The sequence below is a fragment of the Chanos chanos genome, chromosome 5, assembly GCF_902362185.1.
Source record: "Chanos chanos chromosome 5, fChaCha1.1, whole genome shotgun sequence".
NCBI classification, from domain to species: domain Eukaryota; kingdom Metazoa; phylum Chordata; class Actinopteri; order Gonorynchiformes; family Chanidae; genus Chanos; species Chanos chanos.
Window position 1 is genome coordinate 8,624,289 of NC_044499.1, and position 61,318 is coordinate 8,685,606.

At 39.6% G+C, this 61,318-nt stretch overlaps 3 protein-coding genes across 3 annotated transcripts; 1 reads left to right on the plus strand and 2 right to left on the minus strand.

Annotated features, from left to right (window-relative positions):
• Positions 1-2,508: 2,508 nt before the first annotated feature.
• Positions 2,509-16,091, plus strand: LOC115812104 (macrophage mannose receptor 1-like). Its single transcript, XM_030774593.1, has 29 exons — positions 2,509-2,572; positions 3,016-3,399; positions 3,958-4,134; positions 4,364-4,519; positions 4,932-5,045; positions 5,295-5,423; positions 5,551-5,733; positions 6,238-6,395; positions 6,552-6,668; positions 6,813-6,928; positions 7,039-7,187; positions 8,339-8,538; positions 8,737-8,861; positions 9,233-9,305; positions 9,620-9,773; positions 10,085-10,251; positions 10,703-10,764; positions 11,042-11,142; positions 11,343-11,485; positions 11,723-11,825; positions 12,261-12,403; positions 12,775-12,880; positions 13,138-13,367; positions 13,455-13,620; positions 13,939-14,094; positions 14,595-14,711; positions 15,103-15,261; positions 15,479-15,511; positions 15,838-16,091. Exons 1-29 carry the CDS (start codon positions 2,509-2,511, stop codon positions 16,089-16,091), a joined length of 4,239 nt encoding a protein of 1,412 aa, XP_030630453.1.
• A 13,576-nt stretch (positions 16,092-29,667) lies between these two features.
• Positions 29,668-47,064, minus strand: cacnb2b (calcium channel, voltage-dependent, beta 2b). The gene is made up of 14 exons (XM_030774594.1): positions 47,047-47,064; positions 38,013-38,090; positions 36,311-36,433; positions 35,830-35,969; positions 35,656-35,720; positions 35,158-35,180; positions 34,744-34,824; positions 34,404-34,462; positions 34,035-34,144; positions 33,493-33,501; positions 32,485-32,636; positions 31,849-31,944; positions 31,027-31,218; positions 29,668-30,393 (listed from the first exon to the last, which is right to left on the minus strand). The coding sequence occupies exons 1-14, from the start codon at positions 47,062-47,064 to the stop codon at positions 29,668-29,670; spliced, it is 1,872 nt and encodes a 623-aa protein (XP_030630454.1).
• A 10,510-nt stretch (positions 47,065-57,574) lies between these two features.
• tmem236 (transmembrane protein 236) lies at positions 57,575-60,138 on the minus strand. The gene is made up of 4 exons (XM_030775976.1): positions 59,888-60,138; positions 59,263-59,335; positions 58,299-58,422; positions 57,575-58,146 (listed from the first exon to the last, which is right to left on the minus strand). Exons 1-4 carry the CDS (start codon positions 60,136-60,138, stop codon positions 57,575-57,577), a joined length of 1,020 nt encoding a protein of 339 aa, XP_030631836.1.
• Positions 60,139-61,318: the final 1,180 nt, after the last annotated feature.

Here is a 61,318-nt window from a genome sequence, read left to right on the forward strand (position 1 = left end):
TCACCCACAGGCCAAGAAAAAAAACCTCCCTCAACAAAATAGACTAAACAGTGTTAATTTGCCAACAAACAACCACACCCCATTATATTGCACTGACTGTAGTTTACTTTGGACTTTACAACAAAGGATGCATGGTGCAAAAACGTTTAGTTGTGTGGTCTTCTGTTGACTTAGTTAACTGTCTTTTTCTTACTGTTCTTTTGTATTTTTCTTCTCTTTTTTAGTTGAGGTAGGCCTGTGTTGTGAAAAAAGTGTTTACATTTTCCATGATGTTGAAATAAGTGCAGTGACTGTTGTGACAGCCTCAGTTCATAACTAACTAGCCTGCCTATTTGCTGCTCTCACGGGACACCTGGCACTGTTTGCACAGAGTAAGTTCATCGATGTTTGAACTGAGCTGATGCAATCCTCAGTAAGGACTGGAGATGTTCATCAGTCAGTTGTGATCCGTGCCAGCCTATTTATCTGAATTAAGTACAAACTATAATCCCACCTGTGCTTTCAAGGTGCTGGATTATTAATTGTTACAAGAGTTAAAAAGAAGTCCGCTGGCTCCCTTCCTCTGGAATGGTCTTCCGACAGAAATTTGAGAGGCAAACTCTCTTGATACCTTTAAAGCCAGACTAAAGACTTACCTGTTTTCTTAAACTTATGGATAATAAAGTGATTTGACCAGTAAGGGAGGCTCAGTCTCTGCTTGTAGACTCTCCTGTCACAGTTCAGTTTAGTTTCTGCCAAGTATAGATATCTCTCACAGTTTCTCTTTACTCTCTCCCCCCTTTACTTTCTGTGTTGACTGCGTTGTTCTTTCCGGTGTTGTATTTCCTGGACCAGCTTTAGGGCCTTCTGTGTTGTACTAATCCTTTCTCCTCTGTCTTTGTGAGTGGTTGTTTTCTGTGTCTGGCTGCATACATGTGGCTCCTAATCTTTAAGTTGGCGGCTTGACTTTATCCCCGTGCCCTGTGATCCCTGGCCCTACTCGCCCTGAGTGGCATTGCTCCTTCTGCACCTTCCAGAGTCATTAGCTTTGCTGTGTTAATGCATCTATGCACTATATTCTTTATATATTCTTTATAGTCCACCAATGCTGCCCCCCCCGCCTCATCTTCCGTGTGTTTCTTATGCTTGATTATAAATGTCTAGTATGTCTAGTATGATAAACGTCTTGTCTTCCTTCTAAGTTTGCCCCGCCCCCCTCCACTGACCTATCATCCCCCTTGTTCTCTTCATCTCCTCCCTGTCATCCTCCTCTTCATCGTCATCCCCCTCGTCCCTATGGTTGCTGCGGCTTTGTGACCTGTCATCGCCCTGTGCTGCTGTGACTGTGCCGCCTGCCTCAGTCAATGAGAGGATCTCCTCTCTCTGTGGTCCCTCTCAAGATTTCCTTCATTTTTTCCCCTGTTACACCTGGGGTTTTTTGGGGGGAGAGTTTTTTTTTTTCTTGCCTGTTATGAGGATAAAGTCAGGGGATGCTACCCTGTTTTGTCTGTTATAAACCTCTGAGCATGTAAAGATTGCAAAATGTATCCTGCTAATTGAACAGTGTATACCCATAACGCATCTAAAATGTGCTTTTTGTTGTTAAACACATGGCGATCCTGTGGTGTGATCTATCCCAGGGATGGTACTGATGTTAGCCATCTCTAGCCTCCATTTATAGCACAGTATTTCAGCGAATGCAGAGAGCCAGAGGCAGATCTATGGGTGGGCTGGGGTGTGCCCAGGCCCGCCCTGACTGACAGCTGGCCCACCCATTCAGATTCATGAAAATAAACTTTTTTTTTTGTAATACAATTTTTTTTAAAGTTTAATTTTCACTAATTACCTTGAATGTGAATAGTTTTGTCTTGGGAACCATTAGAATTATGTCTAAATAATAATAATATTTGGAACTTCCTGCCTTACGTTTGTTGACTGACGTTAGGCTACATCATGTTATGTTAACCTTAACTCGCACCACTAGTTCTGTCTGAGTTATGTGTAGCAGTTGCTCAGCAACTGTTAAGTGCAACTATGGCTAAACAGCTATCATTGACCCACTTTCTTAAAAAAAACACTATGCTATGTGTGTATGTGTATATGTATGTATGTGTGTGTGTGTGTGTATATATATATATATATATATATATATATATATATTCTTTATACATGTGTTCTTTATATACATGTACATTCTTTGTGTATGTTTGTGTGTGCGTGTGTGCGCGTGCTTATGTACATTTACAAAAGATTTGTAACACAATAGACAGAACATTACCGTACATGTTCAAGTGATATGACCACTTAACAATTGCTGACAACCAATTCCCTGATCATTATCAGACATTACTTCTCAGAAAGTTTATGAAGAAATTTGTCTGTTACATCATCAGTTTAAAGTGATATTCATAACATGATTTGTCCTCTGTGACCAGTCACAAACCCTCCTGAGGACAGTTCATCAGCATTCATGTGGCTCTCAACTTCTGAAAGTGTTTCACGAGTACAAGGGACACGTGGATCACAAATATGAAAACAGTTACTGCTGTCATTGTGCTGCTGGCTCAGATATCACATTGTTTTCCTAACTCAGGTATGCTGTCAATTATTTTATTTTTCTTTATTTTATTTTATTTTATTTTCAGGAAGCAAGAAAATGTAAGATTTTGCTTCTCATATTTCAGCAGTGGTAGTTATTTCAACTACAAACACCATGTTGCTTATTGTAAGTCTTTCTGTTCCAACAGGGGCAAATATTTTCTCTAAGCTCAGCACTGGAATACCAAATTTAATAAATTAACCGATCACCTCAACCCTGAACATAAACTATGCTTTGTCAGATTAAAGAACGCTGACCATTGCAAACAAAAGAAGACATGAACTCCTATTTATTTGTATAGAATACATTAGCCTATTTCATGTAGTTACACCTGAACAATTTTGTTTAAGAGTTTATGACCTTAATTAATTTTCTTAATTTTAAATGTGTTCATTTCTAGTGTGATTCCAATCTTCTTTTTTTGTGTGGTCTTGAAGAAAACTTTCAGATCTACAATGCTAAAAGCAACAGATGTCTATCGGAAAAATTGGAATCGCTTGTCACCTGCAACACTGACTCTCTCGGTCAGAAGTTCCGCTGGACATCCGAGGGACGCATATTCAACATTCACCTAAAAATATGTCTCGGTGTTGGGAGTAAGACCGAAGGTTCTAAATTACAGTGGTACATTTGTGACGGTACGAGCAACCTCCAGAAGTGGGAATGTCAACGTGACAAACTGTTCGGGCTGAAAAATGAATCTCTGTTCATGTCCGTTAATGAGAGAGGGTTTATTTGGCTGAGTCGACAAGATACTGGAGAAAAGAGTGAATGGACAATATACGGGACAAAGGACAGCATCTGCTCTAAGACATATGAAGGTACATGAATGATGGTCTAAAAAGGCTCTGTGCAAAATCAGCGTCAGAGCTGTTTCTGAACAGTAGTAGTTACAAAGTTCAAACCAAAACCAATGCAGATGCTTTGAAACAATCGTGTCACAAAATATCTACAATATTTTGAATACTGGCTTTGGAGATTTAATGTTGCTTTGTGCTATGTGCCAGTGCATACTCATAAACACATGCAAAGATATCAAAAATCTTAATTTAGACCTTGTATCATGTTGTATTTACAATAAAATACATGTGAAATCTCCTCTGAAGACTGATTAACATGCTGCTGTTTGACTGGAATGTTTTATGGTCACACTTCTCCATAGAGTAACAAGTGACCATCAGTCTGAAGTTCACTCACTCTAAATAATTGTTCATAGCTCTACAACAGGTAGAATAGGGATGGACCTAGATGTTAAACTGTATGAAACATATTTAAGCGCAAAATTTAAACTTAGTTTACTCAGAATAGTTCAGGTATATTCAGGTAAAATTTGCTAATAGTTTGTAAAAATATCTTTGATGTGTTCTCTCATTTGACAGAGATATACACAATTGGAGGTACCGGATTTGGACAGCCATGCCATTTCCCATTCTTTTTTGAAAATAAGTGGTATGCTGACTGCACAACAAAGGGATGGCATCATCTATGGTGTGCAACTGAGAGATTCTACGAACCCAGCCAACGCTGGGGTCATTGTCCAATGCCCAGATGTAGGTGTGCTCTACCTGTATCACCTTCAGATCAAATTGATTCTATTTACATTTCAAGACTTTACAAACCATATAACATCTCAACTCAGCATTTATATAAGCATCTATGTTTCCTTGAAAAGTAAAAGCATTCTGCCCCCCTGCCCCCACTCCCAAACACACACATACACACACACACACACACACCCTCTCTCTCTCTCTCTCTCTCTCTCTCTCTCTCTCTCTCTCTCTGCAGGTCAAGTACACTGGAAGACAAATCCTCTGACAGGAATACATTATCAGATCAATCATCGGTCTGCACTTACATGGCATCAGGCCAGAAAGAGCTGTCTGCAGCAAGGCGCAGATTTAATGAGTGTCGTAGAACCTCACGAGCACACCTTTGTAGCAGGTACTGCCCTCTAGTGGAGAAGCACAGATCAATCAATTGTTGTAATATGTGCCAGTTGAGTATTAATATATCACCAACATTAAAGTGTGTCAGATGTATCGATTCAAGCACTAAACAATTAGAGGAAATAAACAAAAACAGAGAAATAAAGTAAAATCTAACTGCCTAACCATCATAACATTACACAAAGTTGTTGTCTTAACTGAATCAAACTAAAAATATATTAACTCAAGTTGAGATTGAGTTTGCATAAAAATAAATCAGTAAACTTATTTGACTCGCTCGATGCAACAAGTTTGCATAATGATTTCACCCAATGTTTATTTAATGTTAAGTTCCAGATTTTAGCATGCACTATATGATTTTAAAGGAGCATGAATAAAATGTTAACCCTTTGTTCCTTCTTAACTAGGACCCACTCAACCTTTAGATGTGAAACTGTGGACTGGTCTAAATAGTTTGGATCTGTCAAGTGGGTGGCAGTGGAGCAATGGGCAACCTTTCTGCTACCTAAAATGGGCAGCAGGTAACAATGAAGAACGCTATTTTCCCTTTTATGTAAAGTGCCTCTTCAGATAATTCTGTTTCGTGGCTAAGGATCCCACCAGACTCTGGCAAAGAATACATGTCAGTCTCTAAAACAAAGTCCAATGCATACTTGAATGCAGAGTAAGATGGTACACTATTTTTTTGGTGACAGAAAACTAACTTCAAATTCACAGGGGTCTTACTTGGCTATCTCTCTCTCTTTTTTAAATTTCCTTTCTTGGTAAAGGGCAGCCGAGATCTGCACCTGGAGAGCACTGTGCAGCCTTGGGCAAATTTGGCTGGCAAAGTGAAGTTTGCTCAAAGAGGCTTGGTTACATCTGCCAGAAAGGCAACACTTTACCCTCTGTTTCACCAGGTAGCCTCATAATTGTGTCAGTCCTACTCCATCCAATTACACTATACAAAATAACTTCCATTATTAATATTCAGCACGGCTGTACATGTTTTCTTTTTTTTTTCATTATCTTTCTGTGGCTTTTCAGAGGTTCACAAGGGCTATTGCAGCAGTCCTTGGATCCCTTATGCAGGACATTGCTACTTCCTCTATCGCGAGCAGAAGAAAACATGGCTGGAGGCCAAAGCTGCTTGTCTTAAGGATGATGGAGACCTACTCAGCATTCTCAACATAGAAGAGCAAGATTTTGTTGTTTCACAGTTTGGATTCAGTGAGTTTGAATTCTTATAAAAGATAATACAGTATAAGCTTGCCAAATCTAGTACGCTGTATGGCAAAATCACAATTTATTGAATTACTACCAATTAATTCACTGTTGTGGAGAAGTATCTGAAGGGATTAATTCATTCTTTCATTCATTCATTTGTTTACAGTTCCCTTTTTGAACTTTTCACATTGGATTCTGTGTCACTTGATGATGCCTCTTGTCCCTGAATATACTGAGAAATTTTGGGTCAGTTATTCAGTAGTGCCTCCTCTTTGCTTGTAACTTCCTGAGAATGGTATAAACATCACTGATGTATCTGTTGAGCATTCTGAATGTCCAGCACACTGAGGATGGCACACATACTCCAAATACATTAATATTGGATTGCTAGTGTGTGTAAACAGATGGGAATTGTTTTATTGGAGAAACACAGTGAGCATGTTGTATCAGGGTGTAGTAAACGTCAACTTTCATGGACTGAAAGGTCATTGTTTCTCCCCATCGCAGGGTTGACAGATGAACTATGGATTGGCCTAAATGACCGGAAGTCTCAGTTGCTGTTTCGCTGGAGTGATGAGTCTGATGTCACTTTTACCATGTGGGACCTGAAGGAACCCAGCCATGGTGCTGGTCTAAAGAAGGACTGTGTCATTATTAGGGGGAATGTAAGAGACTGTTCTTCATCACAAAACTATCAGTATGTAGTATATGCTGTAGCAGGTTATACTAATGTGGTATCTTGCATGTCAATCGGAGTGCTCTGTCATGTGCTAAATGTGATTACATGCAGAACAATCTTTTATTTTCCATCTCTCCATTAGGAGGGCAAGTGGGCAGACCAAGACTGTGATAAGGTTTATGGATTTATCTGTAAGAAAAAGGCACATTCAAATCCGTCCACTAATGACACCGTGGTCTCAAACCCAGGCTGCAAACTTGTGAGTGTTGCTTGCAATTATGGTACACAGAATGGTACAATTATGACACTCAGAAGCCATACACACAGCAAAAATCACCTGGTTTAAATTAATGTTGGTGTAACTCATTTTCACAAATGACTTTTTCTGGGTATCTTACTCAAGGGTTGGACTAGGCATGGTTACTACTGCTACCTTGCTGGATCAGAGACAGAAACCTTTGACAAAGCAAAACAAGCATGTCAGAAAACCGGATCTTACTTGGTTGATGTACCCAGCAGGTTAAACTTTGTTTTATAAAATAACTTGTTTGAGAATAAGCATTTTCCAGTTGCTCAAGCTGTAATTAGCATACTCTTTTGTTTTCAAATGTGACTTTTCCTTGTTCCAGAGTGGAAAATGCATTCCTTGTTAGTCTCGTGGGTACACGACCAGAGAAATATTTTTGGATAGGGCTATCTAACCAAGAGGATCGCTACACTTTTAAGTGGACAAATACAGATGAAGTTAAATTCACACACTTCAACACTGGAATGCCAGGTAGAGTTACAGATTTAACATCTACTGTAAGAGTTTGTTTTTCACATTTGTTTATATACTGAAATTATAGACATAATGATAATCAGATTGGCTAAACGGTCAAACCCTCACATAAGTTACAAAAGTATATGCACACAATTTAGTTATTTCAACCCAAAGTGCAATTATTGTTGATTCATTTAGCTCTCTGAATATAGGTGTGATTGAGAAAGGCTTCAGAATAATTTGCAATTGTTTGAGGGAAGCCAAAGTACACAAAAGAGAGAGCTAGAGGGTCTGTAACAAGTTTACAAGCCAAGCCAAGAGAACTAAGCATGGAGGATTCGTTGGGTCTTGTAATACCATTACTGCTGAACATAAACATGCTGAGCTGAGAAAGGGCTACAGCACAGGTTGTGACATGTTGTTCCCATTCAGGCTGTCAGTAATGAGAATGTACAACCAAAGCCATCTGTTGGGAAGCGACTATCTACAACACAGAACATTCTCACATATCACCGTAAATCCTGGTTTGTAATCGCTGTAAACTAAAATGACGTACAGATATCGTTCTTGTACTCTTGTACTATGGTCCAAATCTACCGCTCCGCAGTGAGGGGAAGTAAAAAAAAAATCATGTGAGCTGTTTTTTAATATGACAGACAGAGGTTTACTGAGGTCAAATTAGCTACCAGGGTGAACTGTATATTTTTGTGTAAGTACCTGAATGAATATGAAATCTAGGGTGTTTCTGTGCAAGTGTCCACTGTTGCAGAAGGGAAATTGTTCAGATATGTTCAGCAATTAGATATTAAAAAAAAAGAAAGCACATTACGACATAATACTCATTGTGAAGCCCTGGTTAATTTGGCACAATGCAAAACACCACACCCTCTGTGTGAGGATGTCATATGCAGTGGCATATTGACCTTTATTTAAAGAACCAATGAATTCTGGGTCTTTAAATGAGCTATTTCTTCTATTTTTCAGAGGAATATGAAATACAGGTGAGGTAAACTGATATTAAAAGGGTATTTACAAGGTTCTTAAATAAATATTTAGTTTTGCTCTAAATATGCGAAGCTTGGCAGAATGATCCAATAGCTTTGGATATGCTGTTGATAGTTCTCTGAATGATTGTAACCAACTATCGTTTTTGGTGGGGACAACAGGCCAGAGGCAAGGGTGTGTTGCCATGACAACTGGAAGACTTGCTGGATTATGGGATGTGCTGAGCTGCACTAACAAAGAGAAATATATTTGTAAATACCAAGCTGAGGGGGTGACAACAACATCAGCTCCACCAACAAGTCCTGCTCCAGCCTGTGCTGAAGGCTGGGAGCCACTCATAAACAGGGACTTCTGTTTCAAGGCAAGGCAGTCATGATGAAAAAGATCACGCAATTACAGTTATGTACGCTTTGCAGAATACAGTAATGATGCAGCCAGGATGATGATGATGATGATGACAGAACTTATTAGGAGTTATCTATGAAAATTAACCCTTGCCATAAGATGACTTTTCATTCAATCATTTTGACAAGTGTTTGACTCTCATTTCTCTTTTAAGTTATATGAAAGTTACTATTCTCATGAGAAGACTTGGTTTGAAGCTCTAGATTACTGCAGAGCTGTTGGAGGTGACCTGCTCAGCATCCACAGCCCTCATGATAGACCTGCACAATATCACTTTCAGTAAGACCAATAATGATAATAACAGTGATAATGGCAAATGACACTTTTTATGTACTGTTTTAACACTTCTTTTACCTCACATGAATGCCACTCTAGGCTTACAGAATGGGTTTGTTTCAGCCTAAATGATTTAAAGAGATTTATTTCTGAAGTGTACACTCACCGTACAAAATGACCTACTCAATCAGTCATATTATATAGAGGACAGCAGTGATTACTGGTGTAACCCTTTTTGAGTGGGTAGATAGTTCACAGACTGGCCCTCTAAGGTCTTCACACTGACAATAACAACACTGATAGATTCATAGTTCTCACACACATCACTGCAAATGACTCTTCTTTTGATGTGCTATGGCGCTGTTATCCTATAGATTTGATGCAGCATGGATTGGCTTCAGTGCCCAGGATCCTAATGTTGGCTATGTATGGTCTGATGGCACTTCGGTAAGTTTAGTTTCCATCTGACAGAGTTTTTGAATAGCTCAGATTTACTCAATAACACCAAACTATTTGAGGTTTTGAAAATAAATCTATATTTACACCCACATTTGACCGAAAAAGATTTTCCCCCCGTAATTTGTGATGCAAACTGGATTTGTGTAAAGGAGCATGAAGAGCAAAAAGTCACATGGAGCATGCTTTTTAGCATAATATGTAATGAGTAATGAGAAATAATTACAATAATGATTACAATTACAGTTACGTAATTGATTAGTATCACAGTATATTATTAATGACAACTCATTTCTCCACTCTAGTCTGCATATGAAAACTGGGCTCCTGAACAACCAAACAATAAAAACAATATGGAATATTGTGTTGAAGTATACCTGGATCCATGGAAATACTGGCAATGGAATGACATTCATTGTGAGAGCAAAAAACACTTGTGGGTGTGTGAGATTCGAAAAGGTAAGGACTGGGGATAACTGGTGGAGGATAGTTACTACATCAGTTTACATCTAATGCCAAATGACATTGTGATAAATAATGAAAGACAGCTTAATGGAAAAGGAGAAGTTGTAGTTACTGTCAGAAGTCCCTTCCCTGACTCATATGTATCTTTGCAGAGTTAACCCCCAAAATACCACCTGAAGATAACACACCAAGTAAGTCTGATGCCAGATGACTTTTCTATATAGTGTTCTTTCTACTCTCAGAGTTTAATGTCGTCTTCTAGACGTATACTCAATGAAAGGGGGCATTTTTTCCTCACTCTACAGAGTACAATGTTACTGAGGATGGATGGATTGAATTCAAAGGTAATCAGTATTATTTTAGAGACCATCCATACGTTGCCATGGAAGATGCCCGTGCATTCTGCAATCAGAGACGTGCCGATCTGGTGGTCATCAATGATGAAGAAGAAAGGATATTCCTCTGGCAACAGGTAAACCTGAAGCTGCAGTTCAAGGACTGTGTTATATGCTTTAAGATAATGAACTATATGTGGGGTTTTGAGGTTTAATTTGTAATCATGAAATATGGTCCCAGTGGAGTTCCTAATGATACTCCATATTAAATATATATTAAATATAGCTATTAATATATGAAACAACATATCTCATTAATACTGATTACATGGAGGACATTGGAATTGAAACATTAAATGGTATGCAAGAAGTGTTAAGTCAAGGGCAACTGGAGTTGGTTGTAGATTCTTGGAACGTTTCACCTCTCATCCAAGAGGCTTCTTCAGAGAAACGTCCTCAAGAATCTACAACCAAGTCCAGTTGCCCTTGACTTAACCCTTCTTGGATAACTATGTTCTGGATGACAGAATCTTCATGGAGATTAAATGGTATGGCTCTGCATTGCTTTTCTTCCTTTGTGTTTTTTAGTTGCGAAACTATAGGTCAGATTTCTATATTGGCTTGACAGTTGACCTAGATTACTCCATGCAGTAAGTTTAAATTTCAAACAATATAATTATTATAAACAATATAATTATTTTAAATGTTCTGTATATAAAAAGCATACTAAATAAAACCGCATAGTTCGTACAACAGTGCATCTCATGACTGGTTACATTTAATGGCGTTTCCAAAGCAATGCTCTAAAATGTTTTTTGTTTTTTTTGCAAGTTTGTGCTAGATTTCAGTAAATGAAGAAGCAGTAATGTCTAAAGGATGTTTTTTCTTTTTCAGTTTAATATTTTTTTCTTTTTTAATTTTGCTAAGGTGGATGGATGGATCTCCAGTGGTGTTTCAGGCTTGGGAGGAAAATGAGCCAGCCTTCAAAAACAACGATGAAACCTGTGTTAAGATGACACGCTCTCAGGGTAAATAATATTTAAAACATTGATAATTAAATTAAGAAAAAAGAAAGATCAACTTGAGACTGAAGTCTCAAGATGCTTCATGTAAACTTTCTAAAGACAACTGTTTTGATAAGCAACAACTAAATAAAAAGGCTTTAGAGAAGGACAAGTTTCCTTTCTTTCTTTCTTTCTTTTCTACTGTAATCTGCATTTGTTCACAGGTGTTTGGGAGTCATGTAAATGTGGTGAGAAATATTATTTCATCTGTAAACGAAGTGAGGCCCCCCATCCTCACACCACTCTAGCACCAACACAAGCCCCTAAAGGTGGTTGTGGCCTAGGATGGATGAAGTTCCAGGGCAAGGTAGAAATGAATTTAAGAATTAAGAAGTTTCTCATAAACAATGTTATAAAATGATATTACTTATCGGGCTAATTTATTTGGGGCATTCACTTCTATGACTCTATCAGCACCAGTAATGACCATAAGATATTATAGCTGTCATTATGATTTTGAAGATGGCACTGAGATGACAGGAATTGAAAAGATAAGTATAGATAACATGGTATTCAAACACCCCTGCTGGATTTCTCTATTTAGTGTTACAAGATTGAGTTGGACCAGAAAACATGGGGAGAGGCGAGAGAGAGCTGCCGAGACATGGGAGGGAACTTAATATCTATTGTCAATGAGCAACAACAAGGTAAAACATTGCTTATCAAACAAATGACTTCATTTGACATTCATTTTGAAAAAAATAAAATAAAATAAAATAACCAGTATTCCTAGCTTGACGATGGGATTGTGTTTGCTCATAATTGTTTGCTTAATTAAGAGGAGTATATAGGCTTCAAAGGCTGATAAAGTAGCATTCATTTTACACAGAACAATAGTGGGTAAACAACAGTTGCTACTGAATTAACTTGTTCATTTTTTTCACCATAGGTGAGGGGGGGGGGGGGGGGGGGGGGCAATGTTGTTGTTGTTTTTGTGATAAGTAAATATTAGGAGCATAGATACATTGGACTTCAGTGAGACCTACTACAATCAAAGCATTTACGAAAAAAGAACAGCACGCTTCATCCCTGGATTTGAGACAGTGATTTGTGTGGTGGCACATGCTTTTCTTGTTTTGTAGCATTTTTGACCACAAAGCTGCTAGGAGTACATACAGCCCTGTGGATTGGTTTTACCGCTCGGACCTCCGGAAGATGGCTCTGGACAGATGGAAGTGCTGTGAAGTTTACGAACTGGGATTTGGGAGAAAAAGGGAAATTTTGGGTGAGGATACAGCAAGAAGTGTCTTACATGGGACATTGCATTCCTGTAGGAAAAAATGGGCAGACGACTTGTGAACCTTTCAGAAAATAAAAGCAGACTAATACACAATGACAGATACACAATATAAAAGATTATTAACTGAAATGTTGTCATTTTCCTTGCATTGGCTATGGGAGGATAAGGTAGAGTGGTTCCAAATGTCTGTTATGAGAATTTCAACGCTTTGACTATTTTTGCCAATCGTTGCTCTTATACATGAAAAGAAAAATCCATTCTGACATATGAAGCTGTTGTATATTCTTAGTTTTAAAGTTTAAATCAGTGTAGGACATAATGAAATATACTGTATTTAGTCTTTTTTTTTTTTTAAGGGGGCACATTGTGCCATCATGTTAAGCAGGAGGGACTCTGGAATGGGCAAATGGAAATCTAGGAACTGTGAGGAAACCAACGGCTTTATTTGCAGACGGCCTTTGGGTGAGTCTACATCACATCATTCTCTGATATTAAAAAAATACTGTATTAACATAGACAAAGTTAAATGACCCGGCTGTAGAAGAATTAGATTGTGTGATTTGCGTGTGTCGGAATGGCTTCAGTGGAGACCTGTGCAACTTTTTGCACATTTTTTGTTGTGCTTGGGCTTGCAGCAAAATTCAGAGCTTAAGCTGGTATTGAACATTAGAAAATGTATTTGGTTTCATTGTAAATATGCATTTGTTTTCTTTATTTAGATCATTTAATTGAGCCAGAAACAACAGCTATACCCCAAAGTTTCATCAAATTTGGAAACGACTCTTTTAAGCTGATCCTCACTAACCATACATGGAAGGAGGCCAGACAACTCTGTGAGAAAGAAGGAAGTCACCTGGCCAGTATCCGTGACCACCTTGCACAAGCCTACATTCAACTGCAGACACATAAAATGAATGAGCCAGTGTGGATTGGACTAAACAGCATTGAGGTAATTATTGCTGCAGCGGTTACAATAATAGGGGAGAAAGAGAGAGAGAGAGATTTCATTTCCCTCCGAAAATGTTCTCATCAACAGACAGACGGTTACTTTCGTTGGATTGATAACTGGCATCTGAACATGGCCAAATGGGGACCAGGTGAACCCAAACGCGACCACCCCTGTGTGTACGTGGATGTGGATGGAACATGGAGGACTGCCCTCTGTAATCAAACCTATCGTAGTGTGTGCAAAATCTCAACAGGTGAGATGTTTGGCCATGTGACAGTACATCATTAAACAGCATTAAATGTACTGCATTTTCTCACATCAAGTCAGCTATCAGATTGTATCACAAGTATGAAAAGGATTAAAGAAACAAAATATCACTGAAGAGCATTTAATCTAGTGTCTTTTGCAAGACAAGGCTTTTGTGTAATGGAAAACTGGGTATAATAATGAAGAACCAAGAAAGGCACGGTTTGATTTGATAGATGTTGGACGCCCGTCAGTTCCCTCTGCTAAGTATGCCTTTGCACAGAACATGCTTTCATCAACAGACTGTTTCTATGCATCACTGCAGATGTGGCCCCAACTGCACCACCCCAGTACCCTGGTCAGTGTCCTAAGGCAGAAGAGGAAGATGACATGACCTGGCTACCCTTCAGAGGACACTGTTATGCATTTGTGAACACTGAACAGACATGGTCCAGTGCTTCTATACAATGCAAGATGTGGGGTAAGAACTGTGATTGGTGGAGCCACTTTTGTGTTGACTTATTTCCTATGTGACAGACACATTGCACTCATTTACTTTGTATATAATTAGATGTAGTAGTTTCTTTGTTTGGTGGTTGATGAGGCACTTGTAAAATGACTCTGTGTTACTTTGGTTTAGCAGTTTTTCTATTATCTAGTATAAATTACATGTGCATGTTTAGAGTGTTGTAAGATTAAAGAATGAATAGAAGTACAAAGAATGAATGGACAAGTACCTCACCACAAGAGCAAATAGGTGAAAGTATGTGTAACAATGTAATAGTTACTTTCCAAGTCTGCCAAGAGATCTACAGTTGGCCCTCCACATTCGCAGGGGGTTAGGGCACAGGACCCCTGCGAAAGTGGAAAAACCGTGAATATCTCTAGGCCCCCCAAAACCTTAACTCCTAATACTAAGTAATAATATGTGGTAACCTTATTTTCGTTAAAGAAAAGCATAAACTGAATTATCTTCACCAGGAGCATCCTTGCTCAGTATTGAAGACACAATGGAGGATGATTTTCTAAAGAAAAACTTGGAGGTTTACCGTGATATATTTGCATTTTACTGGATTGGACTCTACAAAACCCACAGAGGTAAGACTCAGATAACTACAGAAAACAAAAAAAAGACAATAAATATGAATCATGGAAATGTTTAGGGTGAGGCTCACATGCATATTTGATTTTCCAGTGGTGGAAAAATTCCAATGTATTTGCGTGTACTGTTGATACTGCGTTCAGGGCCCAAATACAGAAACACAGACAAAAATGAAAACGAAATCTGTAAATGATAGGGTTTTAATATCTAGGTCAACATGTAAACAGCGATTGCAAATGCAAAATTAAAAATATATATATATATTCTCAAGAATAAAACGTTAAAATTGGGGTAAGTGTTCACTGAGCCCAAGAAAACTTCAGTCTCAAACACTTAATGAAGGTAAATCCACCGTATAGTGTTGATGTCTCCCACTGATCCATGCAGATCAGTGGCTTTGGCTGGATGACACTGTGGTGGACTACACTAACTGGGCAGATGGAAATCCTACAGATATGAAATGCGCTGCAGTTTCTTCATTAACTTCACAATGGCATTCTGAATACTGTGATGAGGTCCGACCATTCATCTGCAAAGCAGCCAGAGGTACCATGGTTTACAGCAGACTCAGTGAAGCCTGGTGCAATCCTGAATTTGCTGTGTAATCAAGCTTTGCATTGTTGAGGACTGCAGTTTTGCTTTCTTGCCAAATAGTAACTTTTTTATGAAAGACGTACCATACATGCAATTAGATTAAGTGTTTTATAATCATTATATCGTAACAGTTATTTGATTCCGTGTATCCTGTTTGTTCCTCTTGCAGCTCCAGTTCCTACTCCAACAGTATACCACCCAGGTAAGTCCCTTGGCAAACACTGATTAGCATAGCACACTCTTTGATACCGTCATATATTTACTTTGAATTATATTCCATCCTCAGATGTGCGTGCTTAAACTAGCCTGCAAGGAGATATTACCAGAGATCCTGAGATTTCTTCTCCACACAAATGTTCCTAAATTCTTTATTTATATAATTCACCCTTTGAGTATTTAACATGTCAAGCATCAGATCTGATGACAATTTGGGTTGTGGACAAGGCATTAGCATATCAGACAGATCTTTAATGATGTTACGTTCTGCAATGTTTATGGTCTTTTCATTATCCTTGGTGCTTTCCACAGACCCTGTTCCTGCTAAAGTGAGACAGGTCCATGGCAGTGTGGTGGCTGTCTGTATTTTTGCAGCGGTCATACTTGCAGGAGGAGTCGGCGTTTTGGTCTACTACAGAAAATCCAATGGTTTTGTTCCACCCACGTTTCAGAATCCCTTGTATTTTACCTCAAACAACGGTAACCCAGATGACATTAACAATGATGACAACAAATTAGTCGACCACACGGGGATTAATGAACGTTTAGACTGCGTTCCCACCTAAACTTCTCAAATTGTTGTAAGTGGAAATTGCCCTCTTGAATAAGGTTTAGATCTTTTGCAGTATTTGAGTGTCTTATAACATGTAAGAAATGTCAGAAGATAAAGATATATTTGGTTTTTTGAATTGTTCGAACTTCCAGGAACGCTGCCGGTGACAAACTACTGCCTTGTAATTAGCATACTACAGAGAAATTCTTTGAGTTTGATGTTTTTGTTGCTGTTGTTTTAGGTGTTGTTGTTCTTCGTCTTCTTCTTCTCTTTGCCACAATCAGCATTTTTGTCTGATTTGGTTTTTGTATTTAATACTTTGTTTTTAATGGTTCACAAGCATTTCTCTGTGATTCCCTCATAACAAACTGTTTTGCCCTTTCACTCTGTTATCCTAGCATCTCCCCGTCTCCATCTCTGAGCTATTCTATCAGAATTCAGCTTCACTGATCCTCCAATGTTATGGGTCTAACCAGCTTCTCATCCTCTCATCATTTACACCTGTTTTCTGTTAACCACCTCTTAATTGCTGTGTATTCGTACCCCTCGTGTTCCATTGTAACTTGGTGAAGTCTACTCATTGTCATGAAGGCTCGGAGTCTTTCCTTCTTTGTGTACACAAACATTGTTAAGCCTTCATCATTGCTATACTTACCTGTCTTCAAATAGGTTTTCTTCAAGTTTCTCCTTGACTTCCAACTCTTAAACCCCTTTCTGGAATAACTCCTAACTTCTGTTTAACAGAAAACACTGTTGCACAATGCACATGCATCCTCTCTCCTGGAGCCTCGTTGACATACTCCTCCACTATTTTTTTTTTCTTCAGACAATTAATTGAAAGAGTACAAAAATGCAAAAATATTTAAATATTTTAGGTCTCAAATATAAAAGTGGTGTACTAGTCGTAGATGCAGACACTATTTCGTACATATGGATGTTTTGTCTTTTGAAATGTTTTAGCAACTAAGTGTTGAATATAAATTCTCTGTAAAATAAATGTGGCTCTTTTGAAATCGATTCTGATATTCTTTCATTTCTTTTCACCAGAATGTAGACTGTAATATACAGTTGTAGTATCTCACACTGTGTTACGGTGGAAGTGAAAAGTTTTTTCATGTGAGTAGGGAGTTGAAGATAATGACTCGTATCCCTATTTGTGTTACTATGCAACCGAACTTATGTCTGATTTATCTGTGACTGAAGCATTTGGCTTTTTAGGGTTTTTATAAATATAATATTCCTAAATAAAACTCTGCCAGCCTAAAAGTAACTGAAAGTCCTTTCACTGTAAGGGGGATAGAGGAACTATATTGGGGAAATGAAAAAAAGACAGACCAAATGAGGAATTTATTTTAGCTTCTGCTATAATGCGCTGTATAGAAAGTCTGAACAGACAAACCAAAACACATCAGAGAGCTGAAAGACCCCATCTGAGCTCAGAGCAGTGTGGATTAGTAAATAGTCATTCAATTTTATTGAAAATCAAAGAGATTAACTAGTGCTATTGTAAAGTGAAAAACTAGCTTAGAACAAACTCATCTGCACTAAAGCAGGAAGACTAAGAGACTTTTCAGAGGAGATTGGCTTGAAGATTTTCAGTGGAATTTGGTGGTAGAGTCTGTTAGATAGTGTCTAACAGCATAAACATCACCAATTATTCAGATATCTATCTAAAGATCTATCTATCATTCAGCTTTCTGATTTATGACTTGCTGACATGTCCAAACTGCCTGCAAATAATGAATGTAATGACCTCGTCTCCTCCCGCTCCAACTCCAGCCATTCAGCGATCGGCGTCGCCGGTTTACTAATCATCGGTCTGTCCCTTCATCATTCACACCTGTGGTCACTTTGTTTTCCCTGATTCCCCCCTCTTTATTAACCTCACTGTTTCACTTAGTCATCGCAACGTCTACACTTTCCCTATGTGTATTCTGAGCGCTCTGAAACTTATTCTTATATTCCTAGCGTTATTCTGAGTTGCTTTTCTGTTTGTTTGTACTCGCCTGGTTTACATTAAAATATACATCTCTGCACTTGCATCCGGTTTCCTGGTGACTTTGTGACAATGAATATGGGGACAAAAGCAAAAGAACCAAAAGTCCATATCCTTGTATTAATGTTTGGTTTGTTTGGTAAGACCTGGACCATTATTGAATCACCTATGACTTCAGTCATAACTGAATAATTGCAGTTGACATTGACATTTACTCATAACTGACAGTTACTCATACTGTGATGGCTTTTAAGGAACTTTTTCAGGCAATCTGGTCTCCTTATACTGTAACCTCTTTAGCATACATTGTTGCCTCACAATTTCTTTAAAATCCACAAGGCTAACTTTTGTCTCTTTACATGTAATAAGATCGACCATTTCTTTAGTCACTGGTAAATAGAACAAGCTTGAAAGTAAGGTATGCTTTCACGCAAAATCCATTTAAACATGACTACAATAACCAAAATATTTCATAGCCAGTCTAAAACTAGTCATAAAACCACTGACAGTTCCAAATCTGACAGTTCCACACCCAGATATATGAGACTGTCAGACCTCTGCATTCAAAGTTTTTCGAAAAAGGTAGAATGCTTACCTCAGAACAAGAGGCTTGAGGTACCAAAACATAGCTTGTTCAAACCTTAATCTCCATGAACTCAAACCAGACCTCAAAAGCTATGACATTGCACCTGAGGGAGATCAAACAAAATGTCATGACAGCATCAGACCAATCAAAGTTCAAATTTCCAAACTTGTGTTATCTCATGACTGTATCAGTACTATTCAGTTTGTACAGATCAGTTATTATCACTGCCATATACTATTAATTAAAAAGTACATAACTATTAATAACGTAATAACATTGAAATGTTATTATGTAATAACACAGATATGTCTCAAATTTAATGTTAAGTAATATTATGTGGCAAGCTTATTTCGGTTAAAGAAAAGCACAAACTGAATTATCTGCACAAGGAGCATCCCTGCTCAGTATTGACGATACAACGGAGGATGATTTTCTAAAGAAATACTTGGAGGTTTATCGTGATATTGTTATGTGCACACTCAAATATGTAGCACTTTGGGATCAATGTTTCTTAGATAGGAGAACTATATAAAAATGTCAAACTACCTAAAAAAGTGGCTGGCAGGCCTCATACTCCAGAGGGTTAAAGGACTTTGTCACAGAGTTCCATGCGTAGGCCTCAAGGGTATTCTACTTTTAGATGTTCAGCAGTTCTGATAAGGATTCAGTTGTGCACAAGATCTGTACTGTTTGGGGGGAGGGGTAAATGTTATGTACACACTCTAAAATATACATATTATGGACACACCCTTTGGAGTATGACGGTATAGTAGCTGTTTGATGCAATCAGGCAGTGTAGGTTGTTATAATGACTGCTGGGTTTTGGTGTGTGCACATACGTTATGCGTGTGTGTGGCAGAAGTTAACAAAACAGCCAAACTCACTCTCATGTCAAACTGGATTATTTCTTGCTTCTTAAACACAATAGATATATCTGCATTTGGATACTACAAAACCCACAGAGGTAAGACTCAAATGACTACAGAAAACAATAAAAAGATAATAATAAATATGAATCATGGAAATGTTTAGGGTGAGGCTCACATGCGCAGTTGATTTAACGGTGGTGGAAAAATTCCAATGTGTTTTGGTGTACTGCTGATACATGTTCATTTGTGAGCCCTGCGTAATATTGAAACAAAGACAAAAATGAAAAGGAGAACTGTAAATGAGAGGGATTCTTTTTCTAGGGCAAACTGTAAACAGACACAAAGTTTAAAAGAAAAATACGCCCAAGAATAAAAAACATTAAAATTGGGGTAAGTGTTCTATGAGCCCAAGAAAAAGGAAAACTTCAGCCTCAAACACTTAATGAAGGTAAATCCACCGTATAGTGTTGATGTCTCTCACTGATCCATGCAGTGGCTTTGGCTGGATGACACTGTGGTGGACTACACTAATTGGGCAGAAGGAAACCCTACAGATATGAAATGCGCTGCAGTTTCTTCCATAACCTCACAATGGCATTCTGAACACTGTAATGCAGTCCAACCATTCATCTGCAAAACAGTCAAAGTTCTCCATTCCCCATCTCTGAACCATTCTATCAGCATTTAGCTTTACTGATGTTCTAATATTATGGGTCTAACCAGCTTTTCATTCTGTTGCCAGTTACACCTGTTTTCCTTTAATTACCTCTATTATTGCTGTGTAAATGTACCCCTCATGTTCCGTTGTAACTTGGTGAAGTCTACTCATTGTCATGAGGGCTCTGAGTCTTTGTGTACACAAACACTGTTAACCCTTCTTCATCATTGCTATACTTACCTGTCTTCAAATATGTTTTCTTCAAGTTCCTCCTCGTCTTATTCCAACTTGTTACGTCCCAGATAGTGAGTTGGGTCTAGGGGTATGATGCAGGGACGTAGCATAAAGAAACCCACCACCAGTGTCGGTTTGGGACGGTGCGAGGGGGAAAAAACACACGGACACGGGAGCAATGTACAACAAAAAAGTGCAATGTATTAAAGATATTTACAAAGTGAACAAAGGGATGTTTACAAGAATATATATATATATATATATATATATATATATATATATATATATATATATATATACACAGAAATATTTACAAACGAACACGGAGAGGGGAGAGAACGACAGACGGTGCCAAAGGAATGAACGAAATAGAACAAAAACCACCCTAAATGCCTACCGGAAAACACACACTTAACTACGAAAAACAAAAAGGTGGCAGAGCCAAAATAAACCTAACTACACTCACTGACTACCAAAACAAAACATACAATAGTGGCACCAGCCTCTAACCTAACCCCTATACACAGTTAACTTCTGGCGCGGGGATCCCCCTCTTACCTGTTCTTCTCCCCACGCCAGTCGAAAACAACCAAAGCCAATCCGTAATCCAAAACCGTAGTCAAACAATAACAAAAGTCAAACACGATACACAGCGAGTAGTTACCACACAAGAGAGCACAAGCGCGAACGCAAACGAGACCGAAATCTACTAACAGTTAAAAGCCGGCATCTTTAAATTTCCGCGCCCCATCTCCGGTTGGCCATCCGGCGAGGGGCACTCCATCTTTGGTTGGCTGGCTGGGAACACGGAGGTGGGACGCAACACCAGGCCAGGTGGGGAGTGGCAGCTGTTTCGCGCCACCGCTGGATCCCTGCGTCAGGTGACAGGGGAGAGGGGAGAGAGAGAGAGAGAAAAAAAACAAGACACAGGACGCAACAAGACGCACACACACACACACACAAATGCGCCGCACGTAACACAACTTTTATAATCCCTTTCTGGAATAACTCCTAACTTCTGTTTAATAGAAAACACTGTTGCACAATGCACATGCACCCTCTCTCCTACAGCCTCATTGACATATTCCCCCACTGTGTGTGTGTTTTTTTTAATGATTAATTGAAAGAGTACAAAAATATTTTAGGTCTCAAATGTAAAAGTTGTGTACTAGCTGTAGATGCAGACACTATTTCGTACATATGGATGTTTTGTCTTTTGAAATGTTTTAGCAACAAAGTGTTGAATATAAATTCTCTGTAAAATAAATGTAGCTCTTTTGAAATCAATTTTGATATTCTTTCATTTCTTTTCACCAGAATGTAGACTGCAATATACAGTTGTAGTATCTCACACTGTGTTACGTTGGAAGTGAAAAGTTTTGTTCATGTGAGTAAGGAAGTTGAAGATAATGACTCGTATCCCTATTTGTGTTACTATGCAACCAAACTAACGTCTGATTTATCTGTGACTGAAGCATTTGGCTGTTTAGGCTTTTTATAATTATAAAACTCTCCCAGCCTAAGAGTAACTGAACTGTAAGGGGGAAGAGGAAATATATTGGGGAAATGAAAAAAAGACAGACCAAATGAGGAATTTTTTCTAGCTTCTGCTATAATACCCTATTTTCTGCTATAATAAATAATAGAGTCTAATATATGAGAGAAACATTCAGAAATCCCTGTATACAAAGTCTGAACAGACAAACCAAAACATATCAGAGAGCTGAAAGACCCCAGCTGAGCACCTGCACCAAGCTGGAAGGCTAAAAGACTTTTCAGAGGAGATTGGCTTAAAGATTTTCAGTGGAATCTGGTAGCAGAGGCTCTTGGTGTCTAACAGCATAAACTTTCATTCATTCATTCATTCATTTTCCAGGCTGCTTATCCTAATTAGGGTCGTGGGGGGTGCTGGAGCTTATCCCAGCCTTCACTGGGCAAAAGGCAGATAAACACCCTGGACAGGTCGCCAGTCCATCACAGGGTAGACACACAGACAAACACATTCACACACACATTCCCAGCATAGTTCCCTAATGCAGTCGCAATTTCGGCTGACTATTCCAATGTTAACTAGCTAACATTATTTTGTGAGCGTCGTGTTGTCTAAGCCCATGTTGGCTACGCCCATGACTGACATATGTCCATATCGTATCATCAGAGTATTGTTAAAATGACTAGGGTTCCCTTGATAAAGATGCGTGAAAAAGCTGTGTAATCAGGGGTGTGCATAAGTGCTGTGCAGGTGCACATGTGTAGTCAAAAGAAACAGTGCACAGCATGTGTTATGATAAGAAACGCTTTTGCGTACCAACATTTTTGGGACACAGTTACCCACTAAAACATTAGAGTATTCTCAATGCATCACTGATGAGATAGCCGTTATGACAAATGTGTTGATGTGTCACGCTGGCGGTGTGGTGCAGAACCCAAGTGCAGGACACAATGATGAAGGTGACAAAAACGGAGGACTTTACTTGAACTGAAGATCAAAATACAGGTGTAGAAAAGGAACAAAAAACCAATAACAAAAAGGTGCAGTATAACAGTGTGCACAAAACACAAACAACGATAGACAATGGACAAGGCAAACATTAGGACTTAAATAGGAGAACTAAAACAGGGCAACACAGGATTGGTAGAAATTAACAAGGTTAATAATTAGACAAAACAGGAACAGTTGGGGGGCGGAGACAGACAGAACAGGCGCACAAAGACATACCAAACTAAAAGTCCAAAATGGAGGTGCAGGTTGTGACATGATGTTAATCATCAGTTGGTAAATATGTAACTTGTAGCCTTCGTTTGTTTGTTTTGTTGTTGTTGTTGTTGTTGTTGTTGTTTTTCAAGTTAGCAAGGTAGTTCCAGTGGATACTTAGCTTATGCTATAACTAGCTTATATTTTTTCTCTGGTTTTAAGATTTTCATCTTTTCATCAGCATGTCCATAAGCAAGCTACATTAAGTAATTACTTTTGTATTCCAACACCTTCACAGAAACGCCAGACTGAACCTGAACATAAAAAACGAGAGTAAGATATTCGTGCAGTATAAAAGATGAGCACAAAGCAACATCTTCAGGTGATCCTTTGAGGACCAGAGAGGTGTACTACGAAGCAAGGTAACTGGCTTATCCTGGTAACTTCAGGTTAAATTAACTCAGAGTAAGTAGTAAACCTCCTAATAGAAGAGCCCTATGGCTTTGTTTTGCTAAGAGAATGAAGCCATAGGGCTCTTCTATTAGGAAGTTTACCACTTACTCCAAGTTACCTTAACCAGGAGTTACTTTGACCTTGCTTCGTAGTACAAACCCCAGACCTAAAATGTTATGTGCACCCCTGTGTATAATGTACACCTGTAGCTCTGCTGTGCTAAAATGAATGCCTGCATAATATGTATTAGGCTACAGGAAAAAAAAATTCATTTCCAACAACAAGCATCAAAGTTGCCCTATGTTTATTTTCAGCCAGGTATAGTGGTAACTATTAGGATGTATATGGTATAGGTGTTGCACTCGAGCAGTTACATCAATTCTCAGGTTTCTACATTGACATCGAGTACTCGTTAATCACATGATGCTAGATCTCGCGCACACTCAGTTTCCAGTTAGAGCCCCTTGATAAGCAAGAGGAAGGATGGCGACAGCAGAAAAGGGTAAATCAATTATTTGGAAGTTCTTTGATAAAACAAAAATGGCTCTAAAACAACCAGCAAGTTATGCAAGATGTCATTCAAACTACCTGGAACCACCTAGCATTAGCAGTCAGCACTGAATTTAAATATCTTCAGTATCATCCATACTTCACCATTGCATAAGGTAAGATCAAGTGTTATCTTTATATCATATCATTCATTTTATGCTTTGCTCTATGTGCTGAGACCTACCACAACATAGCTGCATAGTCCTTTAAGGGATGCAAATCACCTCCCGCACACACACCCATCCCCCCCGACCCCCGACCTGACTACTCGAGAACTTGAGTTTTTCAGGAAAGGATTACTGTAAATGTATGCACTTGTGCAACCCCTAATATGGTGTGGATTACTTTTATTAGTATCTGTGAGATAGCTCTCCAACTACAGTAAGTGTAAATTGTTTGGTGCTGCTGTCCATTGAGCATGCACCTTCACGTGGTAGGTGCGTGAACTGTAGGTCAAACTCCCCAAACAAACAAGCATACCATTGATTTAATTGCCCTATCACATACAAAGATCTAACTATTACTCCTCTCTGAAAAGCTGATCTGTTAACTATGTAAACCTTATGCGATATTCATCATCAATATTTGGATACTTGAAATCTGTATGAACTGAATATAGTTAGTATCAGATGAAATAAGATGGAACAACTCCATGCATTAACTGAATGAATAACTATTTGCTCATTATCCGGGATGGTATTGTTTAAGAAGTATAGCTTTTTGCTGGTCCACTTGTTCATGGCACTTACTACTCAGCTTTGTAGTGGTTTGGGGGAGTAGTACAGCAGATACACATATTTAAAGGGATCGCACGGATGATGTACTGGTGGATGGTGTCCGACCGATTGTGGTGGGCCGTGTGGGCCAAAAATGCCAGGGCCAATTTTTTGTCCCAGTCCAGCCCTGCACATCTGATAGTCAGAGGGATAAGAACAATGAGAGCCTACCAGCAGTGAGTAACATTTTAGTGTCTACTAACTAGTGATCCCTTTTTTGAAAACCAAAATATGGTCACCCGAGGTAAATATTAATGTTACGTATTTTTCGTGTTCATATATCTGTTGAACCGGTCTGTTCACTACCTGTGGGACAGCAGTGCTTGCAAATGACATTTTGTATCAGTTTGTATCAATTTGTATCAGCTAAACGTCATTGCACGGCAATGCAGTAGATCAAGGCAATGCAGTAGATCAGCGGCTAGGTTTCTGGCTTGAAAAAAGCATTATAAACTGTAGCAGCTAGCCTGTTCTCTACGGTGAATAATAAATGACACTTGTACAGTTAGCCATCTTGCTAGCTAGCATATTAATCGAAATTTCACACTCACAGGATATAAATAGGACTATGTGTGACAAAAATAATGATAATGTTGTAGATAAGTAATCATAGGCAGTCAGATTATGTTGTAGTTACTTATTTCATTTACTTATTTATTTTAGAAAATAGTTCAATTTCTTTCCCCAGAATATTTTCAACTATATGTCCTGAAAGTCGATTTGCTGTTTGCAGGTTTCGTTGCATTTCATATGCATTAAAAATTCACCAAAATGCAGCAAATTACATGTCTGGAACTCAAATTTTCCTGGGAAAAAAAGTTTTTAAAAAGTGCAAATGGACAGCTGTAAAATAAACTTGCTCTACTTATGCTCCTGGGCCTCAGTTAAAATTTTGCCTTGGTTACAAGCCCTGGTTGTGAGGACATATTAAGACAATATCTGTTAAATTCTTCTCACCCTATAAAAATGAGCAGCATATAAATTGACAGAAACAACTTGAATTAACACCTAGTCTGTTTATGGAATATAAAATTATATTGACATGTCACAGTGTTTTCATCCTTATAGGATGCTGTGGTAGAATGGTTTTAAATATCTGTCTAAAGATATCTAAAGATCTATCTGTCTATCATTCAGCTGTCTGACTTATGACTTGCTGACAGCAAATAAGTATTGACAATAAGGATTACAGTAATAGCAGAAATCATTAAAAAAAAATGTTAGTGAAAGTAGTGAAATTTCCATTAAGGATTTACAACATACTTCAAAGTATTCCTTGCTAAGTAGTGCTTAGTATTTATTTCTCTGCAATATGTTTCCCTGTAGCACCACCAAGTGGGCCTCTGACAGTATTACACAATAACAGGCCCAGAGAGAATCTTAATATTAAATTGTGTGTGTGTGTGTGTGTGTGTGTGGTTAAGTCCAAATTCATACCTATTCATACCTATGCCAAATTTGCATTCATGGTGAATTTTTATATGACCAGTAGGTTTCATTGGACATGGCATTTTTAGTAAAAGTGTAAAAAAATAGAAATAGAAATAGTAGAAATATAGAAATAGTTCAAATTCATCATTAACATCTCTGACAGAATGTCTTAACATCTTTAATTGCTTGTTTATGTCATTTCCAGCCAGATGAAACCTATAGGTCAAATAAAAATTCACTATAGGTGCAAATTTGGCATGGGTATGAATAATTTAAGGCTTAACTGTGTGTGTACGTATGTATGTGTATATATATGTGTGTGTGTGTGTGTCTGTATAGACCAAGTGTTGTTAACGCTAATTAAATTGTAACGTGGGTGTATGTACTAGTTAATGCTAACTGACTGCATTTTGCGCGTGTTCACAAGCAAAACTGAGGACACAGATGTGGCTAGTTTCCTGATGATAAACATGGAAATCCTCCAAGATCTCTAAAATTATTTCTGGATGTTTCATAACAAAAACCACAAAAGTAGAATTCAAATGACAATCAGTACAGACCTTTGCAATGAATATTATTTGATCAGACATGATACAAAACATGAATTCTGAAAATAACATCGATTTTGATGTACATATTTAATTAATAAACTAGATCATTTGAAAATGGTGTTGAGTTTTCTTGTATGTGGGTGTATTATTTTAATCCACAGTGATTATCTGTAGCTATATTTTTGAGTGCCCTTTCTCTGAAGGCAATCATAATCAGAGATATGTTGTGCTCTCTAGAGACTGAAAATACCATCCCATGTTCTCTCTCTACCAGCTCACTGTACATATTCAGTGAGACTGAACTGCCGATATGGATAAGCCACTGACTTTGGCTGGATCAATCTGTGGTGAACCACCCTTACCAGGCTGAAGAACAGTCTGTAAAAGGAGAAAGTGCAGCTTTTTTTTTTTCTTTTCAAAAACTTTGTGATAGAATTTTGCAAATGCATTCATCCATAAAATGGCCAAGGGTACACTCTTATATAAGAGCTCAGACAGATAGCACTGGATTCATTGAACAGTTACTTACTACACTTTTTTTTGCAGATTATAGTTATTATTCCATTCAAAATTTTACATGTATGAGAAAACATGTTGTTTAACCCTCAAAAAAATAGATACTGTAGTGTCGATATACAAACAAATCTCCATTCCTATTGCAGTTCTCATACCTATGCCAATGGTACAGCTCTGTTAGCCACCGAAAAGCTCAGATGTTATAATACATTTTCTTTGGATGGTATCCATTTGTCCAGGATTCTTACACAATTTAGCCTGTACAAACACAATCTCTGCTGATGTTACTCAGTGTTTACTGTAAACAAGTGTAGCTCATTTGCATAAGTACCATAGAATCCAGACTTGAGCATCTGAGTCCTGGTAGGGGGAGTACATTGGTCCATAAACCCAGGTGTCAATAATGCTACATATCTCTCCTGTTGGTTTTTCTATAATTGTATACAGATAACTGTGATCCAGAAGTCACTGTTAGACTGTTCCATCTACATTTTTTTAAAAAAGTTGAATTTTCCAAAATACTCAGTCTATCGATAATTCAGTAGGTCTGAAATCCGAGGGGAAAAAAAGGTTTAAGAGTGTATTGTTTCCTTCCTTACATTGATTTTAATATTCTTCAGTTTGTCTTCTCAGAAGAAAAGAAAAAAAATTAATGAACTTTTCTTTCTCTTTGTAAAGAGTGTCATATCAGCTCAAAGTAAAAGCAGTGTACCTCTGAGGAAAAAAAAAGAAGTTTTGAAAGTGTGACTGAGAAATGAAGTTGACAAAGAAGGTTGTTTTGTTTCTTTCTTTGTTTTAAATCAAACACTTCAACTCTTGCAGAAGTGTGTAAAACACACACACACACACCAACACACACACACACACACACACACACACGTACACACCATTTCTCACAGGAGTTTCCAGACTTCATTTCCTTTTGGTCAGACATTTTTTTCAAAACTGGTTATTACCAGTTCCTTATCCTTCACTGGTTTAAAGTGAAGGAAACACTGAATCCCTTACTGAACAGAATTAAGCTGAAAAAATATGTTTCAAATACTTGCACAGTGGTTTAGGTTGACAATTAAAAACATATTTTCTACAGCTTGTGGTTAAGTAAATAGAAATATTACAGTCCAACAGTAACTCTACACATTGTTCTCAGTCCATATCTACAAAGGCATTTATGAGGTATATACAAATGCATAGAAATAGTATTTAAGCTATACTGTCATCACAAAATGATGCATAGAGAATTCAGCACAAACAATGATCTCTGTGACTGAAAATAAGAGTCATGCTTCACAACATATGAGTGCATTAGAATATGCACCAGTCCAAGTAGATTTTGAATGTGTGTAAACTGGTACCATTAACAAAAGTTTTTTAACAGCCTTGTTCTCCAGAATGTAACGGTGTAATGCCTTCTCTGATGGGTTAATGTTATAAGTGAAATTGCAGCTCCTTTTGGAGACATGAGTAGAAAGCTAAGGAATATTTTTTCTCCTACACATATGTATGAACACAGCATACCTGGCCAGTGCAAATGCATTTTTTACCATGTGAACAGACTGTGTCCGCATAGTGTTTCTAAGCGACGGTGCTGTCAACAATTACTTCCTCTGTGATTAATCTTTTTATCCTCTTAAGCCTGTTCTAAACCAGTAATTTTCCCTCTAACTCTCTGTGTTTGCATGAATATATAAGTTTCTTTGTATGCTTGTGCAAAGGAGTCATTAAAACATGGCTAATATAGTGAACTATAATGAGAAGAGCCTGTAGTCTTCAAGCTAAGCATGGGTTACAAATAGAGAATGTGAACTGTGAAAATGTGTTGATAACAATACAGATAGCAATACCCTCCTAGGAGTTTCTGAGACATCAGCATGCGATTTTTCAAATCTCGCTCTTTTCATTCATGATAACAGTATTTGGTTCTGACCTAAGGAGCCATCTACAACAAAACTTACCTCAGTCATAAGACCAGCACGCTAATATTTTACCGTGACGTGTGAAATGATTGTTTGACAGAATTTATTGTTACAGCAAGAATACTGAGTGTCATTGTGGTCAGCAGGAATTTACGACAAAGCAAAAAAAAAGATCTTGAGAACCAGAAAGACAAAGAGAAGAAAAGATGAGGAAAAGGAAGAAGAGATGTAAAATATGTCTTATGTTGTATACAGTAAAGAAAACAATTAGCGAGGAGGAAAAGAAACTGTCCTGAATACACACTACCCAGGACCTCTGCAGCAGCGTTCACTGAGAGAGACGTGTATGTACCTCTTCATCACCGGTGAATGTACACATCTCTGTGCCAATTCTCAGGCTCGCACCGTCTGCCGTCCCTCTCGTGTTCCCTGTCTCTCTCTCTGTCCCTGTCTCTGTCTCTGTACCTGTCTCGCTCTCTGCCTTGGTAGTGGTGCTGACTATGATGAGTGTGGGTGTAGTGGTGGACGTAGTCCGACCGGAGCTGGTTCTGGTGCCGGTGTTGCCTGTTGCGTTCGTTGTGCTCTAGCTCGTAGTCCCGTCCGCGGTGCGGGACATCTGCCTGAACGTCAGTGTTGCCACGGTGATGATGATGGTGGTGATGGTGGTGATGGTGATTGTGATGGTGATGGTTGTGGTCTCTGTGACCAGCAGTCCTATGGTAGACGTCCGTGTCTGGCTCTTCCTCGTCCAGGAGCACGCGTCTGCGACGTGGTTCCTCGTACATCGAGTCCTTACTGGGAAGCATCTCCATGTCGACAGGCTGCTGGTGGGAGTGGTGGTGTTGGTGGTTCTGGTGCTCAGTCCTATTAGAGCGGTGGTGATGATGGTGATGGTGGTGAGCGTGTTGTGGTCTTTTTGGCTCAATCCTCAGGAGTCTCTCTTCTTCCTCCCTCTCAACCTCCTCATCCCTCTGTTCCTGGAGCTCAGAGAACTCCTCCTCTTCCTCCTCCTCCTCGTCCTCCTCCTGGTTCTCCTGAGAACCTTTCCTCTTCGTCGCTGCCATCCTTTTGTTCTTGTGTTCATCCTGCAGTCAAAATTAGTGATATGGCTCAGATTGAAGTCTAACAGAATTACACAAACACACACACACACACACACACACAAACTTTCTCTGTATCCAAGACCAAATAAGCATGCAATATTCATAGCATGCTTTGAGGAGCTTCGTGTGTTTTGAGAAGAGAGGCTAGATCTACTATGCTACAACAGTAGAACTAACACTATTGCTCTGGAATTGCTAATGCTCTAAGTCCAGAATTCAAAGGGCAGTCTAACCTAATGTCCATCATGGCTCACTCACCAGCAGGACTTTAAGGCCTCTGTCAATTTCCAATAAAGTGGTTAGTAGGTGGGGGGAAATGAAAATGTTGTCATAAAAATAAAATAAACATCTCAAATTCACAATACGTAATGGTGAATGTGTGGACAGGAAAATAAAGATGAATTAAAGTACAAATGCATGAATGACTCATCTACCTTTCTATTTTTCTTGGGGGGGGGGGGGGGGCATAGAAAGGGCATGATTTCCACATACAAGAGTTCTGGTGTGCAAAGTATTTGATTTGTATAAATCTGCCCCCTCCAAGCTGGAAACCAGTTGGTTTGTATAGTAATGTGACTATTCAAAACCGTAAGGGGGCATATTACTGCCCTGTACCTTTGCAGGAGCTGGTACTTTTGCAGGTGTAGGACTGGTGGGTAGTGTGTTTTCTGCCAGTTTTTCCAACATGGGATTGACAGGCTCCATCTCAGGGGGGTGGGTGGCCCTCCAGTAGGCCTCCAGGTAATCAGCAATGTGCTCACAGGCATCCGACAACTGGTTCTCATCCAAGATGACATCAAATATCTCCTGCAAATCAAAACGGGAGGTGGAAACAGATTGGTTTTTTACAGAGCAGACAAATTACTGGCGGGCTAAGGAAGTTCACTTGTAACAAGAGGAAGGCAAAAGAAACACAGAGAAACAAATCTATGTCATTGTGTACCTTACTGCTCTCTTACGGTGGCTGTAACAGTGGGTATTTTAAAAATAACGCGCCCCTGATAGTGAAATTAGCCAGACTCTGATTACAACCTCGAGCAAGATTTTGATGAGGGTACAGGGAAGAAACAAGGTCAGTGGAGAAAGAGAAGAAAGAGGTAATCATTGATATTACAGTGATTATTTTTTAACTGGGGCTTTCCAGTAAAGCACTAAAAGTATTACCGCTATGTGAATCAGAGGGTTTGTATTTAAGGCCCACAAAACATTCACTAAAAAGCTGAGTGATGGAAAAAGATCCACAAACTGGATCAAAGCGTATCTTATAACCTGTGCATGTTGTAAGCACAGGGAATTTGAAAACAATGCAGTAGGTATGCACAACTTCGTGAGACATAATTGCTCTAAAATTGCATTAAAATAATACCTTTGTCAGGGCACAGCATTGAATATAAAAGACAAACATTATTATGAATGGACTGTAGGGGGCACTCTTACATTGGGACATTGGGCCAGTTTGTCTGCAGCCACCATTTGGACATTGAGATGTTTGGTCTGAGACTTTCCCCTTGTCTTGATCAGTCTTGCTAGGACCTAATGTGAAAAAGAGGAAAAAGGAAGATTTATGATTTATGGTAAAGTTATTATTACACTAAATTTATCACATCTGGACTCTGCACACCATCCTGTGGTGCCTCTCTTCAAAGTTATGATGTGTGACAAAAGACTTAGCGAAAATCCACAAGTTTCCATTGAGTTATGCACTCAAAAAGGGATTCGTTTTAGATTTTAAATTTAACAACATGCTAAATGTTTGAAAACACTATTTATGTGGTTTAGTAGGTTGGTGGTTGTGCCAGTTGCTATGACAGGAATGTTCTAAAGACCTTTCAATAAAGTTTTATTGATACAATAAATCAAAACATTTTGCGTATAACATTCTTTGAACTTTAAAAACTCCACGTCGTTCAAAGAGTGTTAGGAAACCCAGAAATAATTCAAAAAGTGGTGAAGAGTTTGGTTAAACCAGCACACAAAATGTTCACAAACAGCACAGGGACCCTGTGTTCTTCCAGACCTCAACATTTTTGTCCGGGTAGAACTTCAGCAGATACTGTAATTGTAGGGACTTACTTTGGGGGACGAGATCTTGACGTAGACCAGAATTGGTGCAAGGGAGGTCTTGCTGAGCTGGAGTGGGTGGTTTATGGTGTCCGCATCTAGAACAACCAGCTGTAGGCTACGGGCCAGTTCAAAGATCCGCTCGACTTCCCCCTGGATCTGGGCTGCAAGGGATAGTGGAGGAAGATGTAGTAAACCAATCATCCAAACAAAAGAAACCACAAACCTTTAACCAATCAAACAACCATCATCTTCATTTATAGCATAGCCCATTGTGAGCATCTATTAATAGCCTCCATAAATGAAACACAGCATTCACTCGATGAAGTGTCTTATTCACCAACGCTGATAGTTCTTTCGGAACCAAGCGCCCTCCATCTAACCTCTTGTCTTTCTGATCCTATATTAAAATCTCCCGCCTACTGTTTTCAGGATTACACTGTTTTGTGACTCAATACACTGTCAAAAATAGCAAGACATCTGCTGTAACACTGATAAGGATGTTCTTCAAAAATAGTATATTGAGATTTAAGTAAATGCATTGACAGATTCAGCAGACATACATAGTACTTAAAAGAAAGATTCAGTCCTGAAGCTTAACATAGTCATCTGAGTAAAGGATTAGTCATGCCTGCTAAGCGCTCTGTAAAGTTATGAGTCTAGCAATGCACAGTCAGCTTACAGACAGAGAGAAAATTAAACAAAGGCCTGCATAGAAAATCGCCACTTTATTTTGTCAACATCACAACCGTTCTTGCTCTGTACTAAAATCCACTCTCACTGTAACATAGAGAACTTTGTCTTGTATTATTTGGAATGGAAAAAAAAAACTCTAGATCATTCCATTCCAAAGCTTAAATGTATAAATTTAACTTGTACTGAAAGACCCAAGCCAAAGTTTCCATGTCATAACATTAGGCTGACAATCACAGATGATGCTTGCTAACAGGGTAGCCCAGGTGAAACCAATGGGAGAAGGTCAGGGGTAGCAAAGACACACTACTGATGTATGATACATACCAGCAGCATCTGAGGCAAGACAGCAAAGTGAGGAACAGAGCGGAGAAAACCAGTGTTCAGTACTCTTATCCAGCCTAATTGAGAGCTAGCTAAATGCTACAGCTACACACTCTCCAGTAACAGGGAAACATCTCACCATTTGGTCCATAATTTTTAGAAAAAAAGGGGGAAGCTGAGGAAGTCAATTCCTGATGAGTAATGGATTGTTCTGGAAGTGCTGACCAAGTTTCTCGTGGATCAAAAAATTACTTGCTAAAGGCCGATAGTAAGAAATACCATGGCCGATCACTGGCTGCGTGACAGGTTTTGTCTGAGCTCAAAATTGAGCAAAGTTAAAGGTAAACCTGTTAACTTTTTAAACTTATACTTGATCAAATTTCCACAGGAGCTGGCTAAACTATTTATTGTCATAAACCTGCGATCTCAAAAATGATACACCATTACGGTATCCGAGAATTAATCCAACTTTGGAAAACAAATAAATAAATAAAACAAAGGGGGAGTCTGAGACAAGTGTAAATAAAACTCCTGGTTAGTCATACCCAGGCTGGAGCGGGTGTTGGAGCGATCCATTATGGCATGCTTGCCCGGGTTGTTTAATATAGAACGCTTTGCAAGAGCGATGTCAGCCGTGACCCGAGTGATGGTTATTCTGAAAACACACACACACACACACACACACACACACACACACAAAAACATTCAAATTATAAAGATTAGACAATTGAGAGATTATAGCTAAAGTGCACTGAACGATAATCAACCCACTATTTTCAAATAAATACACCTTTAAAAACGAAATAAATTTTGGATGCAGCAAAAAAAGGACGGTTAAGGAGGGTTGGTACTAGAGAGTTACGGTGGATCTGTGAACATGCTCACAAGTGTATATGTCTGCATTCACAGCTTACCTCCCCTCAAATCTGTGTTTTAAAAAGTCAAAGAGAGCTTTTTGCATCATGTCTGTAACCTGCAATAAAAAGGGTCACAACTTAACATGAAGTACGGGCAAAGCAGTTACACAAAAGAGTCACATTGCTCCAATATCAGACAGTTAGACAACAGAAACTGAGACAGAACAGAATGTCTCTGAATACGTCCAATAATGCCAATCATATTAATGGATACTTTATGACAGTGTGAATAAGGACAGAGCAGGTGACTCAGCAGCCCAGCACATGGTCGTCATATCATCAGTGCTTATGTGTCTGTGTGTGTGTGTGTGTGTGTGTGTGTACGTGTCTTATTCACCTCATAGCCCTTGAGTGAAGGCCCAATCAGCACAACAGGACGCATTGAAGGCACAACGTCATATGCAGCTAACTGTTCCCCCTGAGACAACCAAGAGAGCAAAGCAAAGATCAGATTGGCCTTTCTCTCTTTCTTTCTCTCTCTCTCTCTCTCTCTCTACCTGTCTACACACACACACACACACACACACCACACACACAAGCAGTAACAGAAAGAAGCGACTAAGCATATCATATTTATCAGCAAGCTCTATACAGTTTCAATACATCAGTAATTACTAATGTTGACATTCATAGCTGTAAACTGTGCATAAATAGTTAAATACTACATAAATACTGCATACCACTACTTTCATGTTGATAAACTTTCATACATTGCATATACACAATAATGCACATAGACACACTCACTTACCGATTTCTTCTTCACCTGTTGAACTGCAGTGTAAGAAAGAGAAAAGTAACATAAATAAATTATGACTTGCACAGAGGCAAAATGGTGTAATACCCATTCACTTACCCAAACACACACACACGCACACACACGCGCACGCACACATCATGCCTGTATTTGGACTGGTCTAAGTTTGATTAGTTGTTCACTGTCTCCTGGGTCTAAAACAGGGAGGACTACGCCAGCCATACATAGATATGAACTTTAACTCACTTTAGTTTGTTATGGCAAATATTTTGACAAAAAAAGGCAGTACTCATATTAACAACTGATAATAAGAGTGCTTGTTAATTTAGAGACAAAAAGACTTACATAACAAGCATAAATTACAGACAGGCACATCTAAAACTCCTAAGCATAGTTGAATAATCATTTCACACCATGAGTATTCAATACTTTATCATTTTATTTCTTTCTGACTTTACATAAAAGAAGAGGTCAAATCAAACCTAGGTATACCTGTAGGAGGAGGGGCAGCTTTCTTTGAATTCAAATCATTATTCTGAGCAGCACTTGCTGCTTTACTGAAATGACATGAAAATGAAGGAAAACAATGTAAGACATCATATCTGTGCATAACATTTTTATGGTAAAACATGTTGCTTCATCGTGGAAACAGAAGAAGTTGTATACTTGGCTAGGGCTTTGGCAGCCTTGCGGGCCTGCACCTCTCTCCTGATCAGGATGGTCTCCAGGTTCACGGGGCTGGGGATAAAACCCACCTCTCCTCCCTCCTTCACTGGCCGCCCAATCCACCAGTCATTATTAAACTTCTGAAAAAGTGTGTGAAGTGTGTGTGTGTGTGTGTGAGTTTGTGAGTTTGTGAGAGAGAGAGAGAGAGAGAGAGAGAGAGAGAAGGAGAGAGAGAGGGAATAATCAACATTATTACAACGTTTAAACAAAATTTTTAATTTCCTATGCACAAATCTGTTTGACCAGAGTGATTATCTGAATTCATAGTCACTCTAACTCATGTGAATAATCACTGTCTTTTTTTTTTTTCCTAAACCACACTTAGGAGCAGAGCTGGGAATAGATGGAAGTCGGTGTTTATTACACATTCTGCAGATGCTCTGATTGACAGAATGTGTTGAGTGTGTTGAGTGGTGCTGACCTCTTTGATGTGCAGGAAGTCTTTTGCCTCAAAGGAAACACCATGCCCTGGCATAGGAACATTATCGTCATCGGCAGGAGTGTAGGTGAAGTTTGTGCGCACAGCAAATGCCACAGGTTTAAACTGCCCACAGTGTCCGGGTGCCAAGAGAAAACATTAAGAGGGTTACATTAATCACGCCATGAAGAGTTTCATTAATATATATATATGAACATATTAATATATATGAACAACCATCATAAAAGTGTTAATTTGTCACATCTAATTAGAAAGGGAACACCGCCAAATGAAGCGTGAGCTGCTTTTTTGTGTCTTCTAATTTATTGCTCGTTGCACATGCATAATGTGCGTTTTACGAGAGGGTCAGGTATGTTCTGAATGCATATGAGCGAGTGTGACTGAATGAATGCGGTTTGACTCCACGCAGGACGCAGTGAGACAGAAATCCTGCTGACATCAGCATCAGAGAGCAACCACATGTGCTGCATCACCCCAGGCATCTTCCTAATAATAGCTTTCATTCATTTACTTTAGAAACTGATTGAGATGCATGGAGTCATTCTCAAACGGTTCAATAGCAGTCCACTGAGGGGAAATACAGTGAGAGAGAGAGAGGGATAAATGAATGCTTCTATAACGTGTGTTTGTGCGGCAATGAGATGTCAGTGAGAGCTAAATAGAACGCTTATGCTGGTATTCCATCATGTATTACATAAAATTAGATATTACAGTTTTCTCGCTGCGTTCATTCCTAGCTAAAACAGACACGCAATGACAGTTAAAATGCTTTATGAAAGCTTAAATGGATCAAACGCCCTCCTAACTGCTGGCACAGCAATGAACTTCGGTCCATACGGATTCTAACGGAAATCAGAATTAAAGACCCCCCCCCCCCCCCCCCCCCCCCCCCCCCCCCCCCCCCCCGACCCCAGACCCCTCCACAACTACGCTTATCTATCTAGTAGTCAATTAAGGTACACAGCGATCTGAATTGTGTCCACATCCTGCGGGCACTGTTTTTCATACGTATCAGTCATCAACTGAGAGACACCGTTTTTAGACAGCTCTTTTATAACTTCAGTCTGTACAACCTTGTGTGGTCGTAGTTGTCCGAAAAATGATGCTGCTTAAACCACAGATTTATTGAGTTTCTTACAACAATCTGTCCCTAAAATCCAGTGTATTGACCCAGTGTCTCTCTGAGTAGATCTCATTAAAGATAGAATGAAATCTCTGCATCTTGACATTCAGGAAGTAATTGTTCCTGGTGGGTAGGAAATGCTCAGTGGGACAGACGAAAATGAGACAAGACGTTGTCCGTTTCTGGGCCTTAATTAAAGAATTCCTATGGGCGTTTCCGTCTGTTTCTGATGGAACAATGACAATCTGAAAGGAGTACATTCAGTGACCAACAAGAAAAACAGAACATTATGACATCGTGTGTTTGATGTTTCTTACTGACAAATGTGTTACAATGAAAATCTAATCTTCGCTCCTTTTTTTTTTTTTTTTTTTTTACCCTGTCATTTGATATTTTAACTGGGTTTGGACATCACATTGAAAAATGACAGAAGGTAACTGGTTGGTGCCTGTTTCTTATGATTAATGATTAAAAATGGTCAACAACTGATGGAATGAAACACAGTTAAAAGAAGAGAAATCCAAACATGACTCAGAGAGCATGGTAGGAAACGGTGAACACCTTGGCCTTCTCCAGTTGCACCTGAGCATTCTTCTCTTTCTCCTCAATAGCACCTGAGTCCTGACGGTCCGCCGAACCCTGACACAACCACAGAGAGAGAGAGAGACGGAGAGAAAGAGAGTCACAGAGGAGTGCAAGGAAAAGACATAGGAGAGCATCATGCATCAAAAAAGTATTAAAAAGCGTTAATACAGTAAATAGCTACGTAAGGGAAAACAAGAGTGATGGATCGAACAGAGAAAGAGAGGGAGAGAGAGAAAGAGAGATAGAGACAGAGAGAGAGAGAGAAAGAGAGACAGACAGAGAGAGAGAGACAGAGGGGGAGAGAGAACACAATTTATGAACTAAAAATTCATTTTCCTGTACTTAGTACAAAATTCCTCTGATGCACCCTGGCTCTTCCTGTTACTCAATGATATTATCCAACACATGCAAAGACTCCCCCGCACACACACAGTCACAGGCACACAGACAGACACACACACACACATACACACTCACACACACATGCGCAGATATAGCTCAGATCCTAATGTTTGGGCTACAGCTGACCTGGATTTAACTGGACTGCATACACAGCACTAAGTTAATGTCCTGGCAGCTTCTCCAACTCACAATCACAAGCCATTCCACTTGTGTAATTCATTCATTTAAGACCTTACCACAGTGTCTCCGAGCATTAACTGGGCAAATATCGCTACATATAATGACATCGTGTGCCACTAAAGCATTGACTGAAATTGTAAGTCGTTAATATTTAGCTAACAGTGTTGATGCTCTAGCTGTAGGATGCTTATGGGTTCAGAGATGTGTTGACCTAAAATGAGTTTATTTCGCTGCGCAGATAATGGCTGACATATCACTGAGTCGTAAATGATCTCTGGCTTTCACCTTCAAGGCTCCTTCCACACAAATTGCATTACTAACTGAGGGTACCAAGTAAAGTCCCGCAGTAGACTGCTCTGCAATCTCAGGCAATATGCGCTGAAGGTAAAGCAATGATACCTTACTCAGAAATTGGCCATTTAAAATTCCATGATATTTTCAATAGGAAATTATCTTCTAGTCCATCCATCAGTTCCATCCTAACTGTCCCTTAACAGCTTGCCATTATAACAAACTCTACATGAAGGATAAATTTGTATCAGCCTATTGTGTGTCATGTCACAGAGGAGGGGTGTTTGGGTACTCTGACCAATGGCATAATGGTCAAATTTAAGTTTTGCTATTCTGGCACAAAACAAAGCTCAAAAAACAAACAAGCAAACCAATAAATAGAGATTGATCCACAACGTGCCTGTCTCTCAGGGAAAGGTTTTATTAGGGAATATAATAATAAAGCTCAGAGACATGCCAGGACAGAACTGTGAAGATGAAAAATATGAGGATCCTGGTAGTTTCTTTATCAGTAACAGAAATGAAAGCAACGCGTTAGAAGAGCATTGTTTGCGCTTGAAGAAGGACTAATGAGGACTAATGAGAAGATGGGATTTCAGAAAGGGTGGGGGGAAGAAGAAAAGACATGAAGAAGAGATAGGGAGAGAACAGGAGGGAGGGAGAGGAAGGGCAGGGCTATGTACAGGCTCTTGTTTGTGTTTATTCGTGTTTTGCCATAGACATCTGCTCACACAGCGCCATTCTTCCTGCAGCTCAGAGTCATGCAGAGAGCAGTACAAAACACCACGCGGTTATTCAGCAATGCCCCAGTCAGTGGGAACTGTCCACCAGAAACAGAGGAGAGCACAATCGCACAAATTTAAAATAAATAATTAAAATAAATAAATAAATAAATAAATAAAATGCTGAAACGAACACCTGTTTTACAACATCCAAAACAAAGTTTCAACGACACAATTACGTTCATAGGAGGGAACCTTAGTATTGAAATACCGTGTTTGTATGATAATTGAACACAGACGCTAGCTAGCAGATCATGAAGGTGACTTCTGACTCATAGACCTTCCCAGAACATGTTAATCTTACTCCAGCGCGCTCTTGCTTTTTTGGCAGCGTTAGAAATGTATGTGTTATTAAGATGGACGCCCTCCCCCAAAAAATCAAATATCCCAGTGATTGTGGCATTGGGAGCCAGCTGGCAATGTATGAACCTCCAGAGGATAAAGCTAACGTGTCCTCTGGAGATGTGTCCTTAAACAGGTTTGTGAAAGGTTGACAGACCACAGAATGAATATATTCAGGCGGACAGCTGTGAGGCACTGCAATGAACATTCAGATATCACCTACTATAGCCTCATATAAAACAAAAGGAAAATCTTATTTCTAGTTCTACCTCAGACTCATTTACTCCCTATATAACCTAGATCTTGTTTTTTTTGGGGTTTTTTTTTTTTGTGAATGAATGAGTTTGTGCTAAGTGGGTCAAAAAGACTGGTTTTACTTTCAGGCCTAATTTAAACTGTCCCTTTGCTCTCTTCCAAATAGATCTGGGTAGTCTCCAAACTTCAGCATATCTGATGGTTACATTTCTAGAAACGTCCTGGAGGAAAGAGTTTGGCAGCTCTCTCATTTCTGATTATATTCCCTGTTCACCTCAGAGTAACGGGCTACCCACTGACTTTTAAGGGAACTGAACATTTTTTTCTAAGGAATTTTGGGAGGTCGTGTATTCAAATACATGTTTTTTAGAGAACCATGCAAGAGTGTTGTGATATTCTTGCCTGCCTTGTGTTGGTTTGTGATTATCACAGAGTGGAAACAAACATCAAAAGTGGCTGTTTAATTTCCTACAGCAGATGTGTAAATCTCTCAGAAAGCAGTGAGTGAGTTTTGTGAGTTTTGATATTCACAGAAAATGATGAAATGGACATGCCAGAGAGAGGATTTCTCCCAGAACACTCTGTTTGGCCAAGGCATATTTCAGGCAGAGAAACACTTACAGGTACAACGCACACAAGCAGAATCATCACCCAGCGAGCAGGAAGCATGAGGGAACACATCTCTCGCTGCAATCCGGTGAGAGGATTAGACTCCTGGGGAGTTCTGATTCAGAACAGTGGCAAAGTAATGCAAAGTGCTTAGGCAGTGTGGACTCCACAAGGTGGGGTTTCAGTGCAAGACAGGAGCTGAGATCAGATCACTGATTAAAAACGAATGGTCAGAAAATTAGATGACATGCAAAACTTATTATATTGTTTGTATGCCGTTCTATTTGTACGCGTTAACGAACAATCATTAGACGTGCAGTTAGCAGTGATTTGTTTTGGGGTTTTTTTTCCTTTTTGGTTAAATCTCCAAAATCTCTCCCACTCTCTCTAACCACTGAATCTTACAATTCTGAGCTGTTGCACTGAAGCTCAACTGACTTGGCACTGTGAGGGTTATTGTATTCTGCTACAAGTGTGAGGAATGTTGGATACAGCAGAATGCAGCACCATAAGAGGTTGCCATGGAAACCTCCAAAAGAAAGGAGATGCAGGCTAAGCATAACTTGCACCTCTGCATTTTAACGTCAACATACATTAATAATTAAATACGATGATACGAGGATCACATGATGACGATGATGATGATGACGACGGTGATGATGATAACAATTCCACAATAGCATTTTATGTACCACAGAATAAATCACAAGATTTTACTCCTGACAGTTTAACTGTTCAATGATAATCATTTCTCTTTTCTTTCTTCTTCTGTCTGTTTTACAACCACTTGGAGTTTGGCTAAGCCGATCCCATACACACACACACACACACACACACTCAAACTGACTCTCAGTGGGAGCATCTATAAGACTCTGGTCTCGCCAGGAAAAACACAGAGTACTAACCAAAGGAAAAAAAAAAATCAAATCAAGGTTAAGTGGTGGATCAGAGAGACTGCTGATCTATCACGGAACAAGAGGAGTGGTACTGAAGATAAAGAGATTTTCAGCCCACTCACCTTTGGAACAACAAATTCCCATTTCTTTAAGTACATAAGAAAATCAATAGATTTACTATAAAAAGCACTTTGAACATTTTTAGACAATATAGCACTCTGTCTGCGCAACTGCCATGTCTTTAAAATACATATTCAAATGATCAAAGCTGAATAATTATACGCTAATTCAAGTGTTATATGAAAGAAAAACTTCAGAAGTTATAAAACATTATGAAAGGAATGTTTTTTAGCCCTTTCCTAATAAGGTTTGTCTATGCAGAAGTTATCTGTGATCTAGGATGTTTAATTCAATGCAAGGTCAAACATAATCTGTCTGAGACATCTTGTTTTCTTGAATGACTTTTTGAATGTCTTAGGATGTCTTTTTATTGACTGATTGATTTAAACTCATTTCTATAATTGAATGTGTTGCTCTGTCAGTATACTGGTGACTGAGATCAAGTCATACCCTGTAAAGAACTAATGGTTTCTGTCCCCTGTAGATGGCTGTGCTCGACACTACAATATAGAGGAGTTCAGTGATCTAATTAAGAATAATTTCCTACCTGTCACTAAATGAGCTCTGGCAGAACTCCCAGGTGTTCAAAGTCTCTGAGCTCATGCCAATGGAAAATGTTACTGCTACTATTTGCTTAGAGCAAGTTGTCATTTTGCATGGTTTCATTCTTTCATTTTACACTCCGTGCCTGAATGATAACACTACCATTTGCTTCTTTTATGTTTTTGCCCATTTTTCCTTTCCTTGCCATATCAGTCAACACTATAAGTCACTTCTCTCAGAGGGGTGACTGGTATTTTGCCCCTGTGCTGGGCTGTCTATTGCTCCATGCCGTATGACTGCAAATTTAAAGCAGAATTCGGTTCTGATTTAAGGCCAAGCAAAGTTTAGCAATGTTAAATTAAAAAATGGCTTGTATAGTGATAAAACAACACTTCAATCCTTTGGACAGACATTAAGTCCAAAATCACAACATGATATTTTCATCTACAGAGCAATTGAGGTCAAATTTCTTTGATGAATGGCATTAAGAGAGACCATAAAAAAGGTTGCTGCTTACAAAGGGAGCAAAAATCATCTCTCGTAAGCAGTGGTGGACAGTAACAAAGTACATGTTCTGTTCTTAAGTACCTTTTTCAAGTATCTGTCCATTATTCAACCATTTTTGAAGACTTTTACTTCCACTCTGTTGCATATCTAAATGTTTTATTTTGAGTCCACTACATTTTTGCAACATCCATCGTTCCTTGTTACTTTACAGTGGGAACGCAAAAAAAAAAAAAACCTCATCTAAAATATGTCAAATAGACACGGGGGGAAAATCGATACAGTTATGTATCGCGATTTTTTTGTGTGGCGATTCTTGTATCGTCACACTTGCTCCAAAATCATTTTTAGTTTATTTGATTAAATTCGAAGTGGTGAAACATTGCCGTTCCTCTATCGTCCTACAGGTGATGCGCTCTAAAATATTCATATATTGGCAGGCAGCACAGCATCCCAAGTGGTAGGAGCGAATTTTTTGCTAACTTTGTGTAGAAATAATTATGGCGGGTGACAGACTGGAGATACATGCTGCCCCTCCACATTTCAAGTCAAATGTACGGAGGAACTTTGGCTTTCTTAATTTAAGTGGTAAAGGGGAGTTGGATATGAGCCATGCTGTATGCCAACTGTGTCACGCTAAAGTTAAGTATTGCGGTAATACGACAACATACGGGACCATATTACTCGACACCATCCTTAGTTATACAAAGCAGCAGAGAAAACAAAACCTGTTGCTAGCAGCCAACAACAAACGCTGGACACAAGTTTGAACAAAATTCCTAGCAGCTCAGATAAAGCTAAGCGCATCACAACGTCAATTGCCCATTTTATATGTAAAGATCTAAGGCCATACAGTGTTGTTGAAAATACCAGGGTTTCGTAATATGGTTCACACTTTAGAGCCAAGGTTACGTCATACCATAAAGGCGCTTTTTTCCGACACAGCAATACCCAACATCTACAACGAAGTAAAGATGCAAGTTAAGGAATCACTGAGTAAGTCTCATGGAGTTCCTTTAACGTGCAATGCATGGACATCAAGGGCCACTGTGTCCTATGTGACAGTAACGGCACACTACATTACAGAGGAGTGGTGCATGTCCTCTCATGTCCTCCAGACCAGACCAGCTCTTGTTTTTGCATAAAAACTTAACCATACCTAAACACTAGCTTGATGTTGCCAATGCCATGACAGCAGCAAATATTGTTTTTTGTTTACTCCTAATTTTAAGTTAAATTTTATACTGTTGAAGTAATTTTGTATAGTTTAAATGCCCCCCTTGGTTTTTGAGGGGGAAAAATGTTCCAAGGATTACATTTAATTACTCATGTTCAGTTAATTTGTGGAGCTCTTTAATAAAGCTTTGAAGATTTAAAGCTTTAGAGGTATGACTCAACTCTTTTACACGACTCAGGGTTTTAAAACTGTAACAAAAAAGCGGAAAAAATTGTAATATCGAATCGGGATATTTACAGAATTGTGATACTTACAGAATCGCAATACAAATCGAATCGGCACCTAGGTATCGTGATAATATCGTATCGGGTGGTCCCTCGAGATTCCCATCCCTAATGTCAAATGTTAAATACATATCTAGTATCATACAACAACTTGTTAGTTCCAGTCTAGTAATTAGGTTGGACAAGATCTTCGGCTCTCTGCCTACCTGTCTACAACTGAATCACAGCTGTGCTGATATCCAGTGTAACAGCATTCTCTGTGTAAAGCTTATGTGTAGCTTCTTTGGCTTAATTAGAATTTCGTAGTGACTTTAGTTTTTTCAGTGTGTCTTTTACCATACAGTATATTTGTACCTTACTTTTCACCTTTACACACTAACACTTTGCCACGTTACTTGAATTATTATTGGAAGTGGGGTTTTTTTTGTTGTTTTTGTTTGATTTTTTTTGGATACATCTTAAAAGGAAAGTTTGCCTATTCTCAAATCCTGTTTATTTCATATCTGCCACCACTCATATCTCCCTAGTGAAAATTGTTCACCCGCATTTTGACCACTCATGATCGGTATCGATGTCAGACTGATTGGCTGATCTTGCACCAACAGATCTGTGTGCCTACAGTAACATTAGAGCCTTCTCACGCAAAATGGGTAGATTATGCAAGAGGAAGGAACATATCTGATTACAAAAATAATATAACAACATTTAAACAACAATAAATCACAGAACCTTCACTTTCAACACTTAAATACATTTAAAAACAAGTATTTTTTTTTTATTATTTTAACTCAAGTGAAAATGGAGGACTTTGCAGTAATGTTCTACCAACAGTATCTCTACCTTCACTCTGTATGCTTTGCCCAACACTGCTTATAAAACTGTATCACAAAAGATGTCCCAAAAGTATTTTTTTCCTCGGTCCACAGTCTTTCTTTACACTGTGCAAATCAAATAAAATGTCCTCTGTACCATTATTTTATTAAAAACATTAATATTTGATTATATACACTTTTTTTGGTCTTATTTTATAGTCACAAACAAAAAGATAATCTGGCATAGGCAGTGTTATGTAATGAAAGCAAACCGTTTGGTCTACTGATTTTCTGTAGTAAGGAAACATGCTAGTCACTGCATACGGTTTGTTCTTACAGGGAATTTCATTTCTAAAGCAGTGTATAAAACCAGTGGGCTAGAATCAAAACAGTTTCCATGATAAACATTTGCTTTTTCTCTCATTCTCACTTTCTCTCTTCCTCTCGCTCTCTCTCTTTCTCTCTCTCTCTCTCTCTCTCCATCTCACTCTTTGCCCTATTGCTCTTGGTCATGATTGCTTCTCTGTAAGGAGATTAGGACAGCATGCGTCAATCCAGGATTTGGAGCGAAAGAGACAAACCCTAACTACACTTAGGCAGCTAACAGTGTGGAGGACAGAGCACACAGTCCAACCCTTCTCCAGCAACAGTGACACACCTTAACAACAGTCACATGCATTTATGATGTGTAAGCTTTTCTTGCTTTATATAGAATGACATGCCCATGTATTCACTATCAAACATCTTATAAGAAGCACTGCCCCTTCCTCCCAAACCCATGTCAAGTCACAGTACCATGGGAAAAATACTGATTTTATACTGAAGGGAAAGAAAAGAAAAAGGGGAGTGCATTTCAGGACATCCATGCATTGAACTCGGACAGGTATTTAATCTTTCATTGTGCGGTGAAGTAAACATTTAAAACAGAATTGCTGCAACAGCTGCAAACATGAAGACAAACTTTGAAAATAAACCGAGGCAATTATGCATTCATAGATCCAGTTAAGCTACTTCTCTCCATCTTCCAGTAGAACTATCTAGAAGCCCTGCTCTATCTCCATCTAGGCGAGAGAGGGTGTATCCAGGTTTAATGCCCCAGTGACAGCTTGTAAGAGGATTGTCCTATTCTGGGTAACAGGTACGTCCATCTCCTGCAGACTGCAATGCCTAACTGTGGAGCAGCACTGAATGCTGCCAACGCTACAAAAATCTATAAAAAAGTGGAGAAGATAGCTCTGAAAATAAATGAATAAATAAACAAGTAAATAAATAAATAAATAAATGTTTCGTCGTGATTCGCTATGTGTTTGGTGTGTACATAATAGTGTACTTATAGAAACTGCACACTGACCTCAACACTAACTCATCTCTCAGCTGAACTGTGTGTTTTATGTTAATCGTGCATCATTGCCATCATAAGATTACTCTCACACATTGAAAAGGAATATGATCAAAGAGAAACGTGAGTTCCCAGCGTCATGTTCTGCAGCCTAGGTTGTACTACGGGCAACTCATTAACCGTGTGCTACACCTCGTTTATATATTTAAACTGACCTAAACTTTAAATGGGGCCTTGTGGTGAAACCCATCAAGGTCCAAAAGCATTAGAATTGTTTTACGTATCAACAGCATCCTTCAGGAATAAACGCGTGGAGATAGCCTCTGTGGGTTACTGCTCAAAGCAACGCAACAGATGGCACCCTCTTGCAATGGCATTCTCATTTCTACCTCAGTACCTAGTCTCTCAACACACACACACACACACACACACACACACACACACACACACAGGGAGATGAGAAGCAAAATATACCTTTTTCTTGGGCGGCATACCGACAAAATCGATTTGCCTTCCTTCCCTCCACGATTAACTGTAGTAAACTCTCAGGTTTTGCTTTCAGATAAAATGGCAAATGTGTGATGACCAAGGAATATCCATGAAACGTCCCCTTAATCTGCGCTCCAGGACAGTCGACCAACTTCTTAATGTCCGCTAAGTAAGGTTGCCAGTAGATGGTGCGTATCCTAAAACTGCTTAATTTCACCGCTGTTAAAGTCCGCAGTGAGCTGTCTAGGATAATGTGCAAACTGTCCCTAGCAATGATGCCAGCCTATCCACCGGTGACCGCATCAGCAACGACGCGCACTTCCGAGCGGTGTTAGCGACTCTCGCACTGATTTATGTGTGTGTGTGTCTAGTTACCCCCGAGACTTAACGGCATTAAAGGCTTATTTCACAGCATGGCATCTGTTGCTCCACACACCATTATCTGACCTTAACTGAAGACACAAAGCCCCATTCACCTGAACGATTGGTACTCGAACTTTCTGAAACATTTTGTGGTGGCATATGCTGAGCTCGCACATCACTGTCCCGAGGGAATAGGACACCACTGACAATTCAGGAAGTCCTGAAATCGCTTTGAAATGTGCCATGAAGCCAACAGCAAAGACAATCAACTGTGTCACGAGCTTTTGCTCTGGTTCAAAATTTAAATAATTTTAAATCTCTTAACGTTTAAATTAATGTCTTAAAAAGAATTATTTACTTCTTCTGGAAAAAAAAAGAGATAAAGAAATTTATCAACTTGAAAAGGTGTGGGGTGACCAACAAGAAAAAGAAAGCTACTGTCCAAACTGAGCATTGGAGTGTTTTTCACTTGTTTGACTGACAGCGGCTGATAAAGTTCTCTCATTCAGGGGAAAATTTTAGTATGTCCAACATCAAAATCACTCGGCCTCTCAGATGGACTGTGGACCTAACGACGAGCCAGCATGCCAAAATACATTGACAGTTGGTACCTTGTGCATCCTACACATTTACGTTGCATTCTATGTATGTACTTTTATCTATGCTTTTGTTGATATTGGTCTGTGCTGAGCACAACTGCAGTCCAGACACGCTGGGGATAACAGATGGAGAGAGAGAGAGAGAGAGAGAGAGTTTCCATCAGAGCTCTTAAATCCCCAGAGACGATCTTCATTTTGGTGCCCAGAGAAACAGATACAGCTTAAACCAGCGTTATGTAAGAGGTGGGGAGGTGGGGGGGGGGGGGGGGGGGGGGGGGGGGGACGGCGGGACGGCCATCGCCGAAGAGCATTAGGCCTGCCTGAATTCCGCTAGGCAGACAGAGACATCTGGAGCACTAACCTTTCTGCCGTGCTATTATTACTGTCCCGACCAGAACACCATCATCATCATCATCATTATCATCATTAGCAGCAGCAGAAGAAGAGACGTCACAAAGTCACTGCAGGCTGCTCTAAAATGCTACTCATCACCAAATCCATCATCAGGACGCACTCCATAGTAAAGTTCTCAGATGACCGCAGTTTTACGTCTGTCTGTCTGTCTGCTGTGTCTTTGAGTCTGACTGTCTGTCTACTATTCCATCCATCCATTCATCCATTCATTTATCATAACTAGACCCACGTGTATCATCAGTGTGGGTGAATGTGGTGGGCCAAGCTAGTGTGAGGCTTGGAGGACAGTGATGGGTTTATGAAGATGCGGTGTAAATGTATGCTTGTAATGAATTTGATGAGAGTGTAAGTGAGTGTCTTTGCCAAATGATTCTGTTCTGCTTGGCAGCATTGCTGTGCCGTCAGGAACAAGAACAAGCCCAAAACATCACTTAAGCACACGGAGACAAAGCAAAAGGGGCAGAAATATATAATCCTAGTTCATTTACGTGCACATATTAGAGAGCACACACACACACACAAACACACACACATCAGTGCAAAATACAGCTGCCATGCATGCGCAAACACACACACACACTTATGCGCACACACGTGATGTGCACCCACCCACCCATACACACACACACACACACCCCCATACACACACACACACCCCCATACACACACGCACACACACACACACACACACACACGCACACACACACATCTGTCTTTAAGCTTCTTACATACAAGCATGTGCAGCACAAAGCTGTGCTTAGTAACACTGGGCTTGGAGGGCAAGGCAGACACGCACTGCTGCAGATCCAGTCACTGACTGCTACTCACCACTTCACTCTAGCCCTGCTCACTCCACTGCACCCCACCTCATTCTAACCTTCATCACCCCGCTGCAGTCCTCAGCACTCCACCTCACTGCATTCTGCCCCACTTCTATTCTATTCTATTCTATTCTAATCTATTCTATTCTATTCTATTCTATTCTATTCTATTCTATTTGTTAAACTCGAGTCCAATTCATTCTGTTGCATCCACCTCACACCATATGACTTACCCTGCTCTGCTCCTTTTGGTTAGTTCTCCACTTTACACCCTGATTCACTGTCTAACTCTTTTCCAATCTTTCTCTGCTCCACACCATTCTACTCTGCTCCACTCTAATTCTCTCAGCTCTGTTCTTCTGTATTTTACTTTACTCGCTCTGCTGTCCACTCGTCTAATTTCTAATCTCCTCTTGCAGATTCAGTTCCACTATTCTGCTCTACTCTGTTCTTTTGCACCTTATTCCACTCTGATCTTCTCTGCTCTACTCTACTCCAGGCCTCATCTAGTCTGTGTGTCTCTGTTACACCTCCCTTTGCACGCCCACACTCTATTTAAACTTTCTCCCAGACATTTCACTCAGCCTTGGTCTGCTCTACTCCCACCTCACAGCGGTCCACTCTGTCCCACTCTACTCCGCTCCACCCAACCAAGTTCCACGAACAGCCAGTTGAAAGAGAAGCATCTGCTTGGCATGTTCCACAAATAATACATTCTCTCTGACAGAGACAGGAGAGACTCAGCCCCTTTTCACAGCCTCACCACATCCACAATGTGCTCTCACCTCTGCAGCATGGCTTTGCATCAGATGAAGATTGTATTCTGATTTTTTAGCCCTGTCCAAGCTCTTGGCATCTTGTGTTTTTTTGTTTTTTTTTATTTGTTTTGTTTTATTTTGTTTTTTGGATGTGTCTATGATTGTTTGAACAGTATCCTCCAGGAGATTTTAATACGTCGAGGGGATTTTTTTTTTTTTTTGCTGCTCTGTAATCCCTGGTCTTAACAGCAGTCAGGTTACTCATTATACGCCTGTTTAAAATGCACGATGTCACGAAAGCATGAGCTCGTTACTGGGGGGGGGGGGGGGGGTTGGGGGTTATGGCATCTTTGACTGCACATCTGTTCAAAGATGGAATTATGGGTTCTCCGAGGACAATAGAGGACTATCCCATCTACATGCAGCTCTGACTTGGGTGGTTGTTTTAAACCTTTACACAACAGCAATGTGTTTTTTCGCTTCCATTCTTCACATTTTATAGTTTTACACGGTAGCTGACGAACTTTGCTTGAAATCTCTTGACACAAGATTAAATCTGCAGAAATACACAATTCATGAGGGACATACTCTAAAGCTCTCGAAATACATCCACACACAAATGAAGTGATGTAGAGCATCCAAATGGAATCAGACCTCTCACAAAAAAAGATCCTAATCTGTCTTTTCATGAAGGCAGAATTAACGCCAACAGCGCATTACATATATTTCTGTCTAAAACCTATAAGGGTTTTACCATCAGTTATATTCATTTTTATTCAGGGAATTCACTACTTGTTCTATATTGAAAATGATTTTTTTGATGAGACATAAATCATGACATACACTTTAACGGGCCTGAACGACTTTACTCGGTGCAAGAATACTTGGTTGTAGAAAAAAAAAAGTTTATGGCATGATCTTCCATGCTTCCTAAATAAGCCTCTTATTTCTTATTACATCTCTAGTTGTATCATTTCTAGTTCTGCTGTAGACTGATTGGTAGAAAAACAATTTTACTTGGCAAATGATTGACAAAATTAAAAATAAGCCCCCCCCCCTCTGCGCACCAGCCTATAGTTCCTTGTACTGCTGCTGAATTCTAACTATCTCCTGCCTGGGCTTTGTTTTTATACACAATTCTGAACTGTAATCAAATAATTAAGCTCAAACAATTTACACAATGGGAGACTTTGATGTACAAAACCGGTAGTCATATGTACATGACTTAACCATCAGAGCGACAGAGGTCACACTGAAATTCAAACACATCTGTTTCTTCAGCACATGGAAAGTTTGTTTTTGGACAATGCTGCTTTATAGTCTTTGTCTTTGACTAGAGTCATGTGAAACTCCCTCAGTGATATTACAAACGTCAGCAAACAGAAGTTTTATCCGCTTTATTTGTGGGAGAATGTTTACCAAATTTAAAGTACCATTAGCATTATTCAGCACCATTTGCTACGTGATATAAAATACAAAACTCAAATGACTGAACCTTAAACAATACACATTCAAAAGAATATTAGATTTTAAGGATCAACTGTCGCTCGAGTACCGTGACAAAGTCCGGTCCTACTGATCACTTTACCCAGCCCCACTGTCTGGTAATGCATCCCAAAAAATCAGTTCTTGGCAGGATAGTACTCACCCAGGAGACGTTTTTGTTCTTGGACATTTTGGGCATGTCTAGATAGAGGAGAGAGGACCAGCTTCTCTTCCCTCTGAGAGCTTCTTTATCTAGAAGGCCTTAGAGCCATGAGAGAGACTGTCTATTCCCAGTGTCACTCAAAACCCAAGGCTCCACAACAATCTTGCACTTTCCAGAAACATCGCCCATCCAATCACACCTCACTTAAAAATGGACGAGAGCTGCCTCTGGAGGAAGAGGGAGGGGCTAATGAGTTTGTGCTCCTCAGTTCCAACAGGTCAGTGTAAAGAACAGGACAGGAGGAAAGTGAAGATTTCATCCTTTTCTCTTTCACGGAACGTCAGCACTTAGCACAACTCAAGCTCCTCAGATTGATAACGCATTCAAAGACCCGCATGAATATGCATAGTAACATGAAACATCTGGCTCATGCCCCTCCTCCATAGTGCTGGAGGCTGGCACCAGTGAGTGGCCAATCGTACCAATCGCACAGCAGGGAGAGAGAGAGAGAGAGAGAGAGCACATGGAGGAGCACAAGGCAAGTCCTGCCAAGTGTTGACAGACAACTGAAGCATCTCTATCTGCACAGGATGAAAAAAAAAATGCTCAACATAATCCTCTAATAGTGATCAAATGCGATTTAGCATCCTTCAACAACAATCTGAAGCAGAGAATCTGCAACAAAAAATTGCCGTATGGTTATTGTGATTACATTTGGCTGTATTCTTCGTTTTTTTTTGTGCATTCTTGCATGATTGTATCTTGTTTTATAGATCTCAAAATATGGCTTTAATTAACCTAAGCAATAAATGTATCTTCAAAGAGTGTGTGTGTGTGTGTGTGTGTGTGAGAGAGAGAGAGAGAGAGAGAGAGAGAGGGTAAAAATAAATGACAAGGTTTGAGTCTGACCAAGACTTGGTGTTACAAATGGGTCTTGCAATGATGAAGTTCTAACATTTAAATAAAAAACAACATAAGAGCCGGGGGTGGGGGTGGGGGGGGGTGATATTTGGTGTGCTTACCGGTGATCTACATGATAACCAAAGCCCATGAGCACAAGAAAAGTAAAATGTATGGACATGCAAATTAATTTCAAAACACTATTGAAGCTTTAATAAAGAAGAAGAAGAAGAAGAACAAGAACAAAAAAGCCTGATATAAAGTTAAATGATTAGCCTAATTCCTTTCTAGTCCTAGTAAAAGTTATAGAAACTGTATGGGGGCTTTGTGGGTTTTTTTCATTTACATAATGTTGCTTATATGAGTGCCAGAAACTGGTCTTAAACCAGGCCTGTCCTTGACCTGGCCTCCAGCTCCGGTCATGCAGCCTGGCACCTTTTCAGGGATGAAGAGTAACATCACAACAGAGAACAGTGCTCAGCCTAATGCTGCCTGTCACAGCCAGGCAAGCACTTAATGTAATTCAAGCATATTCACTGCCAGAGGGAAAAAAAAAACACAGAAAGACAAAAAAAAGAGAAAAAGAAAAAAAGGAGGTTGTTAACTGAGATATCATTAAATCGGACACCAAACGACTATGTTTACCATGAGAACGTCTCCTCACATTAAAGTCAAAATTGATTGTGTCAGCAGCAAAGGTGCACTGACTTGAGTCAATTAATCGGGGGTATTGATTAGAGTACACTTAGATGTTCACAACTGATTCAGTTTATTAGTACAGCTGTTATAAAAGTTACAAGTTATAAAAGAAGTGGGTGCTCACAGCTTCGACTTGCATTGCTCAAATTAACCCAACAAACAATGCTTTATATATGCATATATTTTTTATATTTACTTATTTATTTATTCACAGTTATCAACGCCTACAATCGCTAATCTATTTCTAATCAAGAAAAAGACACAATCTGTTAGTCATGTTATTAAACATGTGTTGAGGAGTTTCAGCGAAAAAAAAAAAAAAACGTCTGACGCAAGCACCTCAACACTGCAACACCATTCACTTTTTTATGTTCTATTAATATATGCCGTTGAATTCATTTTCATTCCTTGTTGGGTGATCAAAGTAAGGCATTAGACATATGTCAGTGCCTCTTAAAAAATTAGAGGAGAGTTAGAGCCATGTCAAAGTGACCTTTATAACACAGTATACTTTGTAGGCTACAGTTATACACACTATAAACACTGAAGTGTACCTTAATCACAGAGAGCATTAGGCAGTGAGAAGAGCATTTCTTGTATGGATTCAGCTGTGTGCGATTATGTCTGTTTGCTGACAGTGCACTTGCCTTCTGACAGCTTAAGCTTATTTCCGACCTGTTTGCTTTGGCAGTTTTTTCTTTTTTTTTCTTTTTGTGCTGAGTTTCTCACAGAATGTGTAGGATCCACGGTTTTGCGCCGTGAGGATTTAGCAAAGCGTTCATCAGAGTGACTCACACTCTGTCCCTGTCTTTTCTCTCTTCTGCAGTTCAGGTGGCAGTAAAACATGGTTTTTAATAGCGCCTCACATACGTGCCCTTGTGGTGCTGAGATAAATGCTTGATCTAAATGAGTCTCTGTGTGACACGTGACACCATAGAAGAGATCAGAGATCCTATTCGAGCCATGTTAATTGTTTGAAAATAACCTGTGAAATTAACAATATTAAAATGCAGGATTGCGAGTATAAGTCCCACTGTTTACCGCAATGTCTTTGCGTTCACTCGAGGGTCGTCAGAGACCGGAGAAGTAGAGAGTGTCTCAGTGAAGCCTGGGGCTGTAGTGTGTGCCCCAAGAGAAAACTTTATGAATTTAACTATTTTGTTCATCTGAACATAATGCAGATATTTAACATAACATACCACAGTGTCAGAAAAAAAAAAAAAAAAGAAATAAGAAAAAAAAAGATCTTGTGTGCTCTCTTCTATTTTCACTCGGTTTTTCACGAAACGGATGGAGGAGAAGTGATTCATATGTAACTCACGTGTTGAATGTGTGTTACTCCGTTAACTCATTGCCATTGTTACCATTCACTTGAACTCTGTTTTCATATTAATCCCACCGCATCAATAGGCTTAAAAATAAATGTTACAGGCATATTCCAAATGAATGTAAAAAACACATGTGATATGATTCACAGATCAGCAGAATTTTGCTGATGCGTGTGTCTCTTACTATATTTTTTAAGTCGATTAACTCATTCTCTGTTATTCTAGTGTCTCTCTCTTACACACACACACACACACACACACACACACACACACACACACACACACGAATGACCGCTGCAATTACTTACATAGGTGGACTGTACTCTCCGCCAGTGTCCCAGACCACAGCAATACATCAAGAGAACATCAAGAGGGTTTCGAGGTTAGAGTACAGCCAAGCCACGTCACAAGTTCCCTTCAGGTCTCCTCAGTCTGAGCGGGCTATTAAATCAGTATGATAGAAGAGCAACAGTAGGTCCATGTGCCTGCTCAATGCATTCACAGGTAAAACCTGTATGATCACACAACGGGGAACAGGGAATACACTCAGTCCTTCCGGAAGTTTGGTCCCTTGACGAGTTCGTAGCGTCCGACTAATGAAGCGCTCCATTGAGAGACGGCGAACCATTGTGAGTCACATTGTCTTCTAATATCTCCCCACACACATACAAACACACACACATACGCATACGAGCACACACACTCACACAAACGTAAACACTCTTTGGTGGTTCCAGGTGTGTGTTCCTTCACCTCATCCCTGTGATGTTCATAATCCAGCACTCTCGCTTTTATTTATTTATGCCCACCCCCTCCAAAAAAGCCCTCTGACAGGTACCCCCCCCCCCCCTCTTCTCCCCTGACTCAAGAGACCAAACTGCAAGACTGCTACACAACACAAATGTCATTTTCCACCCTGAATCTCCCTGCACCAACCTCTCCCTCTTACACCATCCAATCAGAGCACAGTGCCATCCTACGTCTGTCTGAGTAGCCCTGTCTCCAGTCCAGCCGGGCAGAGGCACGAGTCCGGTGGCTGCAAGTCAGTCTGCATGTACTCTTCTCTTCTGCTCCCTCTACAACTCAAACTCTTCACTCTCTACGTCTCTCTCTTTCTCTCTCTCTCTCATTCTCTCTCTCTTTCTCTCCTGCTGGGTGTTGAGTGAGTCACACACGTTCTCTCCTGAGGCTGAAGACTAAGGGGGAGTTGCATGCAGGAGCAAGAGCGTGTCCGTGGCTTCCTCTTCCTCCCTCTCCTTGTTGCTATACCGCATGCCAGAGCAGGTAGCATGAGCCGACAGCGCAGCCGACGCACCGCCTGCATTCAAATGTGTTTTCTGGCCCCACTGGCTTCCAGCACTCACTACTCCATTACACACACACACACACACACACACACACAGACGGACACAAACTTCTTTAACCTTATTGTTCCCGTTTATCAGTCTACCCCTTACACTTTATCAGCCACCGTATCTGCATGTCTGTCCTCTCTCTCTCCTCTCTCTCTCTCTCTCTCTCTCTCTTTTTTTTTCTCTCTCTGCAGAGGATGCAGTAGGGACCATGTATAATTTCATTTGCTGCATCTGTTCAGTGCGCTAACGGTACAGGTTTTAATGAATTTAAATTGAGAATCATTCCCTTCTTTGCAATGGGAGTCACTGTGAAGGAAACAGGTTAGTTATGCTTCAATTATAATTTCATCACAAATAAGGACATTGTGTTTCCACTGACCACGTATTTATGAAAATTACTTTTGATTTGCCGAGGGTAGTCTGGAGTTTCAATTTTAGCACGAACAAAACGAAGATGAAGAAATGATTGAGTCATCGCGTGCAAAAATGTGCCTTTCTTCTTCTACATAATTCTTTTTTTTTTTTTTTTTTATTTCCGAATTGCTATTCAGAGAGTTTCCTACTGGAGTTTTCAACGCCACCAAGGCACAAACAAGAGATTTTCACATTAGAGGCTGGTAGGCAAGGCGTTCGACCCCAGATTCTGAGTTTTCTGACGTGCAATGAATCTTTGGTGGCTTTCCTCTTTCTCCGATACTTTTGACTTACGCTATCGATCACGGTGACCAAGAAAAATGCTCTGGAACTCATAAATCCTTTAGATCCGTCTTGCCAGAAGAGTGGAAATCCAGCTCTTCCGTTTATCTGTATCCAGTTCGTCACTTCCAGCATTCAAGTTCCCTGGCTTCAAGGTGACGTTCCCCTGAGTTATCTGCTAAGTCTGTCATATCAAACACACCTTGACAATGATATCTTCACACCAGTAAACAGCAGCTGCACAGCAAGATGTAATCTTGGTCACAGCTCTTCTATTTCATACGTGTAAACGCTGCTTTATTTAGGACAGTGCCTATACCTGTGTGATGGTAATAAGTCAAATGTCAAGCTCACCATAAGGTTGCAAGCCACTGCCATAAACCATGAAGGTTGACATACAGTTACCTTAAAGGACAAATTTAATAGCAATCTACTTAGTGTTGTATTTGAATAAAATTAAAACTGTACAAGGTTTTTGTAAATAAACAGAGGAATTCATATTTTTTAGAGTTTGTAGATATTAACAGAACATCGTGAGTAGCCTAGAAAAGCCATTGACTTTTTAATACATTCTGTTAAATACGAATACAAGTCTGTTCATCGAATTGAATTAGAATAAATATTGATTTAATGACAAAACACAAGCAAGAATTCAATCTTGCGGTAAATACAACTTGAAACAATCTGTTTTAAAGGGATATTTGGGGAAAAAGCTCTTCATAATCATATTGAGAAGTGTCATCTTTGATGCGTTGTTTTATGTTATGTACAGTCTATACATCATACTTGCATCCATATCATAACAGCTATGGATGATTGGAAGAAAACATTGTCCTTGGTTATGTCCTCTAATGATCTGACACTGCACTCTTTCACTGTACATGAGAAGATATTAATCCAGGCTGGGCTTCTGTTCCGCCAAGAACAAACGCTTAGAACAGACTCCCTCTGTTAAAGAACCTCAGTTTGGTCATGAAAACGAAATACACGAAGGTCAAACACGCCAGCAGGTTCTTCAGAACGTACAGCACTGGAGTCACGTAGCCAAACACCACGATTAAGCAAACGCGAACCACCAGGAAAGGCAAGTCCTGAGATAAGACTCCTAAGGTTGACAACAGGGCACTGTTGGGAGTCACTATCACACGCAGGGCAGACAGGTAGGCCAGGATGTAGATGGGGAAAATCCATCCTGAGTAGTAGACCTCCGTAATGCCAGCTACCCTCACCATTTCCACCATGTCAAACCAGAAGAGGAAGGCGTCCACAAACGCCTGGTGACGAGGCTCAGAGACCCAAAGGAAGGCAAAGGGACCAGAGTAAGAATGATAGGAGTTAAAATAGGTGGCGTTGGAGGTGTGCGTGCTGCTGAATCTCGCTGACCCGTTCCTCACCGGTGAGCCATTCCCTCCATCACCAGACTGCACCTGCACCGACACGGTGCTCACCTGCTCCAGGTGAGTGAGCGTGGGGCCTGGGACGTCATAGCTCCTAAGGCCATCAGCTTTTCAATACAGGGAGGACAATGAGAGTCAGTTAATGGATACGTTTTTAACGTTCATTCTGTGTACTACAAGCACTACCGTTGAAAACTGTTGATCTACCGTAAATCAATATTGAGTTTTAATATAGAGAACAGTTCACTGTTTGCATTACCTGGTCCTGTAAGCCGCAGGGGCCGAATCCTTTCCACGATGTCTACACAAATGAGGCAGAAAAGCACCAGCGACACGGGCAGCTCGGTAAACGTGTCAGAACACACGTCTTGGTTAACTTGGACCTAAAAGCCAAAATACAAAAAAGGGGAAAACACAGGATTAGAGAAAACTGAAAGTCAGAACAATTAAACCACATCAGAGTGAAAGGCACCTGTATTATTGCCTTTGGCTGACACACTTACAACTAACTGCTATGATTCCTCATTTGCTTTTATTGTCAGTTATAAAATATGGGCCATTGTCAACACGGACTTTAAAAGTTGCAACAGGAAGCGACAATTAATTTGAAAAAAAGAGAAAAAAGGAAATGGTGATCAGGCAAAACAACATTTTGAACACCTTATCTGCACGCAAAAAATAAATAAATAAAGAAAGAAAGAAAGAAAGAAAGAAAGAAAGAAAGAAAGAAAGAAAGAAATGTTGACACATTCCTCTTTAATGTGACCCTTACAACCATAATCCAAGTTTTTGTTGTCCGCAATAAAAGAAAAGCACAAGAGGCAACCCAGAGTTTGTTACACGTACGAGTTAATAGTAAATCGGCTGTTTTTTGGTTCAGGTTACTGAATACCTAAGGTCTGACATAAACCACGGTCTCATCTCTGCCCTGTGTCTGACATTTTCTCATGATGTTCCTCTCATGTGGGTCTTTTAAACTCCTGTGATTGGCTCTTAAAACAGACTGTGTCCTGTCACTTTTGTCCTCTGCCTTTTTTCTTTTTTTTTTTTTCTTTTAACTTACAACATAGCCTGGAGAATGGCTTTTAAACCATGACCAGTGGGCAGCAGGTTTCACGAAATTAAAAACCCTCGTATCACGCCTCGGTAAGACGTTGAACAGAAGCCAGAAGCATGTTTAAAATGCGCACGTAATTCAATGTGCAGAAATCTTCATACGGTACCTTCGAGCTTGCGATGATGAAGCCAAAACATGGTAACGTGCTCAGAATAATATAGGCCAGTGTCACGGGTCTCCTGAAAGACAAAACTATTTTTCAGGGTTAACATGAATTAGCATTCAAATTACTGATAGCCACATACACCAATAAAAAACCTGTAAGGTGTGATCATTCACATGTTCAATTTAGTGGTAAGGTCATACCGTGGCAAAAACTCCAGTTTAGATCGTAATGTTGTCTAGCAGGTTTTTGAACTCAGTTTATGTAAAAGGCAAACTAAAATACTTAGAAAAAAAAACTATCTCAGGAAGGACTGACCAGTTAGAAAATGCCAGTTTAATGTGTAGTTTCATGCTTTTCACCATGGGCAGGCAGTATTCAAAATTCTTGGTGGACTGTAAGCTATACAACATGCAGGACAATCTCTCACACCCTCTTCTGATATAGTAAGCTTATGCTTTTCTTTGCAGTACAATGCAGCAAACACAATTAACAGACAGATGATAGAAACAAAACCTAACACTGAAAGCATGGAAAACGAAAATCACATCACTCAATGACAAGCAACTCTTGAACACCAAATCACATTTTAATCTCCTGCAAGCTCTAAGACAAGAGGCGTACTTACCAATGGATGACCTCTGAGAACCTGTTTGTTTTTAGCGTGAGATATTTCACAGGCACCCAAAAGAACAGGGTCACAGTGGTCACATAAGCAATGGAGGCGGCTACCACCAACCAGTAAGTGGTGTGGTTGTCAGATTTCAGACAGCGCATGAGAGAAGCAAACCGCTCCATAACGACAAACACAGGCACACTGAGACAGGCAAACTCCAGGAGCTCATACAGAATCAGTTTGATGATTTTCCCAGAGACCATCTTGATTGTTTTTGTTTGTTTAAAACCCTTTAAGATTGAAGAGTGAATCTGAGCACAAAGCTTGACACATCCACTACCACTGCCCTCCACAGACAGTTCATCGTGCCCTGAACTGGACTCTGTACGCTAACCCTGCTTACACTGCACTCCCAGTCCTACTGTTTTATTACCATGGTGATGAGGCAGTCACACATCTCTTTTTATGGGCTCACAAAACGAACACATTTCCCAGATCACCCGTCCAGGCTTTTTGAACTAATTACCCAAATTCAACCATCAAATACTTGTGTTTCATCGGGCAGCTTGACTTCAATAGTGGAGATTGGTGTTTATTTTGTTCATTCTCACTTAACACACCTAAGGTAAAAACTATACTGCTGCAAGTAAAGAGTCATAAAGTTTAGTATAATGTTGGTAGCACGTAAGAAGCGTTGAACACTGTTGACTGCATGTACAAAAAAAATAAAAGGAAGAAGAGGAAGATTACCTACTGCCATCTAGTGGCCAAAGAGGCAGAGACTAATTCTACTGAGGTTGAACTGAAAAAGCCTGAGAACATGACTAATTGGATAACCAACAAAAAAAAAAAGAGGAATTTCTTGAATGAGTGCATCCGTATCAAAAGTCTGGACAACTATATTTAAATTTACACAAATGAATAGTGTGGTACAGTAATCTACTTGTGGAAGGAAAAAAAAAACACAAACACATCTAATTAAAAACACATAACACAATATACTGTACATTTGGCCTAGTTTTATTGTGAATACTAACAATAATTAAGATGATTAAAATTGTACATACAAACAACAAGATACATTTAACGGAACCCATACACGAAGAACTTTTACAACTCAAAAACAGTCATTTTCCCTGTGAATAAGGTCTACATCAGTTTTACTATGTCCATGTGCAAATGCTGGAGTGTTAGGGTTAGAACTGGCCCACAGTCCCAGGGCGGACAACTTCTCCTACATCACACACTCCGGTTACACATGTAGGAGGAGGGATGGTGGGGTTGGGTGTGGCGGGGGGTCAGGAATTGAGCCGTGGTTAAGGTGGGGGAAACATTGAAATGTCTTCACTTTGGGCCAACAGTGTAAAGCATTCATTACCACTAACCCTCAGGAGAAACGGTATGGTCATAGAACAGATTCTAATTTAAGACAGGGCACCTACT

Excerpts from the sequence above, each read along its gene's own strand:
- LOC115812104 (XM_030774593.1), top strand. The coding sequence starts at position 2,509 with ATGAAAACAGTTACTGCTGTCATTGTGCTGCTGGCTCAGATATCACAT. Across the intron at positions 15,262-15,478 it reads CATCTGCAAAGCAGCCAGAG|CTCCAGTTCCTACTCCAACA; the intron begins GTACCATGGTTT and ends TTCCTCTTGCAG. Across the intron at positions 15,512-15,837 it reads TCCAACAGTATACCACCCAG|ACCCTGTTCCTGCTAAAGTG; the intron begins GTAAGTCCCTTG and ends TGCTTTCCACAG.
- tmem236 (XM_030775976.1), bottom strand. The coding sequence starts at position 60,138 with ATGGTCTCTGGGAAAATCATCAAACTGATTCTGTATGAGCTCCTGGAG. Across the intron at positions 58,423-59,262 it reads TCATCATCGCAAGCTCGAAG|GTCCAAGTTAACCAAGACGT; the intron begins GTACCGTATGAA and ends TTTGGCTTTTAG. Across the intron at positions 58,147-58,298 it reads CCTGCGGCTTACAGGACCAG|CTGATGGCCTTAGGAGCTAT; the intron begins GTAATGCAAACA and ends TGTATTGAAAAG.
- cacnb2b (XM_030774594.1), bottom strand. Across the intron at positions 34,463-34,743 it reads CTTCACTCAAGGGCTATGAG|GTTACAGACATGATGCAAAA; the intron begins GTGAATAAGACA and ends TTTTTATTGCAG. Across the intron at positions 30,394-31,026 it reads AAGTACCAGCTCCTGCAAAG|GATGAACACAAGAACAAAAG; the intron begins GTACAGGGCAGT and ends TTTTGACTGCAG.